At 42.7% G+C, this 72,089-nt stretch overlaps 1 protein-coding gene across 1 annotated transcript; it reads right to left on the bottom strand.

Annotated features, from left to right (window-relative positions):
• Positions 1–11,506: 11,506 nt before the first annotated feature.
• On the bottom strand, positions 11,507–66,366 carry LOC106578302 (potassium voltage-gated channel subfamily C member 1-like). The gene is made up of 4 exons (XM_014156983.2): positions 65,746–66,366; positions 45,348–46,323; positions 43,025–43,210; positions 11,507–13,374 (listed from the first exon to the last, which is right to left on the bottom strand). Exons 1-4 carry the CDS (start codon positions 66,364–66,366, stop codon positions 13,361–13,363), a joined length of 1,797 nt encoding a protein of 598 aa, XP_014012458.1. The 3' UTR covers positions 11,507–13,360.
• Positions 66,367–72,089: the final 5,723 nt, after the last annotated feature.

The following is a 72,089-nucleotide window of genomic DNA, read 5'->3' as shown; positions in this document are numbered from 1 at the left end:
CAGCTCTGAAACCAGATTGCATAGCGGAGAAGGTACGGTGGGATTTGAAATGGTCAGTAATCTGTTTGTTATGTTGGCTTTTGAATACCTTAGAAAGACAGGGTAGGATAGATATAGGTCTGTAGCAGTTTGGGTCTAGAGTGTCACCCCCTTTGAAGAGGGGGATGACCGCGGCAGCTTTCCAATATTTGGGAATCTCAGACGATACGAAAGAGAGTTTGAACAGGCTAGTAATAGGGGTTGCAACAATTTTGGCAGATAATTTTAGAAAGAGAGGGTCCAGATTGTCTAGCCAGGCTGATTTGAATGGGTCCAGATTTTGCAGCTCTTTCAGAACATCAGCTATCTGGATTTGGGTGAAGGAGAAATGGTGGGGGCTTTGGCGGATTGCTGTGGAGAGTGCCGGGCAGTTGACCGGGCTAGGGGTAGCCACGTAGAAAGCATGGCCAGCCGTTGAGAAATGCTTATTGAAATTCTCAATTATAGTGGATTTATCTGTGGTAACAGTGTTTCCTAGCCTCAGAGCAGTGGGCAGCTGGGAGGAGGTGCTCTTATTCTCCATGGGCTTTACAGTGTCCCAGAACTTTTTTCAGTTAGTACTACAGGATGCAAATTTCTGTTTGAAAAAGCTAGCCTTAGCTTTTCTAACTACCTGTGTATATTTGTTCCTAACTTCCCTGAAAAGTTGCATATCACGGGGGCTATTCAATGCTAATGCAGAATGCCACAGGATGTTTTTGTGCTGGTCAAGGGCAGACAGGTCTGGAGTGAACCAAGGACTATATCTATTCCTAGTTCAACATTTGTGGGGCATGCTTATTTAAGATGGCGAGGAAGGCACTTTTAAAGAATCGCCAGGCATCATCTACTGACGGGATGAGGTCAATGTCATTCCAGGATACCCCGGCCAGGTCGATTAGAAAGGCCTGCTCGCAGAAGTGTTTTAGGGAGCGTTTGACAGTGATGAGGGGTGGTCGTTTGGTCGCAGACCCATTATGGATGCAGGCAATGAGGTAGTGATTGCTGAGATCTTGATTAAAAACAGCAGATGTGTATTTGGAAGGCGAGTTAGTAAGGATGACATCTATGAGGGTGCCCGTGTTTACGGCTTTGGGGTTGTACCTGGTAGGTTCATTGATCATTTGTGTGAGATTGAGGGCATCAAGCTTAGGATGTAGGATGGCCGAGGTGTTAAGCATGTCCCAGTTTAGGTCACCTAGTAGCACGAGCTCAGAAGATAGATTGGGGCAATCAATTCACATATGGTATTGAGGGCACAGCTGGGGGCAGAGGGAGGTCTATAGCAAGCGGTGAGAGACTTGTTTCTAGAAAGGTGAATTTTTAGAAGTAGAAGCTTGAATTGTTTGGGTACAGACTTGGATAGTAATACAGAACTCTGCAGGCTATCTTTGCAGTAGATTGCAACACCGCCCCCTTTGGCAGTTTTATCTTGGCGGAAAATGTTATAGTTAGCGATGGAGATTTCAGGGTTTTTGGTGGTTTTCCTAAGCCAGGATTCAGACACGGCTAATACATCTGGGTTGGCAGAGTGTGCTAAAGCAGTGAGTAAAACAAACTTAGGGAGTAGGCTTCTAATGTTAACATGCATGAAACCAAGGCTTTTACGGTTACAGAAGTCAACAAATGAGAGCACCTGGGGAGTGGGAGTGGAGCTAGGCACCACAGGACCTGGATTAACCTCCACATCACCAGAGGAGAAGTAGGATAAGGGTACGGCAAAAGGCTATACGAACTGGCTGTCTAGCACGTTCGGAACAGAGAGTAAAAGGAGCAGGTTTCTGGGCACGATAGCATAGATTCAAGGCATAGTGTACAGACAAAGGTAAGGTAGGATGTGAGTACATTAGAGGTAAACCTAGGCATTGAGTAATGATGAGAGAGATATAGTCTCTAGAGACATTTAAACCAGGTGATGTCATCGCATATGTAGGAGGTGGAACAACATGGTTGGTTAAGGCATATTGAGCAGGGCTAGAGGCTCTACAGTGAAATAAGACAGTAATCACTAACCAGGACAGTAATGGACGATGCATATTGATATTAGAGAGAGGCATGCGTAGCCAAGTGAACATGTGAGTCCAATGAGTGGTTGGGCTGACTGGGGACACAGCGATTCAGACACTTAGCAGGCCAATGCTAACAAGCTAACAGTTAGTAGGCCGGGGCTAAACAAGCTAGCAGTTAGCAGACCGGGGCTATCAAGCTAGCAGTTAGCAGACCGGGGCTGGCAAGCTAGCAGTTAGCAGACCGGGTTAGCAAGCAAGCAGTTGGCAGACCGGGGCTAGCAGTTAGCAGACCAGGGCAAGCAAGCTAGCAGTTAACAGACCGGGGCTAGCAAGTTAGCCTTTGGGGGTAAGTCTGTTTTTGCCTCTTCGTGCGGTGACGTCGATAGACCAGTCGTGGAATTAGTAGGGTTCCAAGTAGCTCTAGGTAGCTAGTATGCCGCGGTTAGCAGAATCGGCCTTCAGCAGAGGTCGCGCCTGAGGGGCCTGAGGGGCCTCCTCGGGCAGACTATGTCGATATTCCAGTCATAGAGGATCGGCGGGGTTCCGTGCCCCGTACCGGCAGTAGAAGGGGTCCGGATATTGTAGCCCAGGAGTGGGCTTCGGTGGTAGCACAGGAGCCCTGGCCGGACTAGCTTCAGGCTAATTGGTGCTTGCTCCGGGATGGAAACGCTAGCCAGGAGTAGTCACCTGGGATTGCGGTTAGCTAGTTGCGAAGGTCCAGATGAAAATGTTCAGAGTTTGCGGTAGGAATCCGGGGATATGGGGAAAAAACATAAAATAAAATAATAATAGGTCCGTTATGCTCTGGTTTGAGGCACGTTGTTCGAACTGGCGAGAGCTTTCCGAGCTAAAGGTTAGCTGATGACCGCTAGCAATGGTTTGCTGACTGATAGCTGGTAGGTAGTTAGCTGGCTAGCTTCAGTTGAGGGATTCCAGATCTGAAGTAAATAGAAATACATTAGAAAAAAAACAGATCCACGCCACATTGGGTGAGGCGGGTTGCAGGAGAGTATTTAGAAGTTGAGGTTTAGGAAAATATTTTAAAAAGATATGCGAAGAAAAAGATGTAAAAAGATATATACAAGTGACTCGACAGCACAAAGACAAAGACGTCTGACTGCTACGCCATCTTGGATTCAAGAAAAAAAGGCCTTTATGGTTGAATTTCTGCAAAGAAACCACTACTAAAAGACACCAATAAGAAGAAAATACTTTATTGGGCCAAGAAACACGAGTAATGAACATTAGACATTGGACACATCCTTTGGTCTGATGCGTCCACATTTGAGATTTTTGGTTCTAACCGCCATGTCTTTGTGAGACGCAGAGTAGGTGAACGGATGATCTCTGCATGTGTGGTTCCCACCATGAAGCATGGATGAGGTGGTGTGATGGTGTGGGGGTGCTTTGCTGGTGATACTGTCAGTGATTTATTTATAATTCAAGGCACACGTAACTAGCATGTCTACCACTGCAATCTGCAGTGACACGCCATCCCATCTGGTTTGCACTTAGTGGGACTATCATTTCTTTTTTCAACAGGACAATAACCCAAAACACACCTCCAGGCTGTGTAAGGGCTATTTGACCAAGAAGAAGAGTGATGGAGTGCTGCATCAGATGACCTGGCCTACACAATCACCCGACCTCAACCCAATTGAGATGGTTTGGGATGAGTTGGACAGCATAGTGAAGGAAAAGCAGCCAACAAGTGCTCAGCATATGTGGGAACTCCTTCAAGACTGTTGGAGCATTCCAGGTGAAGCTGTCATCAAGTCAAAGGGTGGCTACTTTGAAGAATCTAAAATATATTTTGATTATATTTTGTAACCACACTTGTTTGGTTACATGATTCCAATATGTGTTATTTAATAGTTTTGACGTCTTCACTATTATTCTACACTGTAGAAAATAGTAAAAAATTAAGAAAAACCCTTGAATGCATAGGTGTGTCCAAACTTTTGACTGGTACTGTATATACAAAAGCATGTATATGTCTTCAACATAGTACTGAGCGATTCACCGAAATGTCTGTTATTTGGCTTTTAAACTAATTGACTGACATGTTTTATTTTCTGGGTCACCGCCCAGTTTCTCTAGAAATTAATCAGATCAAGCCCTAATTGTGCGTTGTAGTAGGGAGTTGGGGTTTCCACATTGTTTAAACCATTGCTGAAAACCAGGTAATTAGATAAAATGACCATAATCCATTGTGCGCCTACTTGTCCTGTCTGTGTGTTTCTTTTACACATGCTACATTAGTTTAGTTTAGGGCAGACACGGAGAGGGAGAGAAGAGAATACGTGATCGAGATGGATAGGGAGCAGTTGCTTCGCGAGGTATCTCTACCTGAAAATACATGACCTAAGCAATTGATAGTTGGTCATAAAATGATGCCTTATTTACTTTAAAGAACTACTAAAATAGTGATTGTCAGACAGCAAGGGCAGCAGCTCTATAGAGATGCGATGACTTGGAATGAAATAAAGTCATCAAATAAAACAAAGTGTAATATACACAACTGAAATATTTTATTAAAGTAAAGTTATGTGAATAAATTGTTTAATTAAGCTATTATTAAGCACGACACAACACGGAGTGCCTGGATACAGCCCTTAGCCGTTGTCACGACTTCCACCGAAGTCGTTTCCTCTCCTTGTTCGGGCGGTGTTCGGCAGTCGGCATCACCGGTCTTCTACCCATCGTCGATCTACTTTTCATTTTCCATTTGTTTTGTCTTGTTTTCTTACACACCTGGTTTCCATTTCCCTCATTAATTGTCGTGTATTTAACCCTCTGTTCCCCCCATGCCCTTGTGTGGAATTGTTTGTAAGTGCTTGTACTCTATGTTACTGGTGCGCGTCGGGTTTTGTACCCATGTAGGTACATTTTGTATTGCCGTGGGTTTTGTAATTAAACTGCTCCGGCTATTACCTATTTCTGCTCTCCTGCGTCTGACTTCACTGCCACCAGTTCCGCATCCCTTACAGCTGTGGTATATTGGCCATATACCACAAACCCCAAAGTGCCTTTTATTAAAATAAACTGGTTACCAACATGATTAGAGCAGTAAAAAAATAATGTTTTGTTATACCTGTAGTATATGGTCTGATATGTCATGGCTGTCAGCCAAATCAGCATTTAGGGCTTGAACAACCCAGTTTATAATTAGTGATAAGCAGCAATGGGCAGTCACTACCATCATGGGACTTAATAGTTTTATTCTCTGTTACAGTATTCAACCCACATAATTCAAAGTGCATTTGTTTGTTTTTTTAATTATGGAAACCGAAAAACATTATTATTCTTTAATAATTGAACCGAACCCGAAGTGACCTCAAAAAGCACTAATCACTAGGCACTACTTCAGCATCAACATGAAACGCCTTTGTTTTGAAACCTCTCCGTTTCTTCTGAAAAGGGAAACACAAGTTTAAATGAAACCGACTGATCATAGTTATGATGCTCGATACAATATTAAAATAATGCTGACACAAAACAAACACACGTGGTCATCAAGGTTTTGGACTTTATTGATTTGAAATAGTTTTCATTTATTTGAAGTGCATTTCAAATTATTTGAACCATTTTAATGTCTTTGAAAAGCATTTCATGACTTTAATAATTTATTAATTCAAGCTGTTATCGACATTTCTAATCACATTAGAGCACATTGACATGCATACATTTTAAGTCTCAATAGTCAAAATTATGACACTTTTGATATGTTTATTTTTTTCTTCAAAATATAAAAAGATAGATCAACATTCCATTGAAATAAATATACTTTATACAGTTTCTTAAATAATTATTCTTTGAGTTTACAACATTTAAAAAATACAATCCAGCTTTGGTCACTGGAATACATGGTTGAGACTACCTCTTTTTCTCCTTTTGATTCTCCTACCATGGTAGCAAACAATAATTCCTAAGTCTGTTTTACAAATTGTTGTGAAAAGTGAGAGGAGTATGTATACAATTTGTTTGTCTTTGAAATGCTGTCGACTAGGTTAACATACACTACCGTTCAAAAGTTTGGGGTCATTTAGAAATGTCCTTGTTGTTGAAAGAAAAGCACATTTTTGTCCATTAAAATAACATCATATTGATCAGAAATACAGTGTAGACATTGTTAATGTTGTAAATTACTATTGTAGCTGGAAACAGCTGATTTTGTATGGAATATCTACATATAGGTGTACAGAGGCCCATTATCAGCAACCATCACTCCTGTGTTCCAATGGCACGTTGTGTTAGCTAATCCAAGTTTATCATTTTAAAAGGCTAACCTTTCTCCTTACCCATAGTATAGATCCCCACAGTGGAGGTCTAATAATACCCATAAAACCTAGAGATCAAACAGAGAAATGGTTCCAATCGTTTTTCCACCATTTATTTTTCCCCATAGGGGATTTTAGAAACACTTAAAATAAGGGCTGTGTTTCGTCTAGGCTTACCCTGGCGTGACGTTTTGATAACTATGTAAATCTCTCTTGGACAAAGTAACTTAATATATTCGAAGGAAAATGCTAATTAGCATTAAAGTAGCCCTCTTACAAAACTACAAATTCCTGCAGGTCATCTCTAGCTGACACCTTTGCTAACAGGTATTGTGACAATTTAAAACTTGCACAAGACAGTTCACAAAATTTTCAATTTAAAGAAATGTTGCCAATTTATTCATTACATTTAACATTATAGTTAATCCAGAGATTCTTACCTTTGCCTCGATTCGGCAGTCTCGTCCAGAACATCATGGCATTTGTAGTTCTTTTTGATAGCCACATTAGCAGCTAATTAGCGTTTCATTTTGGGGGGGAAAATACAGGCGAATATATTGATAAAAGTCATGTTGTCCTAGAGACATTTACATGGTTATCAAAATGCCATACCAGGGTAAGCCTACAAGAAACACAGCCCTTATTTTAAGTGTTACTAAAATCTCCTACGGGAAAAATGAATGGTGGAAAAACTATTGGAACCATTTCCTTGTTTGACCACTAGGTTTTATGGGTATTATGACTTATACTGTGGTGCCCTATACCCATAAAGTAGTTAAACCACATAGTTGCCTCTGGTTGCTATCATTAAGCTATCCCAGTCACTTAACTCAATACAGGTGTGGGTGACACTATAGGTCATCTACAGTAGCTGTTGTTGAGCATTGGTTAAGAAAGTGTTATATAGTCCATATTTAGTGTAACCTTGGTTATAAAAATGTATGTTGCAAAATCAGAACATAAAACAGACTTACCACTCTTAACATTGTAACCCCTTCCGTTCAACATGGCTAAATCAAATGGCAGTAGTGTGCAATAAAAAAGGAAAGACATCTTGTTTTTAGCCTGACGTGAGCAGTCACATGTCAAAGAAAACGTATAATAATCATAAAAAGGAATGGCAAACTCATCAGTTAGTAACAGAGAAAGTATTAACAATACCAGGCTATATTATAACATAACAACAAAATCTTGGGGGAATTCTTGGGTGAAGCACAGAGCTTTTGCAAGTGTGTTAATGAATCACGGTCGCTGGAAGTTAAATATTTCAGAGGTTATCAACACTTCACAACCCCCAAAGCATAAGTGGCTTAATGTCTTCTGCATTTTTTGGGGGGAAACCATAGTTTGAAAGGAAAAAGTAAAAAAATATAATAGACCCATTTTTGCAGAAAGTGGACAATGCTGTAAACCCTCTACAAACCAACATAGACCCAACTAAATAAGTGAGTAGCCTCTGTAGTTCATTCCATTGAGTCTAGTCTAGTAGTTATCGTCCAATTAGAATGCATGACTAGGCATGGCCAGAGAAAATTCTTACAGCTGCCTGGGCTGATCCTGAACCTGCCAGAGCCTACACCCTCAGAGTAAGCCACTGCTATTAAAGATATTGTCTGGAAAACCAACATTCATCCAACCTGTTCAACAGTGGGGAACTGTGGTGAAATACACATTTCTACATCTACCCAACCTGCACAGTAGTGGCAACTGCTTCATTCCCTCTCACCCCTCCATTTTAAAGTAATTCAATGAGATCAGTTTGGAAGCTCTGGGTCTTTTTATGAAGCGTGTTATAACATCTATGAAGCGTGTTATAACATGTCGTGTGCTACCATGAGCTGTCGCCGCGACGACTAGCGGCTGGATGGTTCTCGATGGATGATGGACGAATGGATGACCTGACCACCTAACAACAAGGACAAGCTACCTCTAGATGTTGCTGCTCTACAACACGGCACAGTGTTCATAATAATCAGGACTGGTTTCATGACAAATAAAGGAGCTTAAGATATGTCGAGACTGCATACCCTCAAATCGACAATCAAGTCATAATGCATGCGTTTCCCGTCACTGTGAGGTATTCACATTATTGTATCTATATACTAGAATTCATTATGTACAAAAAAATAGCAAACCACCTACATCCACATTCCCCCCCCCCCCGCATACACCTGAGTCTCTTTTGAAAACACACAAATTTGGAATGGCAGTTTGTTCCATGCAAACCTGAAAACTCTTGACATCTCTTTTTGACCAACCTAACTCTAATGAACAGATATAGCACTTTACTGGTTAACTAACCAAGGTCCTGGATTAAATCAACACAAATTAACAACCTGCACACAGCAATTGACTTTAAGGCATAGATCACGTTCGCTGTAAATGCCGCAGATGTCGACTCAAGCAGTTTAAATCACCTTTAAAAGGTCAATCCCAGTGCACAGGACATATATCTGTGTTCAATCCATTCGAATTCAATCTGATCACACTTTGTCAGCTATACACCTTTTATAGTCATTGTTCCCGCATTCGCAGAGACTGCATTCACGGTAAACTCTGCATATGTCGGCTCAATCATAATTTACCTTTAAATGTCAAGCGGGCTATAACGTTGATCTACAGCTGATCGGATTGAATTCCGGCCTAACTCCTGTTTCACCTTCTCTCCCCTGAGTAATGGAAGAAGACCGCCTTCCTCAGAACATACCAACCCAGCCACATCCAATAACAACCTGTTACAAACATCTCCAAACAAATAGGCATAGATGGTAGTATCAATTTGATGGACAATCATATGACAACTTGTGTATTATTGCCAAACAAAACAGAAATCGTTGCAATGTATACACCCTTCAAACATATAGTATGGAAAGCTATCATTTAAAAATTGCTGCTACAGTTGTGGTGAAAATTATTCAAGGCAGGGAAACGTGGTTTTTGAATCAATGAAGAGGGGTAAGGTCACTTTACAAATATGAAGATTCAAATTAACCCATTTCGATAGAATGATAAAAAATTATAAACAATAACCAACAAATGCTTAAAAGTATAGCTTAATTAAAGCAGACAGTACTGCAGAGATCAATAAAGTGGAATGAATGAGTGCAGAATGTGGGGCAGTAGTAACAGAGATTTAATCTAACAAAACAGTTCAGTGTGTATTTTGCAAACCTACAAGTTTTAATATTCACATTTTTTATTATTTCAAAACAAAATAGAGCTCTTTCATTATATATTTTTTTAAATATCAATTGCATATAACATTTTCTTCTAATTTATAAAAAAGAAAAAATTTATCTCTAGCACCCTTGTCTTCAACTAAAGGCTTGCAGAAAAGAAAGTCATGCAGAGTAGTCATGCTGGTAAACAAAGTTTAAAAAATGCATTTTCAATCTTCATTTGTATAAATCGCAGTGTCCACCCACTCTGGCCATCCCCACATCTTTTCTCACTCATGAGTCCATTAGTCTCTTTCCTGTTGGAACACAGCTGCTAATGTCCATCCACCACATCACCTTTCCAAAAAAGTCATTTTCGTATATTATTCCTTTACTTTTCCCTCTTTATTTCTTGCAAAACCAGTTCCGATATAGATCTTTATAATATTAACAGACATTTGCAACAGATTTCCCAAATAGCATTTTTTTGCCTCGTTTTCTCCAAATGGAGAAGGATGTTCCTTCTCCATCTGAAGTCATGGATAGTTTATCAAAATATAGATTTGTTCTCTTTGTACACATCCCCAGCTTTGTGCTTTCCTTGGTCAATTTGTCCTCGGTTTTCCTTTATTAAATGGTCTCATTTGGAGGGCCATCCCTATCTTGTTAGAAGCTTGACCCCTGATGCAATCATTGCAATCATGGCAGCAAGGGAAACAAGAGAGATGGGGGCAGTATAAGCAATAGGGGTCATATTTTCCTCATTGGCAGTATATTTGCATCTGGAATAATAGTAATAAGTGCATGTGTAACCGATGTAAAATGGCTAGCTAGTTAGCGGTGGTGTGCGCTAATAGCGTTTCAATCGGTGACGTAACTCGCTCTGAGACCTTGAAGTGGTTGTTCCCCTTGCTCTGCAAGGGCCGTGGCTTTTGTGGCGCGATGGGTAATGATGCTTCGAGGGTGGCTGTTGGCGATGTGTGCAGAGAGTCCCTGGTTCGAGCCCAGGTAGGGGCGAGGAGAGGGACGGAAGCAAGACTGTTACACATGTTCGGTTTCTTGCAAAAACCACAGCAGAGAACTTATTCCACCACCGGACACATTTTGATGGGACTTCAAGCTGTCCTTATTGTGAAGGCGTCCTCTGTGCTGTAGTTAAGTTATAACCGTATTCCTGCTGTTGGCAGGTCTCTCCATGGGACTTGAACTCAGTCAGTCTGTGCTCTACTCGTGATTGACTTGAGCTGTAGCTAGTCAATTTCTAGTGACCAATAGCAGTGTCTGTCATACATGTATGTGCATTAAGGGTTTTTGTTCAAGAAGAATGTAATCGTAATAAATAAGTCAATTCAATCAGTTCTTAAAAATACTCAGCAATTACCTCTGTTATATATATTAATGGCATTTCTTACTTGTAGGTGATAGCCAAGGTGATAGCCAAGGTACCAAAGGCAGTTCAAAGCTTTGCTCTAGATATATGGAATGTTCATCCCATAACAGTATGGGCTGCTGTTACTTTATAGGCTGGTCATACAGCAAGTGAATGCACAGGACCTACAGTATGCCACATGGATTTTATAGTAAGTATGTGAGAGACAGTCTTGTTTATGATTCTTTTTCTAGGGGGAAATACACTACATGACCAAAAGTATGTGGAACATCTCATTCCAAAATCATGGAATTGCCCCCCCCGTCGCTGCTATAACAGCCTCCACTCTTCTGGGAAGGCTTTCCACTAGATGTTGGAACATTGCTATGAGGTCTTGCTTCCGTTCAGCCACAAGAGCATTAGTGAGGTCGGGCACTGATGTTGGGCGATTAGGCCTGGCTCACAGTCGGCTTTCCAATTCATCCCAAAAGTGTTAGATGGGGTTGAGGTCAAGGCTCTGTGCAGACCAGTCAAGTTCTTCCACAACGATCTCGACAAACACTTTCTGTATGGACCTTGCTTTGTGCACGGGGCCATTGTCTTGGTGAAACAGGAAAGGACCTTCCCCAAACTGTTGCCACAAGTTGGAAGCACAGAATCGTCTAGAATGTCATTGTATGCTGTAGCGTTAAGGTTTCCCCTTCACTGGAACTAAGAGGCCTAGCCCAAACCATGAAAAACAGCCCCAGGCCATTATTCCTCCTTCACCAAAATTTACAGTTGGCACTATGCTTTGGCACAGGTAGAATTTCCTGGTATCCGCCAAACCCAGTCTGTCGGACTGCCAGATGGTGAAGCATGATTCTTCACTCCAGAAAATGTGTTTCCACTGCTCCAGAGTCCAATGGCGGCAAGCTTTACACCACTCCAGCTGCAAATGGTGATCTTGGGCTTGTGTGCGGCCACTCGGCCAAGGAAACCCAATTCATGAAGCTCTCGATGAACAGTTCTTGTGCAGACATTGCTTCCAGATGGGCAGCAGGTAGCCTAGTGGTTAGAGCGTTGGGCCAGTAACTGAAAGGTTGCTGGATTGAATCCTCGAGCTGACAAGATAAAAATCTGTTATTCTACCCCTGAGCAAGGCAGTTAACCTGCTGTTCCCCGGGTGCTGTGGATGTCGATTATGGCAGCCCCCCACACCTCTCTGATTCAGAGTGGTTGGGTTAAATGCAGAAGACATTTCAGTTGAATGCATTCAGTTGTACAACTGACTAGGTGTCCCCTTTCCCAGATGCAGTTTGGACTTGTGTGGCCTACCACCGAGCCGTTGTTGCTACTAGACGTTTCCACTTCACAATAACAGCACTTATAGTGGACCGGGGCAGCTCTAGCAGGGCAAAAATTTGACAAACTGACTTGTTGGAAAGGTCACATCCTATTAGGTGCCACGTTGAAAGTCACAGTTTTTCAGTAAGGCCATTCTACTGCCAAAGTATATGGAGATTGCATGGCTGTGTGCTTTATTTTATACACCTGTCAGCAACAGGTGTGGCTGAAATAGCCGAATCCACTAATTGGAAGGGGTGTCCACATACTTTTGTATATGTAGTGGATGTAGTACTAATAGGTTCTCGGTTGATGCTACATCCATTTGGTATGGTCATCGACATACAGTATGTACTGTATCATAGTGTAATAAGTACATATGTTGGTGTCCTGGGATCATTGTTCCATATTGAATGGAAATGAATGGAATACGTAAAGTCTTGAATGATAACCAATCTCTAACTTCCACAAGTCATGAACTCATGAGGTGGGAGAACAGACATAACATGTCTAAATTCAGTTCTCTGTTAATTTAGCCTTTAACTGGTTTAGTTGTTGTTACACGTTTCCCAAATAAACTTTTGAGGTGCAACCTGTCTTTGTCTCTTATGTACAATAGTTTCTTGTAAAGGTAAGTATCACAAGAGGAAGAAGGCATGTCAAGTTTTGATTTAGTGTGTATTTTCACATCACTCTCTTCAAACTGTTGATGGATAAGGTCATGACAATATTTTCCCTGCCAACAAATGCTACAGTGTTAGCAGAGATGCTACATAGTCAGTTAGACCTGGTCTCTCGTGTATAGGTGAGTGATAATTCATGAATTCACTAAGTTACTCAGTAGATCAGCACTGCAGTCGGTTATTTGTTACTGTATGAGATGGTTGAGCGTCACAATATAACGTCTTCTGGAATGTTGCAGTAGGAGTCCTTTTCTCTGCAATGCTCAGTCAGTTATTGTGATCTGTCGGACAGTCTTCAAAAGGGTGGTCGGAGTTGCCAAGAGGCTGCTTTGGTAACAGCATAAAGATCCAACCTAATGTTCATCTTGATTACCCTCCGGTATTGCTCGTCACACCAAAGATCCGCCTTTTAACTGTCCATCTGTGTCACACGTCTTGGTAAAGTGGCTCCCTCCGACAATTTCTGATTAACTGACTCAGTATTCAGTCTCAGTCTTCTTCAGAGAAAAGGCCAATGCTAGAAACTTAACACTGCAAAGACAAGAATAAACAGCTGTTAATGTTGTACACTAAGATCAAATAAGATTACAATTAAGAAAAGTAATGCATTTGGGCAGTCGTAGTATTAGAAATTAGCATGCTATCAATGCTACAGTTTGTATTTCTGAATATTAAAGGTTAAATAAGGCATTCAACTGTTGCATCATCAACATAGTATTACAGTGCCTTGCAAAAGTATTCAGAGTCCTTAGATTTCTCCACAAATGGGATTAAAACGGATTTAATAAAATAAAATGGCAATTTACACAAAATACTGTCAAAAATGGAAGAATAAAGCCATTTATTTTAAAGGAACATTTTAAAAATAATTCTACTTCATATTAATATCCAGCACCATCCCAGGACCAACACGTGAAAATGGTGTGGTTCTATATTTTGTAGTAAAAAAATATCTTCATCTAAGTGTTTCCAATGACATCAAACAATTAGTAGGCAATGCCTACTCATAATTGGTTAAAATCACATGATGCACTCTTATGACATCACTGGAAACCCTCATCTTCCTCACTACAAAACATAGAAATGCTTCATTTTCACATATGTTGAGGTGGCGCTGGAGATGAATATGAAGTAGAAACATTTGGAAATTTCCCCTTTAAGATGAATAAAAAAAATGTATAACTACAATATTTGTTGCAGAAGTATTCAGCCCCTTCAATTGGGCAAGCTTAACCCTTGTGGTGTTCGTGGAACCCATTTTTTTTATTGCATTTTTTTATTTAACCAGGCAAGTCGGTTAAGAACAAATCATTTTTTACAATGACGGCCTACCCTGGATGACGTTGGGCCAATTGTGCACCGCCCTATGGGACTTCCCAATCACGGCCGGATGTGACAGGCTGGATTTACAATATTTACTAAAATAAAAATAATACAATTAATAATTCTTTCAACCTGAGACTCATTGGCCTTGGTTCATTTTCAGTGAAGAACATGTACAAGAACACATTTTCATTGAGTGCACCCGCCTACACATCTATATTACATATGTGGTGTTTGGGTCATAAATATGTGTACGTGTGTGTGTGTAGGTGAAAACAAGTACAAATTCAACATTTTCAGAATAATGTCTATCAATTCGGAGTCTGACAGTGAGTTGGAAGAAGAGGATGTCATTGACCCTGAATAAAACATTAAAACCTTCAGACCAGTTGAAAAAAAAGCACCCAACATGGCCTAATAATGCAAAAGCACTGACCAATTATGTTATGTTCAGGTGTTTCAGACAACCATTTGGTCATAGGCATAGCAGTTCTCTTTTAGACCAAGACACAGCGGCAAATACACAAAGCTCAGGTTTCATTGATCAAACATTGGACCAAATGTTGTCAGGGAAGTAGCTAAAGGAGCCTTTTTAACATTGTTTCATAAGTCATACATGTGCCCATTTTCTGAGTGGTGCGAGAGTGACAAGAGCAGTCTAATTGACACAGAATCTGCAGTTTTAAACAGGCCATTTCTCAAGACTTCCTTTAGATTCCTGACAACTTCACATGGCCAACATTCCAACAGATTTCCCCGATATTCAACCTCACTTCCTCTTTCCTGGTAACCACATCCTGCAACAGAGGATTTATTTACAGTGTGAAAAAATACATTTTCGTAAACCAGTGTTCTACTAATGCATACTGTCTTCCCTGTGGCTCAGTTGGTAGAGCATGGTGTTTGCAGCACCAGCATGGTGTGTGCAATGCCAGGGCTGTGGGTTCAATTCCCATGGGGGGCCAGTACAAAAAAAAAAAATGCATGAAATGAATGTATTCACTACTGTAAGTTGCTCTGGATAAGAGTGTCTGCTAAATGACTAAAATGTAAATGTATGTTAGAGCACAGAGTGCTGCTCCACTAACAGTACCTAAATTGAAACCAATCCAAATCTATGGTACTACAATGGGTGCTGGTATTATCAAAGTTTGTCATGTGTGCTGAATATAACAGGTGTAGACCTTACAGTGAAATGTTTACTTACACCAATAGTGCAAAAAAGGTATTAGGTAAACAATAATTAAGTAAAGAAATAAAAAGACAGGCTATATACAGTAGCAAGGCTATAACAGTAGCGAGGCTACATAGACACTGGTTAGTCAGGCTTTTTGAGGTAGCATGTACATGTAGATATGGTTAAAGTGACTATGCATATATGATAAACAGAGAGTAGCAGCAGTGTAAAAAAAGGGGTTGGGGGGGCACACAATGCAAATAGTTCAGGTAGCCATTTGATTACCTGTTCAGGAGTCTTATGGCTTGGGGGTAAAAACTGTTGAGAAGCCTTTTTGTCCTAGACTTGGCACTCCGGTACCGCTTGCCATGCGGTAGTAGAGAGAACAGTCTATGACTGGGGTGGCTGGGGTCTTTGACAATTTTTAGGGCCTTCCTCTGACACCGCCTGGTGTAGAGGTCCTGGATAGCAGGCAGCTTAGCCCCAGTGATGTACTGGGCCGTACGCACTACCCTCTGTAGTGCCTTGCGGTCAGAGGCCGAGCAATTGCCGTACCAGGCAGTGATGCAACCAGTCAAGATGCTCTCGATGTTGCAGCTATAGAACCTTTTGAGGATCTCAGGACCCATGCCAAATCTTTTTAGTTTCCTGAGGGGGGAAATAGGCTTTGTTGTGCACTCTTCATGACTGTCTTGGTGTGTTTGGACCATTCTAGTTTGTTGTTGATGTGGACACCAAGGAACTTGAAGCTCTCAACCTGCTCCACTACAGCCCCGTCGATGAGAATGGGGGCGTGCTCGGTCCTCCTTTTCCTGTAGTCCACAATCATCTCCTTAGTCTTGGTTGAGGGATAGGTGGTTATTCTGGCACCACTCGGCCAGGTTTCTGACCTCCTCCCTAAAGGCTGTCTCGTTGTTGTCGGTGATCAGGCCTACTGTTGTGTCGTTTGCAAACTTAATGATGGTGTTGGTGTCGTACCTGGCCATGCAGTCGTGGATGAACAGGGAGTACAGGAGGGGACTGAGCACGCACCCCTGGGGAGCTCCAGTGTTGAGGATCAGCGTGGCAGATGTGTTGCTACCTACGCTCACCACCAAGTCCTGGATCCAGTTGCAGAGGGAGGTGTTTAGGGATGAGCTTTGAGGGTACTATGGTGTTGAACGCTGAGCTGTAGTCAATGAATAGCATTCTCACATAAGTGTTCCTTTTGTCCAGGTGGGAAAGGGCAGTGTGGAGTGCAATAGAGATTGCATCATCTGTGGATCTGTTTGGGCGGTATGCAAATTAGAGTGGGTCTAGGGTTTCTGGGATAATGGTGTTGATGTGAGCCATTACCAACCTTTCAAAGCACTTCATGGCTACGGACGTGAGTGCTACCGGTCTGTAGTCATTTAGGCAAGTTGCCTTTGTGTTCTTGGGCACAGGGACTTATGGTGGTCTGCTTGAAACATGTTGGTATTACAGACTCAATCAGGGACATGTTGAAAATGTCAGTGAAGACACCTGCCAGTTGGTCAGCACATGCCCGGAGCTCACGTCCTGGTAATCCGTCTGACCCCGCAGCCTTGGGTATGTTGACCTGTTTAAAGTTCTTACTCACGTCGGCTATGGAGAGCATGATCACACAGTTGTCCGGAACAGCTGATGCTCTCGTGCATGCCTCAGTGTTGCTTGCCTCGAAGCGAGCATAGAAGTGATTTAGCTCATCTGGTAGGCTTGTGTCACTGGGCAGCTTGCGGCTGTGCTTCCCTTTGTAGTCTGTAATAGTTTGCAAGCCGCGCCACATAAGATGAGCATCGGAGCCGGTGTAGTATGATTCAATCTTAGCCCTGTATTGGCGCTTTGCCTGTTTGATGGTTCGTCACAGGGCATAGCGGGATTTCTTGTAAGCTTCCGGGTTAGAGTCCCGCACCTTGAAAGCGGCAGCTCTACCCTTTAGCTCAGGGCGAATGTTGTCTGTAATCCATGGCTTCTGGTTGGGGTATGTACGTACAGTCACTGTGGGGACGACGTCCTCGATGCACTTATTGATAAAGCCAGTGACTGATGTGGTGTACTCGTCAGTGCCATCGGAAGAATCCCGGAACATGTTCCAGTCTGTGATAGCAAAACAGTCCTGTAGTTTAGCATCTGCTTCATCTGACCACTTTTTTTATAGACCGAGCCACTGGTGCTTCCTGCTTTAATTTTTGCTTCTAAGCAGGAATCAGGAGGATAGGGTTGTGGTTGGATTTACCAAGGGAGAGCTTTGTACCCGTTTCTGTGTGTGGAGTGCAGGTGATCTAGAATTTTTTTCCCTCTGGTTGCACATTTAACATGTTGATAGAAATTTGGTAGAACTGATTTAAATTTCCCTGCATTAAAGTCTCCGGCCACTAGGAGCGCCGCCTCTGGGTGAGTGGTTTCCTGTTTGCTTATTTCCTTATACAGCTGACTGAGTGCGGTCTTAGTGCCAGCATCTGTCTGTGGTGGTAAATAAACAGCCACGAAAAGTATAACTGAAAACTCTAGGCAAGTAGTGTGGTCCGCAATTTATCACAATATACTCCCCTTCAGGCAAGCAAAATCTAGAGACCTCCTTAGATTTCGTGCACCAGCTGTTATTTTTCAAATATGCATAGACCGCCCCCCCCTCATCTTACCGGAGTGTGCTGTTCCATCTTGCCGGTGCAGCGTATATCCCGCTAGCTGCATATCCATGTCGTCATTCAGCCACGATTCCGTGAAACATAGGATATTACAGTTTGATGTCCCGTTGGTAGGATATTCGTGATCGTACCTCGTCTAATTTATTGTCCAATGATTGCACGTTGGCGAGTAGTTTTGACGGTAATGGCAGCTTTCCCACTCGCCTTCTCCAGGTCCTAACGAGGCATCCGGCTCTTTGCCCTCTGTACCTGCGTCGCTTCCCCTTGCAAATAACGGGGATGTCGGCCCTGTTGGGTGTTTGGAGAATGTCCTCCTTGTTGTACAAAAACATCTTTGTCTAATCCGAGGTGAGTGATCGCTGTCCTGATATCCAGAAGCTCTTTTTTGCCGTAAGATACAGTTGCAGAAACATTATGTACAAAATAAGTTACAAATAACGCGAAAAGAAAACACATAGCACAATTGGTTGGGTGCCCGTAAAACTGCTGCCATTTCTTCCGCCGCCATTTTCATCATTATCACATCATTTCTGCTTTAATATCAATCTGTGCATGAATGTGTCTGTAAAGCACCATAAACCATGTAGCTTTCGCTCCGTACTTTGAGTGGATATCACAGGGTAAGGCAGGCAGACATTGAGCTCCCCCTGTAGAGAGGAGGTGGCAGCTGTAGTCTAACTGACCATAGTGGATAAAGTTGTGTGGTATGCAGGTGTCAATGCGATTTGAACTAATAGCACATTACTGGGTTATCATACTATTATTTTACAGTATGTGGCAGTTCAGTGCTAGCTAGGGGTTTCCTGATCTGGCCATACTCATATTGGAAAATACGGAAATGTTTTGAACAGTTTTGGGGGTAACCTGTAATATTATTAGTTACTTTGTCAAACACATGCATTACTTTCAGAGTCATATCTCTACCGGGTGCGTGTTTCCATGATCCAATCTCGACTTGTTACATCATTTAGTTCCAGCGAGCGGAGAAAAGCTGTTTGGAAAAATGCCATGACAGCTGCTGTCCATAAAACTGTGTGGGGGGGGGGGAGCTAGCATGTTGGAGTGAACGGCTGTGTGTGAGAGGCTCCTGCAACTTTTTTGCGAAATAATCTAACTTAACCTACTTTATAGCACTTTTTACAACAAACGTTTCTTTCTAATACAATATTGTAACTTTCTATGTGAAAATGCCGAGTAATAAGCGACCAAAGGACAATAAATCCACTTCGGAGGCCTACTCCCCGCCAAACAACGAGACAGACATGGCGGAAGGCACAGGTAACAACGTGACACTTACAGAACTTACCCGGGCTTTGGGAGAACTACGTGTTGCTATAGCTGAGGATCTTAAGGCTACTATTGCTGAACTGGACACTAAAATTGAGAGCACCATTCGAACGGTCGCCTCGCAGGGCCAGAGTATTGTGGACCTTGAGAAAGCCTCTGAATTCAACGCTGGTAGGATCGACGAGTTGGAGAAGCTATGCACGTCATTGCAGGATAGTGTGCAGAGGCTTTCTGTGAAAGTGGTTGACCTGGAGGGCCGATCCAGACGTCACAACCTTCGCGTTGTTGGGATGGCAGAGGGGATAGAGGCTGGCTCTCGCCCCACCGACTTCTTCGCCAAGCTATTGAAGGTTGCAATGGGATCGGATGTTTTGTTCGAGGTCGCGCCGTGCTTTTTTGGCATCGGCCAGACAATGTGTTTATTATTTTTATTTTCATGTTTTTTTCTCTCCTTTTTGTGTATGCCTCTTAAATGTGGGTTGATGGGAGGGGTAAATGTTGGGGTAAGTAGGGGAATAGGGTGGAGAGTAAAGGTGCTTGCAGGGGGTGGAGGGGTGGGTTGAATACTGCTCGGGTGTAGGTGCTACATATGCTGATCGTGATAGTTTGGTGCACTTTCTTACCTTTTTAGTAACTTACATGCTATGCAGGCCACCATAGGAACTACAAATGAGAGGAGGGCGGGGCTTACATTCACTTCCTGGAATGTCAAGGGTTTAAATGAACCAATTAAGAGAGGCAAGGTCCTAGCCCACTTGAAAGCACTCTCGTCTGATATTATATTTTTGCAAGAAACCCATCTCAAAAACAATTCTCATAACAGACTTAAATGTAAGTGGGTGGGGCAAGTGTATCACTCTAACTTCTCTGCCAAAACGAGAGGCGCAGCGATTCTGGTACGGAAAGGAATTCCCTTTCAACATAAAACCACTATTGTGGACAAAGAGGGTCGTTATGTGATCGTAATAGGAGAGATCCACTCTACTTCTGTAACTCTACTTAATATCTATGGGCCAAACATTGATAACCCCTCTTTTTTCAAAAGAGTCCTTGCCCTGATTCCAGATATCTCCCATACTAACCTGGTCATTGAAGGAGACCTCAACTGTGTACTAGACCAATATTTGGATAGATCCTCTACCCGGCGAACCCCTACCTCCTATTCAAGCGAATTCTTGAATACCTACATAAAAAATGCGAACTTATTTGTAATATGGAGGATCTCCTTAATACAGACCAAAAGATTTTAGCAAAAACTTTGGCTAACAGGCTGAGCACTTTAATTGGCAAATTGGTCCATTCAGACCAGACCGGCTTTATCCCTAACAGAAACTCATTCTTCAATCTCAGGCGCCTATTCAACATTATGTATTCTCAGAGGTTACCTAATGTGGACCTAGCCGTTATATCTCTTGATGCTGAAAAGGCCTTTGACCAAGTTGAGTGTCCCTATCTATTCAAGGTCCTACAGAAATGTAATATTGGAGATGGGTTCATAAAGTGGATCCAGCTTTTATATAGGAACCCCTGTGCGAGAATACTCACTAACCAATCATTGTCGCCCCGATTTAACCTTCACAAAGGGACAAGGCAGGGTTGTGCGCTGTCGCCTATGCTCTTCGCCCTAATTATTGAACCTCTCGCTCAAGCGATCAGATCTCATGCAGCAATACACGGCTATAATACTAAACATACTCTAAATAAGATTTCCCTATACGCAGATGACATTCTCCTCTATGTAACAGAACCCCAAGATAGTATTCCAGCTATTCTAGAGGTGATTAATTTGTTTGGTACCTTCTCGGGATACAGAATAAATTGGAACAAGTGTGAATTAATGCCCATTCGGTTGCAAAACACCTCCTGGCTAGAACATCTTCCAGTTAAGCTATCTTCAGATACATTTACCTACCTTGGAATTGTAGTTACCAAACAATACTCCTTACTATTTAAAGAGAATTTCCCCTCTCTGATGCAAAAACTTAAGGCAAACATACAATTTTGGAGAACTCTCCCAATTTCTCTGCTCGGAAGAATTAATGCCATTAAAATGGTCTTCCTCCCACAACTGCTCTACCTATACCAGAACATCCCAATATTCATACCTAAATCCTTTCATAAACAACTGGACTCTATTATCAATCCTTTCATCTGGGATTATAAAACACACAGGATAGGTAAAAAACACCTCTGTAAATCCAAGATGGAAGGAGGATTGTCTCTCCCAAACTTTATATTTTACTACTGGGCCGCCAACCTCCGCGCTGTTACGTTTCTGCTGGATGACGCACTCCCGCCATCCAGCTGGCTTAGTATGGAGCGAGAGGAGTGCCACCCCTTCTCTATTGGTGCTGTGATTTTGTCACCTGTCAATCTGGAGATGTCACTTTACCGTAACAATCCTATTATACATAGCACAGTCCGAATCTGGAAGCAAATTAAAGTCCACTTTGATCTTAGATCAATATCGTTCATGCTTCCTGTTGCCAGGAATCCCTCCTTTGCCCCCTCTAAGCTTGATAACACCTTTGAGTGGTGGGGAGAGTTGGGGATAAGTACCATAGGGGATTTATATATAGGGGGAACCTTTGCTTCCTTTGAATCGCTGAGGGAAACTTATAATCTTCCCAGAAGTAACTTTTTCAGATACCTACAGATTAGAGACTATGTTAGAAAATACCTCCCAACATTTGGGAATGCTAAACCTTCCACATTTGACGGATGCATAAAAATATGCCCCACCTCAGACAAACTGATATCTCGTATATATGATGCTTTTCAATCTGTTAGCGCACCCTCTACTGATGCCATTAAGGCAAAATGGGAGGAAGAACTAGGGACTGACATTTCGGTGGCAGACTGGGAAGATAGCTTGGTGTATATCCACACCTGCTCCATTAACTCCAGACATCGTCTCATACAATTCAAGGTATTACACAGATTACACTATTCCAAAACCAAACTGCATAGGATATTTCCTGTTACATCCCCTATGTGTGATAAATGTCAGGCTGAGCAGGGTACACTACTCCACTGCTTTGCCCTATGCTCTAACTTGTAGGGTATTGGTGTGGAATTTTTGGGGTCCTCTCTGAAGTTCTGGAGACTTCAATAGACCCAGACCCGCTTCTGATAATCCTGGGAGTGTCCGATTCCCTAAACGGATTAACCAACTCCCAAAAACAACTCATCTCTTACGGTCTCATTTCGGCAAAAAATAAATCTTGTTGTTTTGGAAAAAGAGGGAAGCGCCCTCTACCAAATTATGGCTCAGCGAATTGGCAAACACTGTACACTTAGAAAGAATTAGATATATTTTGAACAATAAATTATCAACATTTGATCAAATCTGGCAGCCTTTCCTCTCTTACTTGGACCAGGCGGCGCTGTGAATTTGCACTTAACGCACTCTTAATTGTCATACGGTAATCTACCTTTGGGCAGCGTGTGCTGGCCCCGCCACCTGAGCAGTTGGGAGGGGAATAGGGTGGAATAACGGGGGATAAAGTGGGGTATAAGTGGGGGGGCTACATCGACCCTTTTTTTCCCTTTTTTTTTCTCTACCTGTCCTTGTTTTGTATGTCTTGTTTTGTAATATTTGTTTTGTGCCCAGAACTCTGGGTCTTTTGGTTAATGTCTGTTCTCTTATGTTTAGATAAGAACTGTAAACTTGTCTTTTATACCTATACACCATTCTTGTGTATGTGTTCAATAAAAAATATTTGAACAGAAATGTGTAGAGGGCGCACCTCTGATCTTTCCCATTGATCACTTCTGTGATCGCAAAGCCCATTGAGGGCTCTCCCGTCTAGTGGCAAGTGGGCCCTCTATACATCTCTATGGATCTGTGTAGCCTATGTGCGTGCGGTCTATAACCAGAACTGGCAGCTAGTAAAATATTTAGAATTAAAAGATGGTGGCTTGCCTTGCTCGTCCGACAGATTTTTATCATGAAAGTGTCGCAAAGTAATATTGTAACTAACTTTTGTTAAATGTAACAAGTAATATATAACTAATCCCAACATTGGTTTTAACCTCTATGGGCTAGGCGGGACGAATTCGTCCCACCTACGTAACAGCCACTTGAAGCCTGTGGCGCGATTTTCAAAACGTTAAAAATCCTATTACTTCAATTTCTCAAACATATGACTATTTTACAGCTATTTAAAGACAAGACTCTCGTTAATCTAACCACACTGTCCGATTTCAAAAAGGCTTTACAACGAAAGCAAAACATTAGATTATGTCAGCAGAGTACCAAGCCAGAAATAATCAGACACCCATTTTTCAAGCTAGCATATAATGTCACAAAAACCCAGAAGACAGCTAAATGCAGCACTCACCTTTGATGATCTTCATCAGATGACAACCCTAGGACATTATGTTATACAATACATGCATGTTTTGTTCAATCAAGTTCATATTTATATCAAAAACCAGCTTTTTACATTAGCATGTGACGTTCAGAACTAGCATACCCCCGCAAACTTCCGGGGAATTCGCTAACATTTTACTAAATTACTCACGATAAACGTTCACAAAAAGCATAACAATTATTTTAAGAATTATAGATACAGAACTCCTCTATGCACTCGATATGTCCGATTTTAAAATAGCTTTTTGGTGAAAGCACATTTTGCAATATTCTAAGTACATAGCCCAGGCATCACGGGCTAGCTATTTAGACACCCGGCAAGTTTAGCACTCACCAATATCAGCTTTACTATTATAAAAGTTTGATTACCTTTTGTTGTCTTCGTCAGAATGCACTCCCAGGACTGCTACTTCAATAACAAATGTTGGTTTGGTCCAAAATAATCCATCGTTATATCCGAATAGCGGCGTTTTGTTCGTGCGTCCCAGACACTATCTGAAATGGTAAATCAGGGTCGCGTGCATGGCGCAATTCGTGACAAAAAAAATCTAAATATTCCATTACCGTACTTCGAAGCATGTCAACCGCTGTTTAAAATCCATTTTTATGCCATTTTTCTCGTAGAAAAGCGATAATATTCCGACCGGGAATGTCCATTTAGCTAAACTGAGGAAGGTAAACAAAGCTTTCGGTCGACGCGGGCACGAGCCTGAGTCTCACAGTACTGTAACCAGCCACTACCCAAACGCGCGACTTTTTTTCAGCCAGAGCCTGCAAAGCCACGATTCAGCTTTTTGCCGCCTTCTGAGACCCTATGGCAGCCGTAGGAAGTGCCACGGGACAGCTAAGATCCTCACTCTTCAATAAACAGAGACAAGAAGAACGACACCTTGTCAGACAGGCCACTTCCTGCCTGAAACCTTGTCAGGTTTTTGCCTGCCAAATGAGTTCTGTTATACTCACAGACACCATTCAAACAGTTTTAGAAACTTTAGGGTGTTTTCTATCCATGTGTAATAAGTATATGCATATTCTAGTTACTGGGTAGGAGTGGTAACCAGATTAAATCGGGTACGTTTTTTATCCAGCCGTGTCAATACTGCCCCCTATCCTAAACAGGTTAAGATGCCTAAATAGAGGCTACAATATAGCTAAATCGTCTCCCAGCAAGTTTATAGACAAAGAAAGCTGCAGTGCAGGAGCAGCTAAAGTGTGTGTGTGTTCAAAACTTTGCAGCTGGCAGACACGTTTGCTGTCACTTGTCTCCATCAGAATGCGCATCAGTGTTTCATATTCCCCCCCCCCCCCCACCCTTACTCCACCGGTTAGATATTATATACATTGATACTGTAGCTTGCTAGCAAACATCCTCGCCATTTCATTTATAAGGAGGCAGCAGAAGTCCAAAAACCATAGGTCCTCACGGACAGATAGAGAATAAAGAACACTCCTTGGCATGCCCTTTGTGTCTCCTTGCTGCATTGGGAAAACAACTTCACTTCGGCAACAAGACCACTCTATATTTAACATCACTAGTCCATAAATACAATTCCACATTTTATTATTCTAGCTGGCTGAGGCACATTAGTTGTAAGTAGGCCTGTTATGGTGACCATATTACCTCCACAGCAGCAGTCACGAGTCATGACCGCAGTCAAATTCCATGTGACCATTGAGTCAATGTAACTAGGCTTTTCCAAAACTGCGCTAATGGTCATAGTCTACCAAACTTGCTAACGGCCAGTCGCTAATGGTCTGGTACTCAGCACTCCATTGTCCCTCTAATCACTCTGACATCAATGCAAATCATGCACTTCATGAGTGCCCTGGCATTCAGAGTTTGAGTGGAATAGGATCACCAGCGAGAGCCAGCTCCTCATACCTGGTTCCCCAACAGGCGGCCCAAATTCGGCCTGCGGGTTGTTTTACTTGGCACCCTAAGTTGAGCATTAAGACTGTAAAAACACCAGGACATCAGCTCCGTGATTTTCATTTGGGGAATCTGTTAAATTATTCCCACAGAGAGAGATACGTGATCATATACAAATGTAAGCAAGGTTTGAAATAAGATTTTAATCAAAATATTAAATCCGTTTGGGCTTCTTGCGGTCAATTTGCAGTCTACAAATTATTTTTTATGTTCCCGGCCCCCCGACCATCCGCTCAAGAAAACAAATCTATTCACAGTGGAATCTAGTTGAGGAGCCCTGAAATAAGTGTTCCTAAATTTCTATAGGCTACGCAAATTGCGAGAGACAGTTTTGTTGGCCTCTAATATTTTTAATTTTTTTAAAGTAGGATCCCATCAGCTTTCTATAGACTAGTCCTACTATATTTATTTCTCAACTTTCCTAATACTGGCTGGCATGAAAATTAACCACAGGAAAAGTGTCCTCCATTCGCTATTCAAGTGCATACGATGTATTTTTTCACCTGCCTCTGTTCCGACAGGTGCATAATAATGGCCCATTCTAAATAAAAACTAATTTCACACATTGAGTGTATGTAAAGACAACATTTGATTCAGAATAGTCTGATGGGTGACAATATTATCACTTGTGAATGATGCCCAGCGTGTGCAGTCTAAGGCAAGAAAAAGCACATTGTCGCATGCATTATGTAGCCTAGCACATAGGCCTATATGTTTTGATAAGGTTTGTATCACAACTTAAGTGGCCAAATAACTAAGCATAGCGTATAGGCCTAGGACCCCTGGAACAGGGTTGGAGCGCCCATAGCCTACAGAGCATAGTGAAACGTGTTCTTAAAAGCCCAGTCGTTGCACAATTGCATGTGAACAGCCACTATTTAAAAGAGGATCACAGCTTTCTCATGCGTGCAGCTATATTTATTGCTCAATTCTTAAAATGAAACATTAAATTCGCTTTACAACCGCTGTAGCCTACCTGGCATATTAAAAAAAGTAACCGCAGGAAGCGCCTCCTACATTCACTATTGGAGTGCAGGCTACAGATGGCATGTTTTTTAGTGTGGGCCATTTTAAATAAAAAATAATTCCACACATATTACTAGGCTATATGTAAAGACCAGATAAAATTTAGAATAGTCTGATGGGTGAGAATAGTATCAAGTGCTTGTCAAATTGTGATTGAGCGACTGATGAAGTGTGTCCTGCCTGCGCAAGAAACAGAACAGAGCGCATGCCTTTCATGCAACTTTTTTCAAATCATCATCATTAGCATCATGCAACCTTAGAATGTAATAGAAATCAAAACATTTAGCATCACAACTAAAGTTGCATAAATAATTAAGCATATAGGAGGACCTGTTTTAAATTATCACTAAACTTGTAAACAAGATCTGCTTATAATACCCATGGCATTATGTTATAGTTAGAATACAATTGAACATAAATTAACAAAAGAGGTGTAACGGCTGCCTTTAGAGAGACTGGACCAAAATGCAGCGGAGTTAGTGTTCATGATATATTTAATGAAACGGAACACTATACAATTACAAAAACAATAAACTGACAGCCAACACAGTCCTGTCAGGTGCAAACACGGTAACAATAACAATTACCCACAACCCCCAAAGGAAAAGTAGGCTACTTATGTGTGACTCCCAATCAGCCACAACCCTCTACAGCTGTGCCTGATTGGAAGTCACACGGCCAAAATAAACGAAACAATCGAAACACACACTTCTCTTCTGCCACGTCCTGACCCAACTACACCCTCTACTGGTCAGGACGTGACAGTACCCCCCCCTCAAACATGCCCACTCTGAATGCACCTACACTGAAACAACAACAAAAATCCCCCCCCAAAAAAAATTCTCCCCCCCTAAACAATAAGGGAGGGAAGGGAGGGTGGCTGCCGTCAACAACGGCACTGTGCTACACCCCCCCTCCCCAACCCACCTAACCTGGAGGTGGATCAGGTGCGGGACGTGGCCTCCGCTGTACCCTTGGCGTCGCCCACTTAGGTTGCGCCCCTGGCCGCGCCGGAGGACTGGAGGGCGACCCTGGTTGCGCCCGGCTGGCGGGCGACTCTGGCTGCACCCGGCTGGCGGGCGACTCTGGCTGCACCCGGCTGGCGGGCGACTCTGGCTGCGCCGGAGGACAGGCGGGCGACTCTGGCTGGGCCGGAGGACAGGCGGGCCACTCGGGCTGGGCCGGAGGACAGGCTGGCCACTCGGGCTGGGCCGGAGGACAGGCGGGCCACTCGGGCTGGGCCGGAGGACAGGCGGGCCACTCGGGCTGGGCCGGAGGACAGGCGGGCCACTCGGGCTGGGCCGGAGGACAGGCGGGCCACTCGGGCTGGGCCGGAGGACAGGCGGGCCACTCGGGCTGGGCCGGAGGACAGGCGGGCCACTCGGGCTGGGCCGGAGGACAGGCGGGCCACTCGGGCTGGGCCGCAGGACAGACGGGCCACTCGGGCTGGGCCGCAGGACAGACGGGCCACTCTGGCAGCTCCGGGCAGACGGGCCACTCTGGCAGCTCCAGGCAGACGGGCCACTCTGGCAGCTCCGGGTAGACGGGCAACTCTGGCTGATCCGGACAGGCGGGGCACACTGGCAGATCCGGACAGGCGGGCCACTCTGGCAGATCCGGCTCAGGATTCACCAGGCTGGGGAGACATGAGGGAGGCCTGGCTCTGGGCGCAGGCCCTGGACTCACCAGGCTGGGGAGACCCCCTGGAGGCCTGGTCTGAGGAGGCGGCACAGGAGAGACCAGGGTGGAGGGATCCACCGGAGGACTGGTCCTTGGAGGAGGCACAGGACGAACCAGGATGGGAAGACCCACTGGAGGACTGGTCCGAGAAGGAGGCACTGGCTTGACCAGGATGAGGAGACCCACTGGAGGACTGGTCCGTGGAGGAGGCACGGGCTTGACCAGGATAGGGAGATCCACTGGAGGACTGGTCCGTGGAGGAGGCACGGGCTTGACCAGGATGGGAAGACATGCAGGAGGCCTGGTTCTGGGCGTAGGCACAGGACGTGCAGGGCTGGGAAGACATGCAGGAGGCCTGTTTCTGGGCGCAGGCACAGTCTTCACCAGACAACCAGCATGCACCAGGACGAGTATGGAGAGCTGCCTCAGGTGACATCATTTCCACGACACGCTCCGTAGGGCGAATGCCGTGCCTTATGCACCACACTAGCAGCTCTCTCATCTCTCTCTCCTTTAATTTCCCCATTAACTCCGTCACAGTCTCTGCCTCGTACCCCTCGCTCACCTCCAATGTCATCCCGACTGGCTCTGGTTCCGACCTCAGCTCCGCCGACTGTCCCGTGTGCCCCCCAAAAAAAGTTATTGGGGCTGCTTCTCGTGCTCGTTGCGCTCTCTCTCCTCATAGTATCGCCTCTCCGCTCTCGCCGCTTCAATCTCCCGCTGCGGGAGGCGATAATCCCCAGCCTGAGTCCATGGTCCCTCTCCGTCCAGGATTTGTTCCCATGTTCACGAGTCCATCAAGCTGTACTCCTGTCGCTTCTCCTTCCTCCGCTGCTTGGTCAGTTGTTGTTGGGTAATTCTGTAACGACTGCCTTTAGAGAGACTGGACCAAAATGCAGCGGAGTTAGTGTTCATGATATATTTAATGAAACGGAACACTATACAATTACAAAAACAATAAACTGACAGCCAACACAGTCCTGTCAGGTGCAAAAACACTGTAACAAGAACAATTACCCACAACCCCCAAAGGAAAAGTAGGCTACTTATGTGTGACTCCCAATATGCCACAACCCTCTACAGCTGTGCCTGATTGGAAGGTCACACGGCCAAAATAAACGAAACAATCAAAACACACACTTCTCTTCTGCCACGTCCTGACCCAACTACACCCTCTACTGGTCAGGACGTGACAAGAGGATATTTTTCCCAAACTATTAACTTGTGTTAATGTCGTATGGTATAGCTAGATCATGGCCGAATATAAGGATACATCTTCTGAAATAGGCTACACTTTCTTTATATCATAATGTTTCTTGAGACATGCCACACACATCTTATTGGTTGAAACCGCATTCCAGCCGGTGTCTATTCCACAAGTTACCACCAGCTAAAGCTATGAAGTTGAAATGCCTAGTTACTCTGTACCAGCTCACTGTGCAATCCACAGTCTCATCAGCCCAGCCAAACAATTTATAAACTTGAACTCCACTGTAAAAAGCATCTAGATATGATCTATTTTGGCTGCATTGTTTGACATGACTAAGTTAACCGAAGTTGGCTATCTAGCAAGCAAGGAATATGAACAGTATGGCAATAGAACACTTAAAATGAACGACTGAGTCGCTTCCATAGAAACAGAACAAAAATACTTAACGACTGGGTTGCATCTCTCGCAACAGAACAAAAGACCAGCCAGCTTGGGTAGCAACCCTAAACATTGAGACTCTCTCATGGAAGGATGAAATGGTATGAATAAATTCATAAAATGTTTTAATGAAACTACATCAATCATTATTTGAATTTGTTGGTAATACGTTGTATAAAAGTGATATTGCCAGAGAAGCCTGTGTTGAGGATATTGACACGTTTTGCCGGCCCTCGACTTGGGCCTAAAAAACCCTATGCCAATATATCCTCCAAACAACTGGCTTCTCTGGCATCAGTTAAATAAAAAAGTCCCAAACCTCTGACAATAACAGGTAGTTTTCAGATTTCCCCTACCACCTCAGACAGTCCTAGAAAAACTCTTGCTTGAGTTTATTTATTTTTTAAAGGAAAGTCACAATTTTTATGGAAATCTATTATAGTAAGGTACTTCGATGTTAGCCAGAAATGATTTGATATAAAAGGCTGCATTCGGCCTTAACAGAATTTGTAATTTGGCCTATTAAAACAAAAGCGGTTTCACGAGAGAATTAGGCAGGTCTGACGCAGAGAAATTGACTAATTAACCCATATTTTATTTTTGCAAAAAAAGTAGTGTGTATTGCTAGTAGTTAGCTACATGGCAAAAACAAGTTACTGAAAACACTTCCAAGATTGTTATTTAGTTTAATTGACACCAAGTTACTACAAAATGTAGTTACATTACTGGTTTTACTACAGTACCAGTCAAAAGGAACACCACCTACTCATTCAAGGGTTTCTTTATTTTTACTATTTTCTACATTGTAGAACAGAAGATATCAAAACTGAAATAACACGTATGGAATCATGTAGTAAAAAAAAGACAAAAAAAGTGAGAAACAAATGAAAATATATTTTAAATATTTCAAGGTGGCCATCCTTTGCCTTGATGACAGCTTTGCACAGTCTTGGCATTCTCTCAACCAGCTTCATGAGGTAGTCACCTGGAATGCATTTCAATTAACAGGTGTGCCTTGTTAAAAGTTAATTTGTTGAATTTATTTCCTTCTTAATGCATTTGAGACAATCAGTTGTGTTGTGACAAGGTAGGGGAGTACACAGAAGTTAGCCCTATTTGGTAAAAGACCAAGTCCATATTATGGCAAGAAAAGCTCAAATAAGCAAAGATAAGACATTACATCATTACTTTGAAGGTCAGTCAATCCGGAAAATTTTAAGAACTTTGAAAGTTTCTTCAAGTGCAGTAGCAAAAACCATCAAGCACTATGATGAAACTAGCTCTCATGAGGACCGCCACAGGAAAGGAAGACCCAGAGTTACCTCTGCTGCAGAGGATAAATTCATTAGAGTTACCAGCCTCAGAAATTACAGCCCAAACAAATGCTTCAGAGTTCAAGTAACACACACACACGCATCAACTGTTCAGAGGAGAATGCGTGAAGCAGGCCTTCATGGTTGAATTGCTGCAAAGAAACCACTACTAAAGGACACCAATAAGAAGAAGAGACTTGCTTGGGCCAAGAAACACGAGCAATGGACATTAGACTGGTGGAAATCTGTCCTTTGGTCTGATGAGTACAAATGTGAGATTTTTGGTTCCAACCGCCATGTCTTTGAGAGATGCAGTGTGGGTGAACGGATGATCTCCGTATGTGTGGTTCCCACCCTCAAGCATGGAGGAGGTGGTGTGATGGTGCTTTACTGGTAATTTGTTTTTACCAGTGTGTACTACTTTTTACTAACGATGACAAATATACTGTAGGTTCCTGCATCAGTCATTGACAGTCTGTTTGCTACTGTGGACGTATAGAGACCTATTATAGAGAGGTACACCAATAGCACGTACAGTGCATTCAGAGATGGCGCCGGAGGAGATGGCCTCCGTTTTGCGGTCTCCTAACCTGTTAGGGCTAGGGGGCAGCATTGACACGGCTGGATAAAAAACATACCCGATTTAATCTGGTTACCACTCCTACTCAGTAACTAGAATATGCATATACTTATTACATATGGATAGAAAACACCCTACATTTTCTAAAACTGTTTGAATGGTGTCTGTGAGTATAACAGAACTCAAATGGCAGGTCAAAACCTGAGAGATTCCTTTACAGGAAGTGGCCTGTCTGACCATTTGTTGAACTTCTTTTCCATCTCTATCATTTACTAAGGATCTCTGCTCTAACGTGACACTTCCCACGTCGTCCATAGGCGCTCAGAAGGCCCGGGAAAAAACAGAATGTCGTCATTCCAGCCCCAGGCTGAAACACATTATCGCCTTTCTCAAGTGGCCCATCAAGAGACACTAGCTTATGCGCGTGACACCGACCGCCCCCGCCTTTGGGATTTTTTTCCTCTGTTTGCCGAAAAGGAGATTCCCTGTCGGAATATTATCGCTTTTCTACGAGAAAAATGTCGTAAAAATTGATTTTAAACAGCGGTTGACATGCTTCGAAGTACGGTCATGGAATACTTAGAATTTTATTGTCACGAATTGCGCCATGCGCGCGACACTTCTTTACTATTTCGGATAGTGTCTGGAACGCATCGAACAAAACGCCGCTATTCGGATATAACGATGGATTATTTTGGACCAAACCAACATTTGTTATTGAAGTAGCTGTCCTGGGTGTGTATTCTGACGAAGACAACAAAAGGTAATGACATTTTTATAATAGTAAATATGATTATGGTGAGTGCTAAACTTGCCGGGTGTCTAAATAGCGAGCCCGTGATGCCTGGGCTATGTACTTAGAATATTGCAAAATGTGCTTTCACCAAAAAGCTATTTTAAAATCGGACATATCGAGTGCATAGAGGAGGTCTGTATCTATAATTCTTAAAATAATTGTTATGCTTTTTGTGAACGTTTATCGTGAGTAATTTAGTAAAATGTTAGCGAATTCCACGGAAGTTTGCGGGGGTATGCTAGTTCTGAACGTCACATGCTAATGTAAAAAGCTGGTTTTTGATATAAATATGAACTTGATTGAACAAAACATGCATGTATTGTATAACATAATGTCCTAGGGTTGTCATCTGATGAAGATCATCAAAGGTGAGTGCTGCATTTAGCTGTCTTCTGGGTTTTGGTGACATTATATGCTGGCTTGAAAAATGGGTGTCTGATTATTTCTGGCTTGGTACTCTGCTGACATAATCTAATGTTTTGCTTTCGTTGTAAAGCCTTTTTGAAATCGGACAGTGTGGTTAGATTAACGAGAGTCTTATCTTTAAATGGCTGTAAAATAGTCATATGTTTGAGAAATTGAAGTAATAGGATTTTTAAGGTTTTGAAAATCGCGCCACAGGATAGCCGTGGCTGTTACGTAGGTGGGACGAATTCGTCCCGCCTAGCCTAGAGAGGCCAATTGTGCTATTGTGTTTTTTTTCGCGATATTTGTAAATTATTTTGTACATAATGTTTCTGCAACCGTATCTTACGGCAGAAAAGAGCTTCTGGAAATCAGGACAGCGATCACTCACCTCGGATTAGACAAAGATTTTTTCAACAACAACAAGCAGGACTCACACGATATTCTCCAAACACCCCACAGGGCAGACATCCCAATTATTCACAAAAGGAAGCGACGCAGAGGACGAAGAGCCGGATGCCTCGTCTGGACCCGCAGAAGGCGAGTAGGAAAGCTGCCGTTACCATCAATATTACTCGCCAATTACCCGATTTAATCTGATTATTACTCCTGCCCAGAAACTAGAATATGCATATAATTATTAGCTTTGGATAGAAAACACTCCAAAGTTTCTAAAACTGTTTGAATGGTGTCTGTGAGTATAACAGAACTCATTTGGCAGGCCAAAACCTGAGAAGATTCCATGCAGGAAGTGGCCTGTCTGACAATTTCTTGCCCTTCTTGATTATCTCTATCCATTACAGAGGATCTCTGCTGTTACGTGACACTTCCTACGGCTCCCATGGACTCTCAGAAGGCGTCAAAAAGCTGAATCGTGGCTTTGCAGGCTCTGGCTGAAAAAAAGTAGCGCGTTTGGGTAGTGGCTGGTTACAGTACTGTGAGACTCAGGCGCGTGCCCGCGTCGACCCCATGCCTTGTTTTCTTTCGTCTGTTTACCTAAACGCAGATTCCCGGTCGGAATATTATCGCTTTTTTTTACGAGAAAAATGGCATAAAAATTGATTTTAAACAGCGGATGACATGCTTCGAAGTACGGTAATGGAATATTTAGAAATCTTTTGTCACGAATTGCGCCATGCTCGTGACCCTTATTTACACTTCGGATAGTGTCTTGAACGCACGAACAAAACGCCGCTATTTGGATATAACGATGGATTATTTTGAACCAAACCAACATTTGTTATTGGAGTAGCAGTCCTGGGAGTGCATTCTGACGAAGAACATCAAAGGTAATCAAACTTTTGTAATAGTAAATCGGAGTTTGGTCAGGGCTAAACTTGGTCGGTGTCTAAATGGCTAGCCGTGATGGCTGGGCTATCTACTGAGAATATTGCAAAATGTGCTTTCACCGAAAAGCTATTTTAAAATCGGACATATCGAGTGCATAGAGGAGTTCTCTATCTATAATTCTTAAAATAATTGTTATGTTTTTTGTGAACGTTTATCGTGAGTAATTTAATAAATTCACCGGATGTTTGCGGGGGGTATGCTAGTTCTGAACGTCACATGCTAATGTAAAAAAGCTGGGTTTTGATATAAATATGAACTTGATTGAACAAAACATGCATGCATTCTATAACATAATGTCCTAGGGTTGTCATCTGATGAAGATCATCAAAGGTTATTGCTGCATTTAGCTGTGGTTTTGGTTTTTGTGACATTATATGCTAGCTTGAAAAATGGGTGTCTGATTATTTCTGGCTTGGTACTCTGCTGACATAATCTAATGTTTTGCTTTCGTTGTAAAGCCTTTTTGAAATCGGACAGTGTGGTTAGATTAACGAGAGTCTTGTCTTTAAATAGCTGTAAAATAGTCATATGTTTGAGAAATTGAAGTAATAGGATTTTTAAGGTTTTGAAAATCGCGCCACAGGCTTCAAGTGGCTGTTACGTAGGTGGGACGAATTCGTCCCGCCTAGCCCAGAGAGGTTAAAATAAATTTTTATGCCATTTTTCTCGTAAAAAAGCGATAATATTCCGACCGGGAAAGCGTGTATACGTACAAAGAGAGAGAAAATAAAAACATCTCGTGCCCTCGTGCACGAGCCTGAGTCTCAGAGTACTCTGGCCAGCTACTATCCAAATGCGATAATGTGTTTCAGCCTTGGGCTGCCTCGATATCATTCAGCTTTTTCCCGGGCTCTGAGAGCCTATGGGAGCCGTAGGAAGTGTCACGTTACAGCAAAGATCCTCAGTCTTCAATAAAAAGAGCCAAGATGAACAACAACTTGTAAGACAGGCCACTTCCTGTTCAGAATCTTCTCAGGTTTTTGCCTGCCATATGAGTTCTGTTATACTCACAGACACCATTCAAACAGTTTTAGAAACTTTAGGGTGTTTTCTATCCAAAGCCAATAATTATATGCTTAAACAGGTCAACATACACAAGGCTGAGGGGTCAGACGGATTACCAGGACATGTGCTCTGGGCATGTGCTGACCAACTGGCAGGTGTCTTCACTGACATTTTCAACATGTCCCTGATTGAGTCTGTAATACCAACATGCTTCAAGCAGACCACCATAGTCCCTGTGCCCAAGAACACAAAGTCAACCTGCCTAAATGACTACATACCCGTAGCACTCACGTCCGTAGCCATGAAGTGCTTTGAAAGGCTGGTAATGGCTCACATCAACACCATTATCCCAGAAACCCTTGATGCACTCCAATTTGCATACTGCCCAAACAGATCCACAGATGATGCAATCTCTATTGCACCACACTGCCCTTTCCCACCTGGACAAAAGGAACATCTATGTGAGAATGCTATTCATTGACTACAGCTCAGCGTTCAACACCATAGTACCCTCATAGCTCATCAGGAAGCTAAGGAACCTGGGACTAAACACCTCCCTCTGCAACTGGATCCTGGACTTCCTGACGGGCCTCCCCCAGGTGGTGAGGGTAGGTAGCAACACATCTGCCACGCTGATCCTCAACACTGGAGCTCCCCAGGGGTGCGTGCTCAGTCCCCTCCTGTACTCCCTGTTCACCCACGACTGCATGGCCAGGCATGACTCCAACACCATCATTAAGTTTGCAAACGACACAACAGTGGTAGGCCTGATCACCGAAAACGACGAGACAGCTTATATGGAGGAGGTCAGAGGCCTGGCCGGGTGGTGCCAGAATAACAACCTATCCCTCAACGTAATCAAGACTAAGGAGATGATTGTGGACTACAGGAAAAAGAGCACAGAGCACGTCCCCATTCTCATCGACGGGCCTGTAGTGGAGCAGGTTGAGAGCTTCAAGTTCCTTGGTGACCACATCAACAACAAACTAGAATGGTCCAAACACACCAAGACAGTCGTGAAGAGGGCACGACTAAGCCTATTCCCCCACAGGAAACTAAAAGGATTTGGCATGGGTCCTGAGATCCTCAAAAGGTTCTACAGCTGCAACATCGAAAGCATCCTGACTGGTTGCATCACTGCCTGGTACGGCAATTGCTCGGCCTCCGACCGCAAGGCACTTCAGAGGGTAGTGCGTACGGCCAAGTACATCACTGGGGCAAAACTGCCTGCCATCCAGGACCTCTACACCAGGCGGTGTCAGAGGAAGGCCCTAAAAATTGTCAAAGACCCCAGCCACCCCAGTCATAGACTGTTCTCTCTACTACCGCATGGAAAGCGGTACTGGAGTGCCAAGTCTAGGACAAAAAGGCTTCTCAACAGTTTTTACCCCCAAGCCATAAGACTCCTGAACAGGTAACAAAACTGTTACCCGGACTATTTGCATCGTGTGCCCCCCCAACCCCTCTTTTACGCTGCTGCTACTCTCTGTTTATCTTATATGCATAGTCACTTTAACTATACATTCATGTACATACTACCTCAATTGGCCCGACCAACCAGTGCTCCCGCACATTGGCTAACCAGGCTATCTGCATTGTGTCCCACCACTTGCCAACCCCTCTTTTTACGCTACTGCTACTCTCTGTTCATCATACATGCATAGTCACTTTAACCATACCTACATGTACATACCACCTCAATAAGCCTGACTTACCGGTGTCTATATATAGCCTTGCTACTCTTATTTTCAAATGTCTTTTTACTGTTGTTCTATTTCTTTACTTACCTACACACACACACACCTTTTTTTTGCACTATTGATTAGAGCCTGTAAGTAAGCATTTAACTGTAAGGTCTACACCTGTTGTATTCAGCGCACGTGACATATAAACTTTGATTTGATTTGAAAGTGTTCAGACCCATTCCTTTTTAGACTTATTCTAAAATTAATTATTTTCCCTCACCAATCTAGACACAATACCCCATGGCAGAGTTATGTTTTTTTTTACAAATTGCTAAAATAAAAACAACTTAAATACCTTATTTACAGTATTCAGACGCTTTGCTATGAGATTCAAAATTGAGCTCAGGTGCATCCGGTTTCCATTGATCATCCTTGAGCTGTTTCTACAACTTCATTGGAGTACACCAGTGGTAAATTCAATTGATTGGACATGATCTGGAAAGGCACACCTGTCTATATAAGGTCCCACAGTTGACAGTGCATGTCAGAGCGTCATTCCCAAGAAGACTCGAGCAGTAATCCCTGCCCAAGGTGCTTCAACAAAGTTCTGAGTAAATGGTCTCAATACTTATGCAAATTAGATTCTAAAAATAAAAAACTGTTTTTGCTTTGCCATTTTGTGAGAGAAAAGAAAAATGATTTAATCCATTTTAGAATAAGGCTGTAACATAACAAAATGTTGAAAAAGTCAAGAGGTCTAAATACTTTCCGAATGCACTGTATACTTGGGATTGTCTCCTACTGCTAGGCGGAAAACATCTAGCATGCAGTACATACTTCCTTGATGTCTATAGTATTCTCTCTGGTATGCAATCTGGTTTCCTCTCAGGTTATGGATGTGTCACTGCAACCTTAAAGGTCCTCAATGATGTCACCTATGCCCTTGATTCTAAGCATTGTTGTGCTGCTATTTTTATTGACATGGCCAAAGCTTTTGATACGGTAGACCATTCCATTCTTGTGGGCCGGCTAAGCAGTATTGGTGTCTGAGGGGTCTTTGGCCTGGTTTGCTAACTACCCCTATCAAAGAGTGCAGTGTATAAAGTCAGAACATCTGCTGTCTCAGCCACTGCCTGTCACCAAGAGGGTACCCTAAAACTCGATCCTAAGCCCCACGCTCTTCTCAATGTACATCAACAACATTGCTCAGGCAGTAGGAAGCTCTCTCATCCATTTATATGCAGATGATACAGTCATATACTCAGCTGGCCCCTCCCTGGATTTTGTGTTAAATGCTCTACAATAAAGCTTTCTTAGTGTCCAACAAGCTTTCTCTACCCTTAACCTTGTTCTGAACACCTCCAAAACAAAGGTAATGTAGTTTGGTAAGAAGAAAGCCCCTCTCCCGCACAGGTGTGATTACTACCTCTGAGGGTTTAGAGCTTGAGGTAGTCACCTCATACAAGTACTTAGGAGTATGGCTAGACAGTGCACTGTCCTTCTCCCAGCACATATCAAAGCTGCAGGCTAAAGTTAAATCTAGACTTGGTTTCCTCTATCATAATCGCTCCTCTTTCACCCCAGCTGCCAAACTAACCCTGATTCAGATGACCATCCTACCCATGCTAGATTACAGAGACATAATTTATAGATCAGCAGGTAAGGGTGCTCTCGAGTGGCTAGATGTTCTTTACCATTTCGGCCATCAGATTTGCCACCAATGCTCCTTATAGGACACATCACTGCACTCTATACTCCTCTGTAAACTGGTCATCTCTGTATACCCGTCGCAAGACCCACTGATTGATGCTTATTTATAAAACTCTCTTAGGCCTCACGCCCCCCTATCTGAGATATCTACTGCAGCCCTCATCCTCCACATACAACACCAGTTCTGTCAGTCACATTCTGTTAAAGGTCCCCAAAGCACACACATCCCTGGGTTGCTCGTCTTTTCAGTTCGCTGCAGCTAGCGACTGGAACGAGCTGCAACAAACACTCGAACTGGACAGTTTTATCTCAATCTCTTCATTCAAAGACTCAATCATGGACACTCTTACTGACAGTTGTGGCTGCTTTGCGTGATGTATTGTTGTCTCTGCCTTCTTGCCCTTTGTGCTGTTGTCTGTGCCCAATAATGTTAGTACAGTGTTTTGTGCTGCTACCAAGTTGTGTTGCTATCGTAGGTCTCTATGTAGTGTTGTTGTCTCCCTTGTCGTGATGTGTGTTTTGTCCTATATTTATATGTTGTTGTTTTTTAATCCCAGCCCACGTCACCGCAGGAGGTCTTTTGCCAGGCCGTCATTGTAAATAAGAATTTGTTCTTAACGGACCTGCCTAGTTAAAAAAATAATAATAATAAACATGGGAAAGACAAGGAGAGAAACTTGTCATGATCCTAAAATAAACTGATAAAACATTTTGTACATGGAAACACTATATTATGCCATGTCTTTTCAGACATAAGTTACAATATCTTTTAGCAAACCCCATTAAGCAGATATTTTTGAAAGACTTCAAAGGATAATTTGAAGTCTTTCAAAAATATCTGCTTAATGGGGTTTGCTAAAAGATGATCTGAACCTAGGAATATATATTTTAAATGATAACTGAACTTCCACTATAGCTTTCTTTACACTGAATCTAAGATTTTGGTAACACTTGTAGTGTTAAAAATGTAACTAGTATGGATAACACAAGAAACATATTTCCTTGTCAGTTTGACCCTAGTTAGAAGTTGGGTAAACTGGCATGGAAAGACATATCTAATGTCAGGTGATGGTGATTTAAATGGACCGACACTCTCAGAAGAAAGGGTACAGTTAGGCTATAGTATTGTTGTTAGGGGTACTAAAATAACAACACCCACCAGTGGTCACCAACCGGTCGATCGCGGTCGACTTGTCGTAATCCATGCATTTCAGCAGAAACTCAAGCGCAATATGCCACCGCTGGCCAATCAGCTGGCTCAGATGACCGAGTCTGCAGTAACGTAGCAGGCATCAAAGAAAGCTACGGCAAAATTGATACTGTGAGATTTCAGAACCGTGACTATCAACGAATACAGCAAATAGCTGCTGTTTTTATGAGTGAGTTCATGTTTAAGTTCTTACTCAGCACTGTCAACGCTTTCATAACCCATAAAATGCGCGATTTTCCTATTTCCACTCAGCGCTACAACAAGCAGTGCAGCAGTAATGAATGAGTAGTACTCGAGGACCCAGAGGGAGGTCAAAGTTCTGTGGTCCTTGAATCACCCTACAGATATCAATATTTTAAGCAATTTTGAGAGCTGAAGGATGGCATATAGAATTGGCACAAATATCGTAACGGGGAAAAACTAACTCCTAAAATGTTCTAGGTGTTATAGCCTTCTCTCAAACCAAACCCTTGTACTGTGATAAGAAGATTAATTCAGTAAACATTGAATAGCATCCAAACACCCTCTACGGCTTCCTGCTTAAAATGGACTCCTTTTGGTTTTAAATGTAGGTTTTATACAAATAAAAAAAATACAACACCAAAGCAGTCAGGGGCTTCCAAGAGAGGAGTTCAACAACTCAAAGCTTGCTTAACTTAGATCAGTGTATCCCAACCCTGGTCCTCCAGTACCCACCAACAGTACACATTTGTATTGTAACCCTGGACAAGCACACCTGATTCAACTTGTCAACTAATCATCAAGCCCTCAATGAGATGTGTTTTTCCAGAGCTTCAACAAAAATGTGTACTGTTGGGGGTACTGGAGGAACATGATTGGGAAACACTGCCTTAGATAGCAAGTTGTCTGTCAATCGGACTGTCATAGTCCCGAGTCGCACAGCGGTCTAAGGCACTGCATCTCAGTGCAAGAGGTGTCACGACAGTCCCTGATTTGAATCCAGGCTGTATCACATCCGGCCGTGATTGGGACTCCCACAGGGCGGCGCACAATTGGCCCAGCGTCGTTCGTGTTTGGCCGTGGTAGGCCATCATTGTAAATAAGAATTTGTTCTTATCTGACTTGCCTAGTTAAATACAGGTTAAATAAATAAAATAAATACAAATATTGTCTGTCTGGCAATGTGATGTCAGAGTCAATCAGTGTTTCAGTCACTAGGTGCAGCTTACTGTATTGCTTTTGAACTACTCAGGTCACTACACTACAGACATATGATAATATGACTGAAAATGTTGTTCTAGTCCTGTGACCTCGGAGGCTCTGCTGACCCCACTGACCTTTGACCGTTGAAAGATGGCCACTGTACACCATCGTATTCAAAAGCATCCATTATGCATGCATAGCTAGAATATGTACATGTCATACCATGATAGAAATATTTGAGACTGAACATTTCGGCCAATGCAAAGGGAGATTTCTCCAAAGAGCGATGTGTCTTTTGTTGTCTGTCAGGGTGAATGTCAGCTGGGTAGAGAGGGCACCAGTGACACAAAGAAATAACATAGTAAAAGCCACAGAAAAAGCCACAGACAACAGCAACACAAACACAAACACTCAGATGGCAGTAAAACATTTGATTTGATTCGGAGTAGGACAGAGACAGTGTAAAGTGTAAGAATGAATAAGCCAACATACAAATGCATGAAATGATACAACCTGAAGAGAGAGACAACAACACAGAGCACATTAGACAACATGTGACCCGATGTTCCTGATACCCTTTAAGTGTTATGGGGCTACTTCAATGCAGCTGCCCCACGTGGCACACGTTGCCACACACATACATTTATACGCGCACACACACACAAACACGTACACACACTGACCACAGTCTCTCAAATACACTGCCTGGTTCACACACACACACGCACTCGCTGTATCTTACACTATCCATTAAATATGGAAAACACAATATAGATCTTCGTTTCATAACATGACTTTTGTTACTCTTTGTACATGTATGGACAAATGGTTGGTGTATATACAGTATATGACCAGTTAATATAAGAATGTTATCGAGTTTATACTTCATATGATGTAATTGTGGCGCATCAGGCAGAGGTTTAGTTAACAACAAAAAAGATCAGGTTATTATGAATAATAGGGATGTGGAGAGTTTGGGAGGAGTGTAAAGGGGAAGTGTTTGATGCAGGTTTGGTGGTGGTGGTTGTATGTGGTAAAAAAAGTTTGTTGCAGCGATAAAGAAATGGAATGCGGTATTGGATTTCAGAATCAGCACAAGAGTATACATGGGGTAAACAGGTGTAAATAAGGTGTGTTTTGGAGAGGAAAGGAAAGGAAGGGGGAAAAGAATGGGGGCCAAAGAGAGAGGGTGGGGGAGGAGCATGAAGTGGGAGTCAAAGCCAAACAAGAAGGCGGAGGGGAGACGAGAGGGAGAGGGAGAGAATGAAACAGAAGTGACGAAAGGTAAATGAATGCATGGTCAACTGTCTGAGTCCAAGAAACAGAGAAAGAGAGAAACAATGAGAGTGAGAGATGGCGAGGAGACCGAAATAAATACAAGGACAAAATGGAGGATGACAATTTGAGGCAGTGAAAGAGGGACAGAAAATACAGACAGGAAGAAAGAAAAGGTGGCACCAAGTGTGATGGATGAAAACAAGGACAGTATGGAGGTGAATAAGTGGAAACATAGACCAGAGCAGAGCAGAAGAGTAAAGGTGTTGGTGTAGGTAGGCGTTTTTGTGTCCAGTCTGAACATAGAGTTTGGAACCTCCCTGTCACACAAACACAGTCATGTCTCTTCCCATGATGCTGTTGGCCGTTGCTTGTGTCTGCCTGTGTGTTCTCTCTAACTAACCACAAATCAGTTCCCATATATGCTGTATTTGATCATGTATACATAATTCGTGTGTATGTATTTGTGTCTTGTTGGCATCTTCTATATAGGGAGTGTCTGTATCAGTGCCTCTGCCTTATGGCATCTTATGTGTAGCTCTGTTGACTACGTAGTGTGTGTTTACAGTTCCGTCCGCTGCGGGACCGACATACCTTTCCGCACATTCCCATCTGTGGCACGGAATTCCATGGTGTTGAGCAGGAAGCAAGCACGATCCTGCTGGTAGCGTTCTCGTGTTATTCGGGCACCCTCTCGCTCCGGACTCAGCACCTGGTCAATGGTGGGGCAGTCCTCGTTCGCCAGGACCGCAGTGGCCGCATCGCCGTTCTGCTTGGACTCTTTTGGAAAAGAAGGGGAGATGGGGAAAGAGGGGAGGGAAGAGCAAGGGAGAAGGAGAGAGTAAAGGAGAAGGAAGGAATAGGAGAGTAGGAGTGAAGTGAGGTACCTGGATAGTAGAGGAAGAAGGTTGTGATGGGAGACTGAGGCCAAACTGGGCTGTCTTTCCATATCCACACTAGCATACCACTTAGGATGCATGCCCATTACATTGCTTCATTCTACATAGTATGTTAGTATGGGTATTGGAACATAGCCCGAGGGGAGTAGTTGCTTACTTGATGATTAAATTGACCCAATCTGAGAGCTTGCTGTTGTGAGCTTAGGGGCTTTGATTGGCTGCTATATCTGAGGTTTTGGCATGGCACCTTGGCCCACCGATACAGAAATCATGAATCCCCAGTCTCCCATCACTGGAAAAAAAGTGTGTAAGAAAATAGTCAAAGGAATAAGGAGGGGAGGTGTTATTACAAGCTACTGATCACAATTGAACACTGCAGATGAGATACATAATCAGAGACAGATTCAGTAAAATAGCCTCCAACTGGGCCAAATCTAATCCCAAACTATGGTGTCCTACTAAAGAAAAACACAATGCAATAGACAATTTTATTAGGACTTAAACATAAATGATCTTTTTCACTGTGTGTGATAAAGTAAATGGCATTAGTGAAGAGCAGTCGTTTCAAATGTAGGCTAAATGCACATGATGTTGCTGAGGGGAGAACGGCTCATAATAATGGCTGGAATGGAGCAAATGAAATGACATCAAACATGGAAACCCTGTTTTTGATGTATTTGATACCATTCCACCTTCCGCTCCAGCCATTACCACGAGCCCATCCTCCACAATTAAGGTGCCGCCAACCTCCTGTGGCTATATGTAGTCTAGAACTCAGGGCCGAGTACCATCTTAAGCTACTGTGTTTTCTAAAACACCGACATATACATTCTACTATGATATGTAATTGATAATTGCCAATGTGTCAAAGTTCATGTCTATCCTGGCTTAGCAAGACAGCATGGTAAACTAAACACTGGACGTAGTGATAGAAGTGGTGGTTCGGGGTGCGAGTTGATGCTGCAGGGTGGCTGGTGCTTATACGCTCAGACACAGCTGTCAAATCTTATCTCACATGAGTTCCTGCTCATAAACTTACTGACAACCTTCAACAAAACTCTTAGAAAAGAAAGTGTGAAAGATAGCAAGAAAGTGGTGGGATACTATAGGTGCTGATGCAATAAAATACTATAACTGCAGACTCACTGATGATTTCTCAAGGGCTACAAAATACACAACATGTGCCATATTGTCGTGTGTGGATATTGGGTTCATAGGTCATACACAATCATGCCAAATCAAATAGGAAGTACTGCACATATTACGTGCTAAATATTGCAATTCAGTTTTTCTAAAATATTTAGTCTAACATTTAAACCAAACCATTGAACCAAATGTATGTATATTAGGCTGTTGTGAAGAGATCCAAATTAGATTTTAAAGTACTGTTTGTTTTATGCAGACAGATGGAGGCCTGTCGGCAAATGTGGACTCACCAGTTGATCATAAATTACCTATGAGTTCTGATGGATTAGCTACCTCTCAAGGGCAGATTCAGAATCAGCCCCCCTCTCTCAAGGGCAGATTCAGAATCAGCCCCCCTCTCTCAAGGCCAGATTCAGAATCAGACCCCCCCCCCCCCCATCCCTATCAGGGAAAGAGGCACTCTAAATCCACACACCACAACCCAAGGATCTGCAGGACTGTAATATTCCTGAGACTACTGAGTGCCTGTAACTAGCTGTCAGATAACATTCTGATTCCTAAGTCTTATACAGCCCAGAGTCACCCACACACTGTGAAAATCCCTGTCCCACGTTTGATTGAATGGATATCTGTTGACACTAAACTGTACAATTTCACAACATCTTTGCCAAAAATATTATATTTTGCCGGGGTAATTTGAGTCCTACGCCCTTGTTGGAGGCCAGTAGTGGTGTGCCCAGATGCTCAGCGAAGCTCCATGTTGTGTTTACAAACTCATACCAATCTTACGAGTCAAGGTCGAAGCAAGTTTGTTAACTTGCAGTCTGTGTCTTAAAATAGGGGTCTGAGGATTAAAAATAGAAATGTCTCACCTCGGTTGATTTCTATGATCTCCTCTTGAGCGAGGGGGCAGTCGAGGCCTCTGGACCAGATCACCTCGCCGAGTACATTACCCAGGATCCTATGTGGCGAGGCAGTGGCCAGGGCGAGGGCGTCGGGCTTGCAGTAGTTGGGCGAGCCTGGCATGGTGGGCCGGGGGATGTGCTTGCCCTTTTTCTTGGGCAGCTTCTGCTTAGCCATGGCCAGTGAGTAGTACATGCCAAAATTGTTGACGATGACGGGCACAGGCATGGCGATGGTCAACACCCCCGCCAGGGCGCACAGCGCACCCACCAGCATCCCCGACCACGTCTCGGGGTACATGTCCCCATAGCCCAGAGTGGTCATGGTGACCACAGCCCACCAGAAGCCAATGGGGATGTTCTTGAAGTTTGTGTGTTTGGCAGCTGTAGGGTCGTTGGGGTCTGCGCCGATGCGCTCGGCATAGTAGATCATGGTGGCGAAGATGAGCACTCCGAGAGCAAGGAAGATGATGAGCAGGAGGAACTCATTGGTGCTAGCGCGGAGCGTATGGCCCAGGACGCGAAGCCCCACGAAGTGGCGGGTCAGCTTGAAGATACGCAGGATACGGACGAAGCGGACTACACGCAGGAACCCCAATACGTCCTTGGCGGCTTTGGAGGACAGGCCGCTCAGCCCCACCTCCAGGTAGAAGGGCATGATGGCAATGAAATCGATGATGTTGAGGGTGCTCCTGAAGAACTCGACCTTGTCCGGGCAGAAGACCACGCGTGCCATCACCTCAATGGTGAACCAGATGACACACATGCCCTCCACGTACGTAAGCCAGCTGTCGGTCACCACCTCGTAGACGATCACCTCGCGCGTCACGTTTCCCTCCGTCACGTTCTCCGTCTTGTTGTAGATGGTGTTGAAGGCCTCATGCGTCTCCATGCAGAAGGTGGAGATGGAGATGAGGATGAACAAAAGGGAGAGGAATGCGCAGTACTAGAGGAGAGGAACAGAAAAAAAACAGAGAGCGGAGGGACAGAGAGAGCAGGGGAAAGGCAAAAAGACATAAGGCAAACAGAAAGTTGAAGATAGAGGGAGAGTAAAGGACAAAAGAAAGAAGAAGGAGAGAAGGTTTACAGTCATATACAAACAACAGAGCTAGAAAAACAGATGGTGTATTGGTCAACAGTTTGTCAGCCCCTACAGGACACTGCAGGGCATTACTCGATCAGATGAGATGAGGCCAGATTATTAAACCGGACTAGACTCCTAAATGGGATAATGTTGACCTTGAGGGTGACTGCAGAGTCAAACTGGGCCGAGCACTGAGGGATACTCAATCTGACAATTATAAAAAATGCTGCAACGGTCATCGGCATGACAGCACAAGGAAAAGCGGTGGAAAAAATTGAAAACCGGGAGCCACACATAATAAACCTGCAGAATGGAGGAAAGCGGGAGGAGACCTGGCTGGAATGAGAATACAGACTACTACTGTTTAATTGGCGCAGCATGGACACAGAGAAAAGGGGAGTAAAAGAAAGATGGAGAGGACACAAAAGAAAGTGACGGGGAAACAGAAAATATAGTCGTAAAAGGATTAAACTGATGAATTATAAATATCCATGTATCTCAGAGTGCACTGAATGGGTTTCAAAATCAGGATGGGGCACGTGCTCACCCCTTCATACTGAATGTTCAACATAAAAGGCCTGAAACATGTGTCATTGAGTCTGTTTGTGGCCCAGCATGATTAATTCTGGTCCCAATTTATGTTCCAATAACTAGCCAGATTATTTGAAAATATGTAATGTTGAAATAACAATTCACACAAAGTATTATACACAAAGTAAAAGGACTGACAGCCCTATTGTACATTATGTATTGACCATCATTTGGACCCTCACATCTACTATATTAATCATAGAGTGGAAATCCCTAAAGCCCAAAGTGCTTGAGATAGCACTCTATTTTAACACTTCATTTCAAGGTAACAGTAATGGGGAGCCAATACTCCCCATTCAGTCATGTAATTAACCCCCTACTTTTAAAGAGTTCTGCGAATGCAAAAATGTCTAAAACACCCTACAATCACCCTCCAATTAGCCATATAGGTACTCCTTATACACCTTATACTACCACTACCGCTATTATGGTGCTACTGTATAAAGCATTGTATGATTGGTTACTGAGTAAATATCAATACTTCCTGTGAGATCCTCTTCATAATACCTTATAAGTACATTTATTATACCTTTTGAGCAATGCATAATGCATTACAATGCACGACATGGGTGCTAAAATCTGGTACTTATTTATTAACCATTGATAAAATCAGACACTACAACAAGAGTACAATAAGTCAGAGACATCCAACAAGACCTCAACCTGAATGAACCCTCTCGAAGGGTTCATTTGAGATAACCAAACAGGCAGACTTCATTTCAAACTGTATTATAGGTTGCCCTATATGTACTAAAACTAAACGACAACATCCAGTCTATAACAATAGTAATTTAACCATATATGGTTACAGTGGTCCTGTGTGGCTCAGTTGGTAAGACTGTGTAGTAAGCAATGCCAGGGTCATTTGTTCAATTCCCACAGGGATCACAGACACCAACTAAAAATGTATGCACTCCACTGTAATGTTACTCGCGTTGGATAAAAGCATCTGGTAGATGGCACATATTATCATTAGATAATTAAAACATACAGCGCCTTCAGCTATGCAATCTGGTTTCCGAGCTGGTCATGGGTGCACCTCAGCCATGCTCAAGGTACTAAACGATATCATAACCGCCATCGATAAAAGACAATACTGTGCAGCCGTATTCATCGACCTGGCCAAGGCTTTCGACTCTGTCAATCACCACATTCATATCGGCAGACTCAACAGCCTTGGTTTCTCAAATGACTGCCTCGCCTGGTTCACCAACTACTTATCAGACAGAGTTCAGTGTGTCAAATCGGAGGGCCTGTTGTCCGGACCTCTGGCAGTCTCTATGGGGGTGCCACAGGGTTCAATTCTCGGGCCGACTCTTGTCTCTGTATATATGTCGCTGCTGGTGATTCTCTGATCCACCTCTACGCAGACGACACCATTCTGTATACTTCTGGCCCTTCTTTAGACACTGTGTTAACTAACCTCCAGACGAGCTTCAATGCCATACAACTCTCCTTCCGTGGCCTGCAACTGCTCTTAAACGCAAGTAAAACTAAATGCATGCTCTTCAACCGATCGCTGCCTGCACCTGCCCGTCCGTCCAGCATCACTACTTTGGACGGTTCTGACTTAGAATATGTGGACAATTACAAATACCTAGGTGTCTGGTTAGACTGTAAACTCTCCTTCCAGACTCACATTAAGCATCTACAATCCAAAATTAAATCTAGAACCAGCTTCCTATTTCGCAACAAAGCATCCTTCACTCATGCTGCCAAACATACCCTCATATAACTGACTCTCCTACCGATCCTTGACTTTGGTGATGTCATTTACAAAATAGCCTCCAACACTCTACTCAGCAAATTGGATGCAGTCTATCACAGTGCCATCTGTTTTGTCACCAAAGCCCCATATACTACCTACCACTACGACCTGTATGCTCTCATTGGCTAGCCCTCGCTTCATATTCGTCGCCAAACACACTGGCTCCAGGTCATCTATAAGTCTTTACTAGGTAAAGCCCGCCTTATCTCAGCTCACTGGTCACCATAGCAGCGCCCACCGTAGCACGCGCTCCAGCAGGTATATTTCACTGGTCACCCCCAAAGCCTATTCCTCCTTTGGCCGCCTTTCCTTCCAGTTCTCTGCTGCCAATGACTGGAATGAATTGCAAAAATCACTGAAGCTGGAGACTCATAGCTCCCTCACTAACTTTAAGCATCAGCTGTCAGAGCAGCTCACAGATCATTGCACCTGTACACAGCCCATCTGTAAATAGCCCATCCAACTATCTCATCCCCATATTGTTATTTTTTTTCCTTTTCACTAAGTATCTTTACTTGCACATTCATCTTCTGCACATCTATCACTCCAGTGTTTAATTGCTAAATTGTCATTATTTCACCACTACGGCCTAATTATTGCCTTACCTCCCTAATCTTACCTCATTTGCAAACACTGTATTTAGATTTTTTCTATTGTGTTATTGACTGTATGTTTGTTTATTCCATGTGTAACTCTGTGTTGTTGTTTGTGTCGCACTGCTTTGCTTTATCTTGGCCAGGTCACAGTTGTAAATGAGATCTTGTTCTCAACTGGCCTACCAGGTTAAATAAAGGTGAAATAAATTTAAAAAAAGAAAGTGTGTGATGCAATTCATCAACTAAAATACACAGTATCTGAGGTGATGTGGTGTGCAGATACTGTCTATCAACTTGGGGATGGAAGTTAAACATTAGCCGACCACCTAAATAAGCTGCAATCTCTGGACCATTTTGACGAAATGACAGTGAGTGTCATTGGTACTCTTCAGTTGCTGTTTGGACACTGCTTCCCTTTCTCTCTGCCTCTGTAGAATAGCACCATCTACAAACAGCATCATGTCAATATACTACAATGTCTTGCATCTGAGCCTAACTAAATCCTTTCCAAAACTTACTCTCTCTCTCCGGGCGAATTTCATGGACAGAGAGCAAAAAAAACAAGCAAAGTTATAACAGCATTCCAGCGCTGAGATATGCAACCTGCCCAGACCGTTTCTCGTAAAAAGATGGTGACTCAGTTTCGAAAAGGGAGTTGCTTTATTTCCGCTTTGATGTTCATCCTTCGCAGCGCTCCCTTTTTTCTCACTCACTCATCGAGGCGATTTGTTTTGCTGGCATTTGCTGTCATTGCAGTCTGTAAATTACCTGACTGTCTGTCTGACTGTACCGTGTGTAGAAGAGCTCATTACACTGGAGTGATAATATTTGTGCATGGCTACTAGCCTCATCTTTTCCCATGCCATTCTTATAGTTACCCGACCTGCAGTTTACTTATAGATCCAGTATAGATACTTTGTGCATTATCATATAAATAATAAAACACATATGACAGGAATAAAAAAATGTGGGATAAATTCATACTTGAGTAAACACCATATACTGTATGTCAAATGCCTGAGTGCCCTCACTGTATTGTGTATCTCCTATGTGTACATTCTCTGTTGTTCACATACACTCTTAAAAATAAAGTTGGAACCAAGTAAGTTTCTTAAGAGCTATGCCATAGGGCAATGCCGTCGGGGGTACGCCAAATAAAAATGTGATTGACAATTAAAACACATATATATATATATATATATATATATATATATATACAGATATATATTTATTTTTTTACTTTTTTTCCTTCACATTTTCAAACAGTCCATTTATATTTTCCAACGGGGCTATACATTTGGGTGAGGTTTTTTTCTTGCCTGAGTAGCATCGTTTCACTGCCAAAAATAAAATGAAACCATCTAGTGTTCAGAGAAATTACAACACAATGTCAAAACAGGTACTCTAGTCAAATAATTAACATCAAATTACATTAACCGTTACTCTCTCGCGGGAATTCCACTAACGGTTCGTATGGAGCCAAACGTAGCTGTTGCTCATGTTGGTATCTGTACTCATGCGCAAAACCCGTGAAGTAGTGGAATGGTAACGCGCGTGCAAGCAGTTGCTCCCGATGCCACTTGGGTACACCGCAGCATCCACCGAGAGGCTCTTGCTGCCAAGGGAATGCCTGACAGCTTGAAAGACGTTTTGAACACTACAGTGAAAATAGTTAACTTTGTTAAAGCCAGGCCCCTGAACTCGCCTACATTTTCTGCAATGATATGGGCAGCGACCATGTAACGCTTTTACAACATACAGAAGTGCGCTGGTTATCAAGGGGCAAAGTATTGACAAGTTTTTTTTAAATTGAGAGACGAGCTTAAAGTTATCTTTACATACCATCATTTTCACTTGTCTGACCGCTTGCATGATGATGAGTTGCTCACACGACTGGCCTATCTGAGTGATGTTTTTTCTCACCTGAATGATCTGAATCTAGGATTACAGGGACTCTCCGCAATTATGTTCAATGTGCAGGACAAAACTGAGGCTATGATTAAGAAGCTGGAGCTCTTCTCTGTCTGCATTAACAAGGACAACACACAGGTCTTTCCATCATTGTATGATTTTTTTGTGTGCAAATAACTCAAGCTTACGGGCAATGTCAAATATGATATAGTGAAGCACCTGAGTGAGTTGGGTGCGCAATTACGCAGGTACTTTCCCGAAACGGACGACACAAACAACTGGATTCACTATCCCTTTCATGCCCTGCCTCCAGTCCACTTACCAATATCTGAACAAGAGAGCCTCATCGAAATTGCAACAAGCGGTTCTGTGAAAATTGAATTTAATCAGAAGCCACTGCCAGATTTCTGGATTGGGCTGCGCTCAGAGTAACATGCCTTGGCAAATCGCGCTGCTATGACACTGATGCCCTTTGCAACCACGTACCTATGTGAGAGTGGATTCTCAGCCCTCACTAGCATGAAAACTAAATACAGGCACAGACTGTGTGTGGAAAATGATTTAAGACTGAGACTCTCCAATACAACCCAACATTAATCATTTCAAGCACACCCTTCTCATTAACCTGTGGTGAGTTATTCACAATTTACGATGAACAAATAAGGTTTTATATGTAAGATGGTTAAATAAAGAGCAAAATGATTGATTATTATTTTATTATTTAGTATTTATTATTTGTCTTTGTCACTTCCAACGAGCCGGGTTGTGACAAAAACTCAAACTCTTTCTTATGTTTAATAAATGCATCGTATATAGTGTGTGTGTGGGGCAGGCTTACGATGACAAATGACAAAAAACAACATTTGAGAGTGCGCTGACACTGGTGCTAGAGGGGGTATGCAGCTGGAGGTTTAATGTTTGAAGGGGTACGGGACTATAAAACGTTTGGGAACCTCTGCCATAGGGGAACCATTTTAGGGCCTCTGAAGAACCATAAATGTGATTGATCTTTGAAGAACCATACAAACCAGAAATGTTTTGTCCCTCCAGGGCCGGAATTGAATAGCCCTGCTGTATGGTTTTATGCCTTATTTGCATATTTCCCAGAGTGCCTTTCGAGTGAATTTTAGAGTTACCAATACCACCCATGACTGTGTTTGCTAGTGACGGAGAAAAAGTTGATGCATTCATTCAGTTTCATTCTTGTGGCCTTCACCAAGTGAGATCCTAAGTGAATATGTTGTCATTAAAATGTCATTCTTAACACAAAAATATTTCATAAGGATTTTTTTTAGGGCAACTAATACAGTGGCCTGAAACTCCATATTACACCTGCAAGACACATTATGCTGGTTTGCAAAGTGATGTGTAATTCCTATTGGAATCCAGCCAGAGTGGGGATATCTAACATTTGGCATTTTTATTCACCCACAAATTGCATTCAGAATGACTGCCAGCGTTGGGAAGACTAAGATATGGGGATAGGGGGCAGTATTTGCACGGCCGGATAAAAAATGTACCCGATTTAAACTGTTCACTACTCTTGCACAGAAACGAGAATATGCATATAATTAGTAGATTTGGATAGAAAACACTCTAAAGTTTCTAAAACTCTTTGAATGATGTCTGTGAGTATAACAGAACTCATATGGCAGTCAAAACCCTGAGACAAATCCTAACAGGAAGTGGAAATCTGATGTGTGGAATCATTTCAAGCCTTTGCCATTGAAACACACAGTGACTTAGGATTCCTTTTTCACTTCCCAAGGCTTCCACTAGATGTCAACAGTCTTTACAAAGTGGTTTGAGTGTTCTCCTGTAAAAACTGACCGAACGAGAAGGCTGTAAACTAGGTCACAGGCGGATGGCCATGTCTACTATGATGCGCATGCGTGTGGGGACCCTTTCTTTCCGAAACGTTTTATAAGACAATGCAATTGTCCGCCTTGAATATTATTGAAGTTCTGATTGAAAAAGGCCCTAAAGACTTATGCTATACAACGTTTGACATGTTTGAACGAACGTAAATATTTTTTTTTTTGCTCTTTCATGGCGCTTCGGTACATTTTGAGTAGCCTACAGAACACGCTAACAAGAAGGAGCTATTGGGACATAAATTATTAACTTTTTCGAACAAATTACATTTGTTGTGGACCTGGGATTCCTGGAAGTGCCTTCTGATGAAGATAATCAAAGGTAAGTGAATATTTACAATAGTATATTTGATTTTAGATGGTTCCAAGATGGCGCTAACCTGTATCGCCTAGCCTATTTTTCTGAGCATAGTACCTCATTTATTGCAAAGTGTGATTTCCCAGTAAAGTTATTTTGAAATCTGGCAATGCGGTTGCATTCACGAGATGTTAATCTATAATTCTTTGAATGACAATATTATAATTTACCAATGTTTTCGAATAGTAATTTTGTAAACTGTAGCACTGATTCACCGGCAGCATTTGAGGGAAAATATTTTCTGAATTTCACCCCCACTGTAAAATGCTGTTTTTGGATATAAATATGAACTTGATAGAACATAAAATGCATGTATTGTCTAACATAATGTCCTAGGAGTGTCATCTGATGAAGATTGTCAAAGGTTAGTGCATCATTTTAGCTGGTTTTCTGCTTTTGGTGAAAATAGCTCTGTGTAATGTTTTGTCAATGTACTGTCCTAACATAATCTAACTTTATGCTTTCGCCGTAAAGCCTTTTTGAAATCGGACAACGTGGTTAGATTAAGGAGATGTTTATCTTTCAAAGGGTGTAAGATAGTTGTATGTTTGAAAAATTTAAATTATTCGATTTATTCTGTTTTGAATTTCGCGCGTTGTATCTTGTCAACCAATCCTGTTAACGGGATCCGAACGGGAAGGGGTATCCCCAACAGGTTCATCTAAACTGGAACAAACATTTCAGCAATGAGTCCAATAAGTTCAAGTAACAGATTAGAATAGTTTAGAAAAATTTGAGTAGCATAAGGTTAATGAATCAATCAATGTGCATGCAAAAACATAGATGATGAAGCAAACAATTCTAAAAATCAACTGCAATAAAGCATGCTGGGAAATATGATAAAGATATGTGTGGTTTTGGTTCAACTCTGGTTGTTAATTTAGCTCTTTACATGTGCTATATGCTATGAAAGGGCCACATTTGCAGGCTTCCATACATTTCAAGAACCTTTAAGAATTCTGAAGATCCGTAGATGCCACGTCAAGGACCCCACAGCTAACTCAAAGGTTCTTAATCTGGCAAGAGTTCTCCAAGGAACCGTAAGAGCTGAGGAAGAAGCATTTTAGAACTTTTATTTTTTTCAGTGTATATAATAAACAGTTGAAGTCGGAAGTTTACATACACCTTAGCCAAATACATTTAAACTCAGTTTTTCACAAATCCTGACATTTAATCCTAGTAAAAATTCCCTGTTTTAGGTCAGTTAGGATAACCACTTTATTTTAAGAATGTGGAATGTCAGAATAATAGTAGAGAGAATGATTTATTTCAGCTTTTATTTCTTTTATCACATTCCCAGTGGGTCAGACGTTTACATACACTCAATTAGTATTTGGTAGCATTGCCTTTAAATTGTTTAACTTGGATCAAATGTGTCGGGTAGCCTTCCATAAGCTTCCCACAATAAGTTGGGTAAATTTTGGCCCATTCCTCCTGACACAGCTTGTGTAACTGAGTCAGGTTTGTAGGCTTCCTTGCTCGCACATGCTTTTTCAGTTCTGCCAACAAATTTTCTATAGGATTGAGGTTAGGGCTTTGTGATGGCCGCTCCAATACCTTGACTTTGTTGTCCTTAAGCCATTTTGCCACAACTTTGGAAGTATGCTTGGGGTCATTGTTCATTTGCAAGACTAATTTGCAACCAAGCTTTAACTTCCTGACTGATGTCTTGTATTGTTGCTTCAATATATCCACATAATTTTCCTACCTCATGAAGCCATCTATTTTGTGAAGTGCACCAGTCCCTCCTGCAGCAAAGCACCCCCACAACATGATGCGGCCACCCCCGTGCTTCGCGGTTGAGATGGTGTTCTTCGGCTTGCAAGCCTCACCCTTTTTCCTCCAAACATAACGATGGTCATTATGGCCAAACAGTTCTATTTTTGTTTCATCAGACCAGAGGATATTTCTCCAAAAAGTACAATCTTTGTCACCATGTGCAGTTGCAAACCATAGTCTGGGTTTTTTATGGCGGTTTTGGAGCAGTGGCTTCTTCCTTGCTGAGCGGCCTTTCAGGTTATGTCGATATAGGACTCGTTTTACTGTGGATATAGATACTTTTGTACCTGTTTCCTCCAAAATCTTCACAAGGTCCTTTGCTGTTGTTCTGGGATTGATTTGCACTTTTCACACCAAAGTACGTTCATCTCTAGGAGACAGAACACGTCTCCTCCCTGAGTGGTATGATGGCTGCGTGGTCCCATGGTGTTTATACTTCCGTTTTATTGTTTGTACAGATGAACATGGTACCTTCAGGCATTTGGAAATTGCTCCCAAGGATGAACCAGACTTGTGGAGGTCTACAATTTTTTTTCTGAGGTTTTGGCTGATTTCTTTTGATTTTCCCATGATGACAAGCAAAGAGGCACTGAGTTTGAAGGAAGGCATTGAAATACATCCACAGGTACACATCCAATTGACTCAAATGATGTCAATTAGCCTATCAGAAGCTTCTAAAGCCATGACATCATTTCTGGAATTTTCCAAGCTGTTTAAAGGCACAGTCAACTTAGTGTATGTTAACTTCTGACCCACTGTGATTTGTGATGCAGTGAATTATAAGTGAAATAATCTGTCTGTAAACAATTGTTGGTAAAATTACTTGTGTCACGCACAAAGTAGATGTCCTAACCGACTTGCCAAAACTATAGTTTGTTAACAAGAAATTTGTGGAGTGGTTGAAAAACGCGTTTTAATGACTCCAACCTAAGTGTATGTAAACTTCCGACTTCAACTGTATATTTAGAACATCATAAAGTATATGGATAGCAGTTCATGAAACATACCAAAATGGAGGGGATGGGCCATGTGTTTTCTTTATCGTTGGGTACATTTTTCATTATCACTCTACCCAACGCCTATTACGACAGCCCTCTCTCCTTCTCTTTCTGTTTTAGAAAATAATTTGATTGATGTACTGTATAGTCAAGATTTGCTGAAAGGCAGTAGTCTCTCACAGTACAGAGTGGCAATAAACATAAAGACATAAATACTCTTAAAGGATATGCCTGTATCGAGACTTTTGATTGGCCCAGCTGGCCCACCATATTGGCAGACCATATGGATGGATAGACAATAGCATATTGTCTCTATGTCCAAATGAGGATCTGAAATGCAGGCTTCCTGGTGTTCTTGAACCTCACAAAACCTGTGTAAGAGCAGTCTGGTATAAGTAACACTGAACACACCAATTAAATCACGACACGACCCAAGCAACAATTGTATTTTTGCTATTTTTCCTATCAAATCTCTCTCTCTCTCTCTCTCTCTCTCTCTCATGCTCCCTGTCCTGGCCTCTATACCTTCTGTTCTCCCCCTCTCTTCTCATCCCCCATTTATGTCTGTTCTTATCTTCCTTTTCTCTCCCTCTTCTCCTCTGCCATGTTCCTCTCCACTCTGTGTCTGACCTACTTTTTCAGATTGCTGCAGTGTTCTCCCCCTCTATAACATGCATAAACACACACACACACACACACACACACACACACACACACACACACACACACACACACACACACAGAGAGAGAGCTTTTGTTCTCAATCATCTCCACTTGCCGTCCCCCATCCCATTAAACCAGGAGGAACCAGTGCAGGACCTGCACACAACGTTCATGCATTGGCTGAGGACCATACACACAGCACAGCAGAGAGTTTCAGCTGTGGTTGTTAATTTGATGGTGTTGGTGGTAGTGATGATGGTGGAGGCAAGATTTTCTTCTCGTAGGACAATAAACGTTTTTCTGATTGGGAGATGATGATGGTGGTGGTAGTGATGGTGATGATAGTTAGTAATACTACTCAAAGTACGGCTAGTCATAGAACTTTAGGGGCACCATCATATTCATGTGTATGGAAAACATTAAACAGTAGATGGTTTGACCATCAAGGTATGCTAGCCTTACCTGAGAGGCATTTACCTTCTCTGTTTGTTTGTCTCTTTCAGTCTCTCTCTACTACTCTCTCTAACACACACATGCACACAGTAGACTTGGGTACACATACCAACAAAAAAAGCCTAATACAGTAAAATGGGTAGAAAATCTGATCATGTATGTAGGCTGTACAGGGGGGCAGACAAGAGGGAGTGAGTGGGGGGACCAGTTGATGTAACAACCGCATGCAGGGAATGACAGGAGAACATGAGAGGGGGGTTAGGAGGATATAAATGGAATAGAGGAAAACAAAGGACAAAAACATGACCAAAAGATAAATGGATGTGTTACCAGAGGACAAGACCGGACAATCTGAACATCCTCTCGTGCCTGTATTACTTAAGTCGGGCAGGACGTGTTAGTGGAAGGCTAGGCTAGGCATTTGTCCAGAGCTAGCATAGGTTATGCTAGGCATTTGTCCAGGGCTAGGTTAGGCTAGTTATTACGCTAGTGGTAAAAAACAACAACATGCAACACCAAGGAAGACAGGAAAAGATGGAGGTAGATTAAAAAATACCTATATTTTACCAACAGCGTTTGATAAAATTCCTAAAATAGTTTGAAAGGTAATGGGGTCTATTACAATACGTAAATCCTATAGTAGTAATGTATGCCTTTAATACATTTTGAATCATAAAAAAAAGGTCAAACAATGGTTAGCATAGAATGCAACAACCTGTATATGTTTATAGTAATACCCTACTGTACATGTCATATAAACTAAGGTGAGATTTAAACATTCTAAAAGCTATGCTTTTATCAGTCGTGTTTAGAAAAGTGGTGTAAAACTTACCCTGCCACAGTAGTAGCTGTATAAACTATAACACTCATACAGTATTAATAGTAAGCATTATTTCCTCAATGATAAAAATGTAGATCTGTACACCAGATCAAAAGATAAAAGCATCACACCAGTCCGGATGTGATTACATGCAGTACAGCTGAAGTCGGAAGATGACATACACCATAGCCAAATACATTTAAACTCTGTTTTTCACAATTCCTGACATTTAATCCTAGTAAAAATTCCTTGTCTTAGGTCAATTAGGATAACCACATTATTTTAAGAATGTGAAATGTCAGAATAATAGTAGAGAGAATGATTTATTTCAGCTTTCATTTCTTTCATCACATTCCCAGTGGGTCAGAAGTTTACATACACTCAATTAGTATTTGGTAGCATTGCCTTTAAATTGTTTAACTTGGGTCAAACGTTTCGGGTAGCCTTCCACAAGCTTCCCACAATAAGTTGGGTGAATTTTGGCCCATTCCTCCTGACACAGCTTGTGTAACTGGGTCAGGTTTGTAGGCCTACTTGCTCGCACCCGCTTTCTCAGTTCTGCCCACAAATTTTCTACAGGATTGAGGTCAGGGCTTTGTGATGGCCACTCCAATACCTTGACTTTGTTGTCCTTAAGCCATTTTGCCACAACTTTGGAAGTATGCTTGGGGTCATTGTCCATTTGGAAGACCCATTTGCGACCAAGCTTTAACTTCCTGACTGATGTCTTGAGATGTTGCTTCAATATATCCACATCATTTTCCTACCTCATGATGCCATCTATTTGTGAAGTGCACCAGTCCCTCCTGCAGCAAAGCACTCCCACAACATGATGCTGCCACCCCCATGCTTCACGGTTGGGATGGTGTTTTTCCTCCCAACATAACGGTGGTCATTATGGCCAAACAGTTCTATTTTTGTTTCATCAGACCAGAGTATATTTCTCCAAAAAGTACGATCTTTATCCCCATGTGCAGTTGCAAACCGTATTCTGGCGTTTTTATGGCGGTTTTGGAGCAGTGGCTTCTTCCTTGCTGAGCGACCTTTCAGCTTATGTCGATATAGGACTCATTTTACTGTGGTAATAGAGATACTTTTGTACCTGTTTCCTCCAAAATCTTCACAAGGTCCTTTGCTGTTGTTCTGGGATTGATTTGCAGTTTTCACACCAAAGTATGTTAATCTCTAGGAGACAGAACGAATCTCCTTCCTGAGCGGTATGACGGCTGCGTGGTCCCATGGTGTTTATACTTGCATACTATTGTTTGTACAGATGAACATGGTAACTTCAGGCTTTTGGAAATTGCTCCCAAGCATGAACCAGACTTGTGGAGGTCTACAATTTTTTTTCTGAGGTCTTGGCTGATTTCTTTAGATTTTCCCATGATGTCAAGTGAAGAGGCACTGAGTTTGAAGGTAGGCCTTGAAATACATCCACAGGTACACCTCCAATTGACTCAAATGATGTCAATTAGCCTATCAGACACTTCTAAAGCCATGACATCATTTCTGGAATTTTCCAAGAGTTTTAAAGGCACAGTCAACTTAGTGTATGTTAACTTCTGACCCACTGGAATTGTGATACAATGAATGAAATAAGTGAAATAATATGTCTGTAAACAATTGTTGGAAAAATGACTTGTGTCATGCACAAAGTAGATGTCCTAACCGACTTGCCAAAACTATAGTTTGTTAACAAGAAATTTGTGGAGTGGTTGAAAAACAAGTTTTAATGACTCCAACCTAAGAGTATGTACATTTCCGACTTCAACTGTATCCTGCCTAGTGGCGTGCTGGCCGCATAAGGGAAAACAATTAACTATTCAGCTTCAGGTAAGAAATGACTGAGGATGTGTTTTGGTGTAACATACAGTATTATAGACCTACTATTCTGCAGTATTTGCTATTATCTTCGGTTTTGTTATCTCAAATCCTAATTAATCATTGTGATCTTGTGAGACATTGATTCAGCTTTGATTTACCTTTACTAAACGAGCACCATTGTGAGAAGTGATCATCTTCTATTTGTGATAATAATAATAAGCGATGAATAGGACAGAACTTGATGAGGATTATTTTAAGCGATTTGAGCACCCTTTCAATCGTGGTCCTGAAAGGACAACACCGTAACCAAGTGGTCACATATCATTCTCGGTTAAACTGCGCAAGAGGGGGTCCGTGGAGTTTTATCAACATCATGGCAGACGTGGTGAATTTGGATCCTAGATCTCGTTGGTGTGATGAGAAGGTTAATGCGGTGGATCAGTTTGTCTGCATATGTAATACAGATGGTACGTTTCTGTAAGCTAAGCAGTAGGGCGAGTTCAAGTGCATCGTACATGAGCCCCAAGTCCATAACAAACTGTTTTGAGGACAGCCGTTTTAGCAACTCCTTGGTAGAGTTTTCTGTCTGTGGCTGTTCTTGTAACATCGGATTTGGCCCACTCAAAGTGGTCACGCCTCTGACTAACGGGCCTCTGTACACACGCCTACAGTTATTCATCATTTGCACCCCGCCAGAGAGAGAGAAGACATGGAAGAAACCACAATTTACATACCTATAGGCTGCTATGGCCTACATATTTATTTAGTTTGTCACTCTATCGTTTTCATGGAATTTTAGTAGCAATTCAATCATTTATTTTGAATTTATCAGAATACATTTTCCAGAAATATTTTTATCAGCTCTGTGTATTCTGCACCGCTCCCCCGCGCTACGGCATCCCTATATCCTGGCTGAAACTGTCTCACGGGATAAAGCATCTGAGTGAGCTGTCTTACTATACTGCACGTAGCACATGTATCTGATGCTGTCTGGACAAATAGAGTATGCCGTACTCTTTTTGTCCAGACAGCATCAGTAACATGGGATACACATACTGAGACAAAGGGGGCTATTTCGCTCACTCGGATGCTTAATCTGAGATTGATGGATCTTTCTGTCGGCGCGCATCTTGGTCTAATATATTATCAATATTTAAATATTTTATTTTGACTGGCAAGGATGTATGGTAGGGCGGGCCAGGCCCCCTAAGGCCCGCCCTAACGCCGGCCCTGGGTGGGGCTGTGTTCACGCCCACCAATAGATCTTGGCTGGTATGATGAATACAGTCAACAAGCTACCCTCTGAATTATATAACACAGATTAACATGCTTTAACACACAGACCATCATCAGTAAAATATAGACAACCATGGAGATGGATATGGGTGTAATGATGAGATGCAGGCAGGTTAGGTTGCACACATGCACATATGAAACAAAGATGTATGGTGTTGTACAGAATAGTGTACCATACAATGTATATGTTTTAGTTACTGAAATATACTTATTACAGTATAATAACTGGATATCAAATCAAAGTGTATTTGTCACGTGCGGCGAATACAACAGGTGTAGACCTTACAGTGAAATGCTTATTTACAGGCTCTACCAACAGTGCAAAAAAGGTGTTAGGTGAACAATAGGTAAGTAAATAAATAAAACAACAGTAAAAAGACAGGCTATATACAGTAGCGAGGCTATAAAAGTAGCAAGACTACATACAGACACCGGTTAGTCAGGCTGATTGAGGTAGTATGTACATGTGAGGCACATAGATATAATATAGATATAATAACAGTCAACTGCAAGACAAGGTTAAGGTTACTGTATATCCATGTGTCAGAAATGCTAGGTGCATCAGTGTAGCTCTATCCACATATCCACTACCCACTGAGTCTACCAGTGCATGGCCAACAAACACACACACGCGCACTCGCATACACATACAATGAGACATATGTAGGTCCATAAGTTCAAGCATGTCACCCATATCCCGGTTCAAGCAACCCTGGACTTAGGGGTGACGGTCGGGAATAGATCCCATTCGTGTAGTCTCTGCCATCAGCCATAGCACCCAATAGAAAGGCACTTCCTGTTACACTACATTAAAGCCAATGCGGCCACAGGAAAAGATCAGGTGACTCAATCCAGACTATGTATCTATCTAACCCTGACACGGAGCTCTTCCTGTGGAGAGACCAGATACTGGACCTGGACAGCTACAAAGTTTCTATAGCCAGGTTGGACTGTACTAGAGAGAGAGATGCAGTGTGTGTAGGATGGGGTGTGTGTGGTGTGTGTGTGCAGGGGTGGATGTGTGTGTGTGCGTATGTGCTACTCGGTTCTGTATGTTGGCATGTTTTGTTGAGCATGCATGTAATGATGTGTATTTGCATACTTATAGTACCAGTCAAAAGTTTGGACACACCTACTCATTCCAGGGTTTTTCTTTATTTTTACTATTTTCTACATTGTCGAACAATAGTGAAGACAGCAAAACTATGAAATAACACATAAGGAATCATGTAGTAACCAAAAAAGTTTTAAACAAATTAAAATATATTTTATATTTGAGATTCTTCAAAATAGCCACCCTTTGCCTTGATGACAGCTTTGCACACTTTTGGCATTCGCTCAACCAGCCTCATGAGGTAATCACCTGGAATGCATTTTAATGAACAGATGTGCCTTGTTAAAAGTTAATTTGTGGTATCTCTTTCCTTCTTAATGCGTTTGAGCCAATCAGTTGTGTTGTGACAAGGTAGGGGTGCTATACAGAAGATAGCCCTATTTGGTAAAAGACCAAGTCCATATTATTATGGCAAGAACAATTAACTGCAACTCAGATTGCAGCCCAAATAAATGACACATCTCAACATCAACGGTTCAGAGGAGACAGAGGAGAATGAGTGAATCACGCCTTCATGGTCAAATTGCTGCAAAGAAACAACTACTAAAGGACACTTACAACAAGAAGAGACTTGCTTGGGCCAAGAAACACGAGCAATGGTGGAAATCTGTCCTTTGGTCTGATAAGTCAACATTTTAGATGTTTGTTCCAACCGCCGTATCTTTGTGAGACGCAGAGTAGGTGAGCGGATTATCTTCTCATGTGTGGTTCCCACCGTGAAGCATGGAGGAGGAGGTGTGATGATGTGGGGGTGCTTTGCTGGTGACACTGTCAGCGATTTATTTAGAATTCAAAGCACATTTAACCAGCATGGCTACCACAGCATTCTGCAGCGATACGCCATCCCATCTGGTTTGCGCTTAGTAGGACTATCATTTGTTTTTCAACAACCCAATGACCCAGGCTGTGTAAGGGCTATTTGACCAAGAAGGAGAGTGATGGAGTGCTGCATCTGATGGCCCTGCCTCCACAATCACCCAACCTCAACCTAATGTCACGCCCTGATCTGTTTCACCTGTCCTTGTGCTTGTCTCCACCCCCCTCCAGGTGTCGCCCATCTTCCCCACTTATCCCCTGGGTATTTATACCTGTGTTTTCTGTCTGTCTGTGCCAGTTCGTCTTGTTTGTTCAAGCCCACCAGCGTTTTGTGTCTCTTCTCCTGCTTTTTCCAGTCTCTCTTTTCTCACCCTCCTGGTTTTGACCCCTGCCTGTCCTGACTCCGAGCCCACCTGCCTGACCACTCTGCCTGCCACTGACCCTGAGCCTTTTTGCTGTCCTGTACCTTGGCCCCACTACTGTGGATTATCGACCCCTGCCTGCCTTGACCTGTTGTTTGCCTGCCCCTGTTACAATAAACATTGTTACTTCTACACAGTCTGCACCTGGGTCTTACCTGGAACCTGATACCCAATTCAGATGGTTTGGGATGAGTTGGACCGCAGAGTGAAGGAAAAGCAGGCATCAAGTGCTCAGCATATGTGGGAACTCCTTCAAGACTGTTGGAAAAGCATTCCAGGTGAAGCTGGTTGAGAGAATGCCAAGAGTGTGCAAAGCTGTCATCAAGGCAAAGGGTTGCTACTTTGAAGAATCTCAAATATAAAATATATTTTCATTTGTTTAACACTTTCAAACAAATCAATGTTATTTTATAGTTATGATGTCTTCACTATTGAACCCTTGAATGAGTAGGTGTGTCCAAACTTTTGACTGATACTGTATGTTTGCATGTACAGTACAGATACTTTGATCTCTAATGTTTTTGCTGCAGGTGTCTTTGTGTCTGTTGTGTGCCTGTGTTTGTATGAGCTACCTGGTTGCATACATTCATACAGAGTGTGTATGTGCCTAAAGAGTAGTGTTTTGCATTGTCATAAACCAGGAAACGTACTGTACTCAAAATAAATAGGAGTGTATGTTACCATATGCATGAATGTAACATCTCTATACACAAAGCAAACCATATGGCCAGCTAATTAGGCATAGCATGCATGTTAATTCCTAAGGGCATGTGTGGATAAAGAACCATAGCCTATTCAATTCAATTATTCAATCCATAATCTTTATCAAAACCCTGCATCATGGGGAAAATAGGAAATCATTCATCTTGTTACCCTTACAGTATATTATACTATATGTGACTTTTGCACTTTCAAGTATAATCATTCATCAAACAGTGAAAGCCTGTGTACATTCCAATCATCGGCTCTCATTATTATTAACTTGAAATCCAACTGATTCGAATCGTAGGCAGCTTCTAGGGAATAGGTCTGAAAAGAGTGCATAAAGGGGATTTATCATAGCCTAAGCTAACTACAAATGAGAATCCCCAAGGACAAATGGAGAAAAACGAAAAGGGGACTTGTTTTATGCAGTGGCAGTTCTAGACCATTTCAACTGGGGGTGCCAAGCTGGGGCCAGTTGTACTGTTAGAGGGGCCAGTTACATTAGACGTTATTGTTGTCTTCACTTTTCTTCACTGCATTGCAGGCATTAGCAGGCAAATGACCATGTTCATAATCATCATCGTTGCCACTGTCTAATAACGGATGTAAAAAAAGAACGATAGCAAAAAGTTGTTATGTAAAAGGGGGTCCAAAATTGTTGTCACAAGCTTCGACGTATAAAGGCTAGGATTAAATGAGCGCTTAATAAACAACATGAAATAAAGCGTACCTAGGCGCATCATTAAAATAGGCTAATGAAGAATGTTGGCTAGGTTAGGTAGGCTACGGGAGTGAAACTGAGAAAATATCTCCCTTGAATGCAGGTATGGGACCTCTTGTAGCAGGCTAAATTATGTAGCTAATAGTAATATGAAATCATGAATTAAAAAAATATGTGATTAATATCGATGGCAACTATTTGATTTGGCAGCACCCTCATAACGAAATAGTATCAACACGTAGGCTAGCCTGTAGTCTACAATCTGAAAGTAAAATAGCAGCCATATCATTTTTCCTACGCTATCACAATGAATTATTCAGTATCCGTGAGTCTATATCTTGCTACTTATTAACACAAGCAAACTGTCATGGAAGTCATGGCCTACCTGCTCGATTATGATAGCTTGAATGAAAATATAGCATTCATTATTCATAACAACTAGGCATATAGGTTGATCATGGAAAGCTAATGTTATAAACTTTCAACAACCTATTGTAACTCAGATGTTAGTGGTCACAGTTGAAATGACAAATATGACATTTAAAGCAATCAATTAAGAAAAAAGAGTCACTCACCCGGGCATATTTTGAGGAATAGGGGTCTTCAAAAAGGGCCCACATTCTGGGCCGCCAGATTTCCCACCAAGTCTTTTTCCTTCCGTCCTCATGCAGCCACAGTCTTTTCATGTCCCCTTCATGTCCTGGTAGCGCTGGGTCGTCCTCTGCCAACTCCGGTTCGGGATTCTCAAAGCTGTCCAGCGCCTCCTCTGCGTCCCTGTGCTGGCGGTAATTCATCCAGCAACACGCCTCCACGTCCGTCTCATCGATGCCCCAGAATGCCAGCTCCTCTTCGAACAGCGGACCGCACACATCGTTCGGACAGTGCAACTTCCCCGTGCGGTAATAGTTGAGGATAAATGAAAAGACGGATGGGTGGCGATCGAAGAAGAACTCGTCGTTTCTGTGGTCGTAATCGAAGTTGCCAAAGGCGTCTGGCTCGGTAAGCCAAGATAAGCGGGTACCGGGCAACGTTTTTAGTGTGCTTCGATAGGTTTCATGCCGCACCCCCCCGCAGTTTATCACGATTTTCTCGCTTTCCGACGGACAAGTCATGTCTGCAGTGTAACATCCTTTGTTGGACGATTTGTTCCCACTCTTGCACCCTTTGAAAGAGGAGACACAGACCGAACTGAGCATAGAGGAACAGAGGGAGCGAGAGGAGGAGAGAAAACGGGGGAGTAGGAGGGAGGAGGAGTCTGCGGGGAGAGAAAGGAATGTAATTTTATCTATGGATAAAATATGAACATTCAAATTCCAATGAAGTTATTGTAATAGTCTACACTACAGCTATGCTATGATTCCTAATGTAAGGTGCATAGAGTGTAGTAAATGTCATTGCAGCAGTTGCATAAACTATATGATTTCAGTAGATAAAACAGGTTGGTTGTAAAGTTCGTTTAACAAGGCGGTTCAGAAAAGCAATATTCACCAGAAGACTGTAGAGGTGTAGGCCTAGTTCATATTCATTTACTAACATACAGTAATAAATTAGTGACATGTGGGGGATGTCACGTTTGATTTAACAAGGATGATAATGGTTTAGTTAAAAATACATGTTATGTAATGAATGTGCTATAAGCAAAATATCTTCCATTTAATATTTCAGCACCCGGGTGTCATTCTCATTTGACTAGTTACATGTTGTGCCTCCTGCTGCTGTCACTGTAAGATGATGTGTACATGATACCAAAATGATTCAAATTTCTCCCAATTCATTGAAATAGTATCTCTAATTAGGCCACTATAAGACATTTACATTTTAGTCATTTAGCAGATGCTCTTATCCAGAGCGACTTACAGTAGAGTGCTTACATTTTTATGACATTTTTACATACTGGCCCCCCGTGGGAATCGAACCCACAACCCTGGCGTAAGCTACAGTGGGACATCAACAGAGCCAACCCCCGCCCCCTCCGCTGCTATCTGCTTGCCTTGGTACCCAGTAGGAGAGAGAGCGGGGGAGTGTGTGTGTCACTGGGGAGAGGGACAGCATCTGAGGAATGAGAATGAGAGAGAGAGCGGGGGAGTGTGTGTGTCACTGGGGAGAGGGACAGCATCTGAGGAATGAGAATGAGAGAGAGAGCGGGGGAGTGTGTGTGTCACTGGGGAGAGGGACAGCATCTGAGGAATGAGAATGAGAGAGAGAGCGGGGAGTGTGTGTGTCACTAGGGAGAGGGACAGCATCTGAGGAATGAGAATGAGAGAGAGAGCGGGGGAGTGTGTGTGTCACTGGGGAGAGGGACAGCATCTGAGGAATGAGAATGAGAGAGAGAGCGGGGAGTGTGTGTGTCACTGGGGAGAGGGACAGCATCTGAGGAATGAGAATGAGAGAGAGAGCGGGGGAGTGTGTGTGTCACTGGGGAGAGGGACAGCATCTGAGGAATGAGAATGAGAGAGAGAGCGGGGAGTGTGTGTGTCACTAGGGAGAGGGACAGCATCTGAGGAATGAGAATGAGAGAGAGAGCAGGGGAGTGTGTGTGTCACTGGGGAGAGGGACAGCATCTGAGGAATGAGAATGAGAGAGAGAGCAGGGGAGTGTGTGTGTCACTGGGGAGAGGGACAGCATCTGAGGAATGAGAATGAGAGAGAGAGCGGGGGAGTGTGTGTGTCACTGGGGAGAGGGACAGCATCTGAGGAATGAGAATGAGAGAGAGAGCGGGGGAGTGTGTGTGTCACTGGGGAGAGGGACAGCATCTGAGGAATGAGAATGAGAGAGAGAGCAGGGGAGTGTGTGTGTCACTGGGGAGAGGGACAGCATCTGAGGAATGAGAATGAGAGAGAGAGCGGGGAGTGTGTGTGTCACTGGGGAGAGGGACAGCATCTGAGGAATGAGAATGAGAGAGAGAGCGGGGGAGTGTGTGTGTCACTGGGGAGAGGGACAGCATCTGAGGAATGAGAATGAGAGAGAGAGCGGGGAGTGTGTGTGTCACTGGGGAGAGGGACAGCATCTGAGGAATGAGAATGAGAGAGAGAGCGGGGGAGTGTGTGTGTCACTGGGGAGAGGGACAGCATCTGAGGAATGAGAATGAGAGAGAGAGCGGGGAGTGTGTGTGTCACTGGGGAGAGGGACAGCATCTGAGGAATGAGAATGAGAGAGAGAGCAGGGGAGTGTGTGTGTCACTGGGGAGAGGGACAGCATCTGAGGAATGAGAATGAGAGAGAGAGCGGGGGAGTGTGTGTGTCACTGGGGAGAGGGACAGCATCTGAGGAATGAGAATGAGAGAGAGAGCGGGGGAGTGTGTGTGTCACTGGGGAGAGGGACAGCATCTGAGGAATGAGAATGAGAGAGAGAGCAGGGGAGTGTGTGTGTCACTGGGGAGAGGGACAGCATCTGAGGAATGAGAATGAGAGAGAGAGCAGGGGAGTGTGTGTGTCACTGGGGAGAGGGACAGCATCTGAGGAATGAGAATGAGAGAGAGAGTGAAAGCAAGAGAGAAAGGGAAAAAGGAATAGCATAACAAATTGGGGATACAACTCGCTCCTTCACATCTCCTTTCGCTCGTCCCTAATGCTTTTCTGATGTAAGGTGGCATTCGATGTGTGTGTATTCGTGTGTCTGCATGTGTGTGTGTTTATTGCTTCACAGGAGTGCAGTGCCCGTACTAATGTTAGATCACCTCAATCAGTCTGCTTCAGGCACCATGCTTCCCTCTATCCCTGTATCCCTCTACTCCAGTTACATTCAACTAAAGCACGGTTATGTCATGCTGTTCTATAGCTTCTTCTGTATTGTGTGTGTGTGGGGGGGTGAATGTGTAAGAGAGAGAGGGAGAGAGAGAAAGAGAGAGAGGAGGGGAGTAAGAGAGATCATAAATCAGCTTGTTGGTAATCAGAAAGAATAGAAATAATCTAGATCGGGGAAAACAAGTGATGCTCAACAAAGACCTGGGGACAGGACAGATAGAGTGAAAGGAAAAGACAGAGAAAGACAGTGAGAGAGAGAAAACAGAATCCTCCTCTGTGGAGGGGAGGAGAGAGTGAATCCAGCATGTTTACGACCTCACCACTATAGACATTGCAATGAACGATAGCAACACAGGCTGTGCACCGATAATGGAGGGGGCGGGGGGAAGAGAGAGAATGAGAGGCAGTCAGAGACATTGAGATGGAGGGAGAGACAGAGAGAGGATGAGAGGAGAGAGAGAGATTGAGGCAGGGGGAGAGGGAGAGAGAGGATGAAAGCCAGGCAGAGGGAGAGAGAGTGTGCTATAAAAGTTAATGAATTCCACTGCAGTAAAAAGCTAGAGTTATGTGCTTTCTCTCCTCCTCGTTAGATCAGCACATCTCCATCTCTTATTTTTTCCTCCTTTTTTACTGCATTTTACTTGTGTGTTCTCTTTTTTCCTCACTCTTATTTTCATATCCTTTTTCCAATTTTTACTAATTTCCCCAAATTTTTTATTTATTTTGCAAAGTAAGCTTTTCTCACTTTTCTCTTTACTTTTTTATCCCCTGTTAATTTTTTTGACTTTTTCTCACCCATTTACATTTAGCTTAATGCATTTTTTCCCTCTTCAACAACATTGTCAATTTCTTGACTTTACCTTTATGGTTACTTTCTCAAATTCACACACAGGCTTTTCAGTCACACAGATCTGAGAACATTACTTAGAAGGATTAGAGACCAACTGCTATTCACAATGACGGCCTACCCCGGCCAACGCTGGGCCAATTGTGCGCCGCCATATGGGACTCCCAATCACGGCCAGTTGTGATACAGCCTGCAATCGAACCAGGGTCTGTAGTGATGCCTCTAGCACTGAGAAGCAGTGCCTTAGACCGCTGCGCCACTCAGGAGCCCCTAATAGGTAGAAGTAATAGTCGTACAGTAATAGATTAATAGCGTACGTAAGGCAGGATTCCGGTTCCTTAGTCTTGACTGCCAAAGTAAAACTTGGCAATAGTCTTCACTGCGGTACTTCTTTTGCTTGCTCACCAAAAAAATACCAATAGCTCTTTGAATTTAGGAATATCATATCAAAGTGTTTTTCTGTGTTTACTGCGTTTCTTGCAGTTGGAAATTAACTATTTCAAATGATGATGTAAATATGACATTTGAAGCAAGTAAGAGAAAGGAAATAAGTTAAAATGAAATATTTTGATAAATAAGCGTCCCCCTCAAAATAAAATTATAACATAAACAAGATCTAATCAAAGGTCAGCTTAGAACTGAGGGAGATTCCAGCAGAGTAGCACTTGTACCATTTTTATAAGTAAACCAAGATGGAAATGTCAAGTTGTGGTCTAATCGGCACAAATGAGTCATAGTGGGCAGAACAAGCAAAGAGGTGGGCAGAGCCAAGCACGCACTAGCGATATCCTGTTGGCGCATTCTACTATACATCTGCATATTTCTGTTAGGGAACACCTACTCTGTTAGATGCACACGTGCAATAACTCAATTCGCCTTTGCACTCCTAAACAGCGCAATTTTTTAAAACTTTTGCAAATTGTGAAGTCTACAAAACTTAGTCCGTTCTGTTCGGAACAGAAAACTGTATTGAGATTAAATGTTTAATTGAAGAGAACATTTGCAGAATGTCGGCCAAAATCCATCTTGTTCCATCAACTCCCACTGCCCGCCAGTGGACTTCCTCTCACTACCATATTTGGTAGTGAGTGGAAACGCCAACCGGATGCTTCACATTATACATCCAGTGAAATATCTCTCATTGTTCTATCTGTGCTTGTACTGTTGAGAGATCAGATTTCAGCACCATGGACAGCAGCACTGCTTATGCATGATATGGGATAGTGTCTCTACTGCACCCAAACTCCTAGGGTGCAAAATAGAGAATCTTAAACTATCCGCATGGAATAGATAGATCAATTAATGTATTGTTGAGGGATCACATTTCAGAACCATGGACAGCAGACACTGCTGTTTTTTTTCAATACACGGGACAGGATAGAGGTTTTAGTCGAGTCTTGTGCACCCAAACTTCAAAATGGGAAACAAAGAATCTTGAACTACAGTGTATGTGAGTAGTCCAATGTATTGTTAAGGGATCACATTTCAGCACCATGGAAAGCAGACACTGCTGTTTTCCTATGCATGGGACTGGATAGGGGCTCCAGTCAACTCTAGTGCACTCAAAGTCAAAGTCAAAGATTTTTAAACTATCTGCATAGATCGACCAATGATTTGTTGAGGGATAGGATTTCAGTACCATGGACAGTAGCACTGCTGACGTTTGCATGGGACGGGATAGAGGCTCTACTGCACCCAAACCCCAAGAGGGAGTATGAATCTTGAACTATATGCGTAGATCAATGTACAGTAGTGTTGAGGATCATATTTCAGTCCCATGGACAGCGGCACTGTTTATGCATAGCACGAGATAGGGGTTCTAGTTCTTGCACCCAAAGAATCTTGAACTATCTTCATAGACCAATGTTTTTCTTTCAATCCCTATTTCTCAAAATGAGGAACTTTTATTAGTTATCTTACTTTATGGGGCCCACTTTGTTATTTAACGTCCCAGTACTCGACTACTTTATGTAGAGTTTTGGTTTATCTGGTCACTATTTGGTCATTATTAATAGCCTACATGAACAGTAACAAATCTTCAACATTAAGACTGCAGATAAATGCTAAACACTATCTAGCCAAGATGGTTCTCCACAATACAACCACATGGTGAGAACATTTTGATTTTATCATTGTAATTAAAGACATCTAACCATTATAGATACTTAATGACAGAATAGAAAGCAGAGAAGACCTATAGACCTTTACTATCAAATCAATATACCTTTCCTATGGAAGTGATTAACTACCTTTAAACATTATAAGTTAATTGTTACTTGAGATAGCTTAAAGCTCATTTTCATAGGAACATGTACAGTGCCTTCAGAAA

The sequence above is a fragment of the Salmo salar genome, chromosome ssa19 (genome assembly GCF_905237065.1).
Source record: "Salmo salar chromosome ssa19, Ssal_v3.1, whole genome shotgun sequence".
In the NCBI taxonomy this organism is placed as follows: Eukaryota; Metazoa; Chordata; class Actinopteri; order Salmoniformes; family Salmonidae; genus Salmo; species Salmo salar.
Note: the sequence above shows the minus strand (reverse complement) of the source record. Positions and strands in the feature narration are given on the sequence as shown.

Bases quoted from the DNA above. Each gene is read 5' to 3' on its own strand.
- LOC106578302 (XM_014156983.2), bottom strand. From the start codon at position 66,366: ATGCTCAGTTCGGTCTGTGTCTCCTCTTTCAAAGGGTGCAAGAGTGGG. The intron at 46,324-65,745 runs GTGAGTGACTCT...CCTCTCCTCTAG, and splicing joins ATTCCTCAAAATATGCCCGG to TACTGCGCATTCCTCTCCCT. The intron at 43,211-45,347 runs GTGAGACATTTC...CTTTTCCAAAAG, and splicing joins GATCATAGAAATCAACCGAG to AGTCCAAGCAGAACGGCGAT.